The 72089-nt window shown below is 41.3% G+C and overlaps 1 protein-coding gene across 1 annotated transcript; it reads left to right on the top strand.

The window, feature by feature from the left end:
* Nucleotides 1-16563: 16563 nt before the first annotated feature.
* Nucleotides 16564-71780, top strand: LOC114807450 (orofacial cleft 1 candidate gene 1 protein homolog). The gene is made up of 8 exons (XM_039910579.1): nt 16564-16660; nt 35894-35956; nt 44846-44912; nt 45209-45385; nt 62792-62878; nt 67529-67612; nt 68542-68711; nt 71715-71780. Exons 2-8 carry the CDS (start codon nt 35921-35923, stop codon nt 71778-71780), a joined length of 687 nt encoding a protein of 228 aa, XP_039766513.1. The 5' UTR covers nt 16564-16660; nt 35894-35920.
* Nucleotides 71781-72089: the final 309 nt, after the last annotated feature.

Genomic DNA, 72089 nt, shown 5'->3' with positions numbered 1-72089 from the left:
AGATTTTTTTTCCAAAACAACAGACTTTCTCATTTTATCTTAAATCTTATTAGAGGGAATGTAAGATTCCCATCATGTGGAAATGCTTTGTGGAGTTTCTGCCTAAACTGAATCAAAGTCAGGAAGTAATGTAATGTGGCCAATGGAAGCCAATGTCTAATCCAGTACATGCCCGCTGTGTGATCCTGGGCAAGTCATTAACTTCTCTGTGCCTCAGTTGCCTCAACTGAAAAATTGGGATTCAATACCTGGTCTCTCTCCTACTTGTCTGTGAGCCCCTTGTGGGACAGGTACTGTATCTGGCCTGATTAATTTGTCTCTACCCTAGTTCTTAGAACAGTGTTTGACATATGGTAAGAGCTTAACAGATACCATTTAAAAAATAGCTGGTGTGCAATAGGGATGAGGTTTCCATGATCAGGGATAATTCCAATGGAATGTCCTTAAAATAGGCATTTGTACATGCCATTACAGATCCAGAGGTAATATCCAAATTAATAAATTTTGTCCTAACTAGTTAGGTGTCTGATATGTCATCCACCCTGCAGGGTTGGGGGAGAATTGAAAAGTGGATTAATGAACCGCTTGACAAATTCAGTAGCTCCTATTATTTTGCAGTTGGGAATAGAGTGAAGCCAGGCATAATGCTGAATTCTTTTCCCGAGGCTTCTCATCCATCAATAGTATTTATTGATTACTTGCTGTGTGTAAAGCACCCTATGATGCACTTGGGAGAGTACAACAGAGTTAGTAGGCAAGATCCCTCCCCTCAAAGAGCTTCTAGTCTAGCAGGGAATGTGACTGTCACCTGACAAAGCTTTGTGGCGTTTTGCAATTTCTGATATTTCTGCCACCCAAAGAGATGGGACCAGTAGGGGAAGGAAGGGGGTTGATCGCGGTGGCTCAGGGGTAGCAGAGCAACTTCCTGTATTTTGCACCTCTCTGATTGGAACTGAACTGAGTGGAAGTGGAAAAAGTCAAGAGATGAGGGAAAGAATTAAGACAATTAAAATTACCCTCATAATTTGCCTTAAATATCTAAATAATTGAGATTAAAACTTTGTGTGCTTTCCAGTGACCTGGGAATTGCCTAAATCTTTACTTCTTGAGTTAAGGTGGCTTAGCCTCCGAAGTGTTAATTTGCTTCTTCTATGTGAGACTTCCATAAGACCTTCCACTGGTAATACTTGGTCCCGATATTTTTTTGGATGGAACTTCCAAAGAACCAAATCTGTCCCTTAGAGATAAAATTCCACCTTAACAGTAAGATTTCTTAATGGTAAAATATATACTTTACATCACACTGAGTCTTGTAAATAACTGCAATTCACCTTACTGATGAGAAGCAGCGTGGCTCAGTGGTAAGAGCACGAGCTTTGGAGTCAGACATCATGGGTTCAAATCCCAGCTCGGCCACTTGTCGGCTGCAAGACTTTGGGCAAGTCACTTAACTTCTCGGTGCCTCAGTTACCTCATCTGTAAAATGGGGATTAAGACTGTGAGCCCCACGTGGGACAACCTGATCCCCCTGTGTCTACCCCAGCGCTTAGAACAGTGCTCGGCACATAGTAAGCGCTTAATAACAGCATTATTATTATTATTGTTATTATGATCTTTTCAGCAGGTATTGGGAAGATACTAGTTGTTTCTTTTTCAAGTAAAAGATCTGGGAATAAAGGCTCGGTCTCCTGATTCCTAGTCCTTTGCTCTTTCCACTAGGTCTCGCTACTTCTAAGTCATTTTCAAAACAAATTGTTTAGATTCCCTATCTTATTTTCTAGGTAATGTCTTGACAATTTCATTATATATCACCGGCAGCCTCCCTGCTGGTTGGACCTGGTGGCAGACTGGATGACACTGGTGCAGATTTCCTCCAGGAATAAAAGAAAGGTTATTTTTCACATGGCTGCTTATGATATTTGTTAAGCATTTACTACTACTAATAATGATGGTATTTGTTAAGGGCTCATTATGTTCAAGCTCTGTTCTAAGCACTGGAGAAGCTACAAGGTCATCAGGCTGTCCCACGTGGGGTTCACTGTCTTAATCCCCATTTTACAGATGGGGAAACTGAGGCCCAGTGAAGAGAAGTGACTTGCCCAAAGTCACACAGCTGACAAGTGGCGGAGCCAGGATTAGAACCCATGACCTCCGACTCCTAAGCCCGTGCTCTTTCCAGTAAGCCATGCTGCTTCTCTAAGTGACATTACGTGACACAAGTAATGCTATGTAATGCTATTAAGTGCTGAGGGGGATACAAGGTAATCAGGTAGGGCACAATCCCTATCCCACACAGGGCTCACACTCTTAATCCCCATTTTATGGAAGAGGTAACTGGGGTACAGAGCAATACAGTGACTTGCCCAAGGTCACAGCAGATAAGTGGCGGGACTGGGATCAGAACCCAGGTCCTCTCTCTCAGGTCTGTGTTCCTTCCACGAGGCCTCAGAGATCAATACCCCTGTACAAAGTGCATCTTCACAGATTGGCAGAAACACTCTGGGGTCTGAGGATCCATGACCCTAAAGGAACCAATCTGTGTTTTAAAAGATAACCCAGGGCTCCCTACCATTATATTGTCCATTATGAAAATATGAGATATAGCGGTCTCATTAGGTAAGTTAATCTAGACCCAGTAGAAGCCATCATGTAAATTTTTAGCAAATTCTCTTCCTTTTGTCTTGATCTCAGCCATCAGTCCAGCATTTATGGTAAGGAAATCATCTCACAGAAATTGAAGGCTTGCCTATTCCACATCATGCTTTAAGAACTCATCATTAAATCCCCTCCTTCTCCCATCGCTCCCCCCTACACATTACCACCTCCCACATTTTTAAAAATGTGAAGTTTAAGAATATGTGCTTATTTGGAGAACTGATTAATAAGACTTTAGCCAGGGGAAGGTGTCTTAATCCGGTTTTGGAACCATTCAGATTCTGCTGCTCAAAATAGGTTACTACTTTAGAACTCAGCTTGTTGATGAGGGAGCAAACATTATAGTAGGAATCAAATAATGAAAGCCAGGGGATAGATTTTAGGCTTGCTTTTATGTCCCAGGACTTGCTGTAATGTGACATTACAGTATTGAATTCAGTAAATATACTAGAAAGTCTCCACTTTCTCCCATTTCCTCTCTCCCCCCTCAGTTTCTTCTCCCATCTCCTATTGTCCAGAACTAGATATAAGAAAAAAAAAAAGAACGAAAAATTGAAGGATTAGAGGTGACCCATTTAGCCAAGGTTTTAAAATATCCATAGAGGATATAAAAAAAAAAAATCAGGCAGAAGATGACAACTGCTTCATGCAATCGTTGAGTAGCTCTAATTAAGCATTTTCTTTTCTAATGGACTACTTCTGAAGCAGGATTCTAAGGCAACCTAATTTGGCACAAATCCACAACAATCAATATCAATCTGCTGCCAAATATTATTAAATATCTCTTTGATACCCATTTACAATGAAGAAAATAATTTCACTGCCAAGGGATTGAAAATGTGTGAAAGACTCTCTGACAGTTTGCTTCACTCACTGTCGACAATCCAGCATCTGTGTGCCAAAGTCAGGAGACTAAGATGAAGAACATAATTAAGGAAACATATGAAGGCTAGCACAGGGTTTGAGATTAATTAGCTGCGCGTCAATAATCTCATCAATATCCGATTAACAAATGACACATTGCCCAATGAAACATATTGATTCATGCACACTCCTCACTGTTAATAAATTGAAGCTGCTTTGCTAAATGAGAAAACTGACAAAATAATAGCCTGCTAATACTTCCCTGCTATTGTGATAAAAAACATAAAATTAGCCTGAAGTATACAGTACTTAATTTAGCAACACTGTCACTCCACTTATAAAGTTTATTAATGAATGACAGAATCATTGAATTAATAATTAGTGTGGGGTATTAATTGAAGGATAAACACAAACGGGGAAATTGTAATAGTATGTGGCACCCAGACTGAATGCCTTTATGAATGATTTTTATTTAGGTAGAAGTATTATTTTGAAAACATTAGAAGCTTGAATACACCATGATAGCAATTTAGAATTCCTATTAAAGTGAGGAGGGGATGGCCACAGCAAAGCAGGTGCAGGGAAGATGTCAGATTTTATTCTAGGAACATTTAATAGAAAAAAAAAGTCTTTGGGAAACTAAATTCTCTTCCTTTCAAATATTCCCAAACTCCTGTTTTTAAATATAAACATAAATATGTATATTTCTACCAGCCTTGCGAATCATTTTCAAAGATCATTAGGCCCTCAAGTAGTCTATAAATCACCCCTGGAAAAACAAATCAAGCGCCTGTCCAGTTGACGGTAGGGTACTTCTTCCTCCTCCCTCCCCATGGATCGTCTATGGAGCTAGAGTAGAAATTCCCCGGCTAATGAGGAGCTGTCTGGAAAAATGATCCAAGACACCGTGTTGAGGTCCAGAACTCCCGCGGCTTTCATTCAGACTGGCTGTTGGGTGGACTGCATCAATTAGACCCAGGATCTGGATACATTGGATGTGAATCTAGGCAACCCAGGGCAATCTCGGGGGATTTCTGGTTGGGAGCAGGGTTTCATGACTCAAATCCAACAAACGGGAAGAACGTCTCCTTAGGTAATGAAAACAACTGCTCAGGCTGCTCAGATTTGACCCTAAGCTTCCTTTATCTCCCAACAGAGTTTAGTCAATTTCAGGTGACGGGAGTCTCAAAATCCTGGCTTTAGTCCATGAAGGTTGTCCACAGAAATGAGGTGAATTTGTTAAATTGATTCTTATCACAGGCCTGCAAGATGTTGCTCAATGCTGGGCAGTGGAGAGATAGCGAAGAATTCTGCTTGAATCATGATGCATGAACAAAATCATCCTATGGGACTATCCAAAATATGTCCTCAATTTCAGTTCCCCTAAAATTCTACTCAGAGGGTCACCCAGATAAAGAATACTTGTCCTGATTTATCCAACTTGTCTGTCTGCATTTTGCAACACTTTACTCTATTTGTCACTTTTCCTGTGAAGATAGTCACTCCATTAAGAAGTTGTTTACAGTCAAGACAGCGTGAAAGAATACTGAAGCAACCCAGGAAGAAGAGTATTCTCTGCTAGTGGAAGAGTTGTGAAAACAATTCATGGACAAGTACCCATAAAATAATATCCAAGTAATTAAGATGTTTGTTAAGAGCTTCCTATGTGCTAAGCACTGGGGTAGATACATGATAATCAGGTTGGACAAAGTTCCTGATCCACATGGGGCTCACAGTCTAAGGAAGAGGGAGAGCTGATATTTCATCCTCATTTTTCAGATGAGAAAACTGAAGCACAGAGAGGTGAAGTAGCTTGCCCAAGGTCACCCAGCAGGCAAGTTGAAAAGCCTGAATGATATTCTAGGTGCTCTGATTTAAAAGCCCCATGATTTTTCCTCCTAGGTCACTCTGCTTCTCAGATTTCTCCGCTTTCAGAGAGGTATTATAAGAAACCCCTAGAAGAGTGTCCTAATGAGGAGGAAAAAAAAAAAATCTTCATCTCACCTCATATCACCTCTACCATGGTCTCTCAGAGCTCTATCTAGGTTTACTGTCACTTCTGGGCAGATAGTTATTGGCCAAGATACATCAGGATGTATGTGAATGGACGAATAAACGATAGTGACATTTACTGGTTGTATCCAGCATTTGATTATTAAACTCTCATCTACTTTCCTTTGCTATGCCTTTTTTCACTTCTCCAGCCTCATTTCTAAATACTTTATCTCTTCCCCTAGCTCTCCTAATTTACATGCATTTCAAGTCCATTTATGTGTATCTTTCTGGTGTTGAGATATTTCTGAGCTTTTCTTCGAATTTCCAATCTTCTGCTATTCCCAAGTTTCCAGTAATATCGATCCTCTTTCTTTTTAAAGCACAAGAACGTAAGAATTTATCACTCCTTCAGAGAATGATAAATTCCAGGTATTCTGGATCTAACTGTCCAAGAGCTAGCTCCACAGAAATTCAACCAAGGCCACATATCAGCATGACCTAGTGGAAAGAACACAAGTCTGAGAGTCAGGAGACCTGGTTTCTAATTTCAGCTCTGCCACTTTGCTGTGTGCGACCTCAGACGACTCACTTACCTGTCCCTCAGTTTTCTCACCTGTGAAAATGGGGATGATATCTTTTCCTTCTATGGGGCTGAGTGAGGGGAGAATAAAGGGAGCAAATACAAGTACAAGGAGGATGCAAGAACGAGTGGTAGAGGAAATGAGGACTTAGGAAAGGCCTCTTGGAAGAGGTGTGCCTTCGATAAGACTTCGGAGTTGGGGAAAGTAACTGTCTGTCAGATGTGAAGAGGGAGGCCATTTCCAGCCCAAGATGATCAATCATATTTACTGACCACTTACTGTTTGCAGAAAACTATATTAAGTGCTTGGAAGAGTACAGTATAACAGAATAGCACCATCCTAGAAAATAAGGAAAACTTTAAGGTGTTCCTGGATAACACTGTAAGAGCTAGTAATCCCAGTAAGGGGTAATGACGTGAATAGCACGAGTAGCAGTGTTTCAATATGTATCCTTCCTCTTAGTTGAGCTGTGAGCCTCATGTGGGACCTGCTTACGAGATATCTACCCCACCACTTAGTATAGTGCATGGAACATAGTAAACACTTAAATACTTCAAACATTAAATGTCAACAGTGAATGGACCCTTCTTGGCTACGCTGTGCCTATCTGGAAGTCACTGAGGATTGGAAAGAATGACAATGGAAGGCAGCTGAAGATGACCTGCTGGACCTGATATCCATCCATCAGGAAATTCAATCCTCTCAAAATATACGAACATCCTCAAAAGTCTTTGAAATCATCATTCAGGAACTGCAGTGAGGAAGAACCTATCCAAGAAAACACAATTATGAATTACCTTGCAGATTCAGCATGTTGTAAACTGATAATTAAGCCTTCAGAAAATTGAAGCTAAGAATAAGCATACTTTGAGAAGCAGCATGGCCAAGTGGATAGAGCATGGACCTGGGACTCAAAAGGACCTGGGTTCTAATCCCAGCTCCACCTCTTATCTTCTGTGTGACCCTGAGCAAATTACTTAAATTCTCTGTGCCTCAGTTACCTCATCTGTAAAATGGGGATTAAGACTGGAAGCTTCGTGCGGGACGGGCACTGTGTCCAAACCGACAAGCTGTATCTACTCCAGTGCTTAGAACAGTGCTTGGTGCATAATAACCACCTAATACCATCATTATTATACACTTAGGAAGCCCCTCAAAACAAGGTGTTTATGGGCATCAAAACTTGATGTTGTGATAGGATTCTGCTACTTTAGACTGTATACTAGCTAACGATGCAGAGACAGAAAAAGAAGTTAAACAGAATTAAGAGCCTTTTGGCAGACTTATAGTGATTACAATGGGTCATGAAGTTTATCGAGCTCAAAGTCTATAAGGCTGTTGCGGTGACCAACCTTCAATATGGGTCTATTCAAAACACAACCATTTTGTTGAATAATTTCATCAGCATTACCTGCAAACCATGCACAACATCACAAGGTTTAACCAGGTAATCTAAAATGGGGTTCTGGAGCACAGACAGCTCACAAACATTGAGAAAAATGCTCACAGCAATTCTGCTTCAATGAAGCAGCTCATATGAAAATGGATGATAGGATACCTAAGAAGTTACTGTATAGTAATAGTATTCACTGAGTGCTGGATGCAATACACCCTAGTAATTGTTTGGGAAAGTACAATAGAAAAACAAGATGCGTCTCCTACCCTCTAGGAGCTTACTCTTTAATAGGGAAGATGGACTTAAAAAATACTTAAAGATAGAGTCATCTGAACAAATAATAGACTGGTTAGTCGATTAAGCATACATCTCCAGGTGCTGACAGTGGGTATCAATAAATACCAAAGTAAAAATGGTAAACATCAAGCTGGGAAGGAATTAGCTATTTAAAACCATAGGGAACCATGGTTTCAAACAATGGGACATGACAGACTGTTAGAAGATCATATTCTATCACTAGTGGGTTAAAGACAGAACTTATATATGTGTGTTATTCAGTTTTTGTTTGCTAAGAAACAGAGAGTGAGACTCCAGTAAGTCACCTTTGGTAAAGTGAACAGGAATCTAGTCACTTTAGGTGAGAGGGAGCCAAAAGTAGGAAGGAGCTAGAGGGAAGGGAAATAGAGAAGAGAGGAAAGGAATAAGTTGGCAGGGGAGAGTAGGAGGGAAGGGAGAGGTGAAAAAGGAAGGGGAGTGGGGACATGGGGACTTGGTTCTGCTATCAATTGCTACTGACTATGCTGAACGTGCAGAATCCAACTTGAGAGGTTTTGTTATCAGTGAGTAATGAGCCTATCACTTTGAATTATAGTCTTCCTGCTGCAAGTGTTCCCTTCTTTCTCCAGGACTTCATTTGCGAGCAGAGGCGTGGGGGGAAAAAGGTGATCTTGGAGTTATATTTCCCAACTACCTTCTCCTAAAAATACTTTCCAAATATCAGGAAAAAAACCCTGAGTCTGAGAACTTGTCAAATGCTGACCAAATTTGTTCTGTCTCTGTGCCATTCCTGTCAGAACAGGTCTTCTAAAAAGGAAAAGAAATGTTTCCCTTAAATGATTCACCTGAGAAAAGCCTGAAATTATGTAATCTGTTAAAATGAATAAGAATCTGATGCCTGTTTTCCCTTCACAGGGAATATCTGTTGCAGTACAACCCGGTGTAGCTCCATTTCACTCTGCCTCGTGAAAAATATATGTTCATCCTATACTTAGAATACTTGATTTTTAATGGGTGATTAATGACCTCTGGGCAGAGTCCATTTTGTGCACTTTCCCTTTCATTTCTCAGTCTCTCTCTCTCCCCTTCCCTTTTTCTCTCTCAATCTCTGCCTCTGTCTCTGTATCCGAGTCTCTTTCCATCTCTCTCTCATTAGCTCCCACTTCGCTTTCTCACCCGTAATATATGTTGGCCAGGTTACTGAGGCTTTTTTTAAGGTTATGGACCACTATTTGTTGAGCCTCCCCCCTCCTCCCCCCATGGAGAGGTCAGTTCCAGTTTTCAAGGGTGAGCAGGTCAGTTTTCCTCTATCTCCTCTGAGAACATAGGCATGTGGAACTAGCTTGAATGGTCAGATCAAGGATTTGTTTGATATAAGGAAACTGTTCTTGACAGTGAGACTTGTTGAACAGATTGGAATGGGTTGCTAAGAGAATTTGTGGAATCTCTTGTATGTTTTGAAAATTGGAAATATTCTATTTGACTGGGTTGACTAAGCAAGAGCAGAATGAGAAACGGTGTGACCTAATGGAAAGGGCATAGGACTGGAAGTCAGGACACCTGGGTTCTATCTTCAGCTCCGAATAATTATAATCAAAGTATTTAACAAATATGATTATGTGTCAAGCTCTGCGCTAAATGCTGAGGTAGATACAAAATAATCAGATCCCACATGGGGTCACAGTCTAAGTAGGAAGGAGAACAGTTTTGAATCAGAGAAGCAGCCTGGCTTTGTAGAAAGAACATGGGCTTGGGAATCAGAGGTCGTGGGTTCTAATCCCAGCTCTGTCACTTGTCAGCTGTGTGACTTTGGACAAGTCACAACTTCTCTGTGTCTCAGTTCCCTCATCTGTAAAATGGGGATTACCTTGTATCTACTCCAGCGCTTAGAACCGTGCTAGGCTCATAGTAAGTGCTTAACAAATATATAAAAAAAAAATTAAAAATCTCCATTTATCAGATGAGGGAACTGAAGGACAGAGATTAGCCCAAGGTCACACAGCATGTAAGTGGTGGAGCTGGAATTAGAACCCATAACACTTGTGTGCTATGTGACCTTGGACCACTTCTCCATTCCTCGGTTTCCTCATTTCTAAAATGGGGATTCTATACCTATTCTCCCTTCTGTTTTGATTATGGGACAGGGGCTGTATCTGGTCTATCCTGTAGCTTCTCCAGTTCTTGGTACATAGTACAGAGTTTAACAAATACTATTATTATTATCATGAGCAGGGGGATGTACTAAATGGAATAGATAACTAATAGTCCAGGTACCTTAATCTATTTTGGCTGGCTGGTTTTTTTTTTTAATCATACATTATTTTGAAACCACCTGGTTTCAAAGCTGTGCCTTACCTACCCCAAAGATTTATTTTCTGAAAAAAAATCCATCTCTTTTCTAATTTTATTGAATGCAGGCTGCCTTTTCTATAATGCAATGAAATATGTGGTAAGGCCATGTAGGAACAAGTTCAGCACTTCAGAATATTCTCTTTGAAATCCAGTTAACTCTTAACTAACTTTAAGTAGATGGTCCATTTGTGGAGTATTTGGAGCTAACTTTTAAACATTCACCAAACTTATTTTAAGTTCTTTTCACATACCAAAAAACCCCTTCCATCCAAAATATTGGTCTCTACCGACCCAGGGGTACCCTCTCTGAATCACTCTGACTGCCCTGTCAACACCTCTCTCTGTGATTAAATGGGTTCAAACCACTTCTTCTGTTGGCAGGCTTTTGATGTTTGAAGCAATATCTTCATAATTCTCTCTTCCATCCTGGGGGACTATTGAGAGTTAGCATTTTGGTTGAGAAAGACCAGTCTCACTTTGGTAAAAAGTGAAATTCATAGTAGTCCATCCAATCTATTATTTTAGGTGGCAAATTCTTTGTTATAGTTAATACAATCATCACTCTCCTTTTTCATTTATGGATATTTCTTCTACTTGACTGTAGATGATATCATACACTTCACTGGGGATTCTCCGGTTCAAAGTGGCATTATAGGTTGAATTTGGACACTGCATAGTTAAAGCTATTTACACGTAGGCAATAGTGAAGATGAGAGCTCCATTTCAATAATTTTTTTATGGTTTTTTGTTAAGCACTTACTTTATGCCAGGCACTGTACTAAGCACTGGGGTAGATACATGTTAATCAGGTTGGACACAGTCCCTGTCCCACATAGGGCTCACAGTCTTAATCTCCATTTTACATATGAGGTAACTGAGGCACAGAGGAGTGAAATGACTTGCCCAAGGACATACAACAGAAAAGCAGTGAAGTCAGGATTAGAACCCAGGTCCTTCTGACTCTCAGGCCCATGCTATATCCACTAGGCCATGCTGCTTTACTAGTAAATAATTTATTACGGAGGCTAAAATAGGAAATAAGAGATAATCCTTTGTAATGGTTTTATCTTTTCTTTTAAATTATTTTATTTATTATGTTACAAACAGCAAAATGATTCTTTGGTAAGTCTAGCTTGTTCATTCAACATTTGACATTCACAAAATCATTCCTGCCAATTAATTCACTTCCTGCTGCTTGGCCTAATGGAAAGAACACAGAACTGGGAGTGAAGAGACCTATGTTCTAGGTCCCACTCCGCTGTGCATCCTTGAGCGAGTCACTTACCTTCTCTGTGCCTCAGTGTCCTCAAAGTAAAATGGGGATTAAATACCTGCTCTCCATCACCCCTAAGACTGTGAGGCCTTTGTGGTACAGGGTCTGAGTTGGATGTATCTGTATCTATCCCAGCCCTCAGAACTTAGTCCTTAAGAAATACCATTAATATTTTTATTCTTTTGGCAGAAGGAAATCCTAAGTCGGTGTACTGAGCTCTAGGCTTTCTGTGGGAATGTCTGGCAAAAGATGTGAGCTGGAGGACAGGGCGCTTACCCGGAGGGCAATATACAACTTCTAGAACAGGGCCAGAAGCAGAAGGACCCAGAATCTTAGGGTTCTTTGCACTTAGACGGATACCCTAGGGACAGAATACCAAATGTTCTTCAGCTTCTGGTTTATGATGGCAGGTTTGACCTTTAGTAAAGAAGCGGTTAAACCGAGTCATTTTGAGCTCAAAGTGCAGCTTCTAAAGAACTCAGTCTTGCCAGTAGATAACTCCTATGGGTGACTCTTCTATCCTGATTCAGTCACCATTTTGAGCTTTGGAAAGTATACTTTTCTGTTTTCTCCCTAAGTGACTTCTTAGATCACGAGCTCTTGCCAGAATCAATGTTCATTTCCCACCCCCTGCCAGTCCTATGTACAGTACTTTGCATAAATGGCTTGATTTGTAATTTCCCTACATGAAAATACTTTCCTGGCCCCATGGAAATGCCTTTCAATGTCTTTAAAGGCAAGAGTGAATGCTTTCCCTTTAAAAAATTTTAAATAAAACAAACCCAACAAACCCTTCTCTCCCCAATAAAAAGAAGCTTTTTCCATCTTCCCTGTGCTTGTCTGTCTTGGGTGTGGCCAGTTAGAGAAAGTTGATGTTTTAAAAGCTGTAGATTTGATTTGGTCTCTCAATTCTTACTTCCATCTGTCACTAAAGGCTTTTGTTCCTAGACTGGAACACTAAAGGGTTTGTGTCATTCAGTTTGTAATGTATAAGAAAGAAACCTCAGGTAAATAATGAATGAAAAACCAGTTTTTGCCATTGTCAACTTCAAAATCCATAATACGCTTAGTAGTTTATTGGCTCAGTGAAGTATCTTTGTATGATAGATGGGATAAACACATCCCTCCATTTTTAATGAAATAACTGGGTAAATTCAATTGTTAGAAATCACTTAGACTAAATACTTTGGTGAATGGGCATGAATAATGAAAGAACTCTAAAAAATTAGCAGCTTAGCCATATGGTTGTTATTTTAGGTATTAAGCCAAAGTGGAACCTCCTATCAAATTACCTTTTCGGCATCAACTTTTTCCTACTTTTACAAATTTAAATGCTAGCATTTTGCTTTAGAGAAGTAAGACTATTTCATTTTAATTAATCATTGCGTGACATGCTGGTAGCTACAAATGTTCAAAATTAGACTGAGACTTTTCTACTGAATTTGTGAGGTCTTCTGAGCATCAGTAAAGAAGACAGGTAGCCAAAGAAGAAAGACCACTAGAGTATTGTAGTAATGTTCATCTACATGCTGAAAATGAAGGAAAAAATCCTTTAGGTTTTTAATGGAAGTTAGAAACTTCTTTATAGTTTTTTACAGTAAAATAATAGATGTTGACAATATAGTCCCTTACTCCACCATATGAAATTACTTCTTTAACCTTGTCCCTCAGCAGAGCATATTTACATCTGTGATTTCTATTTATGTAGAAACAGAATGCATTTTAAGTTCCCCTAGGGTAGAGATCTTGTCAATTTTTCTTTTGTAAATTCCCTCAGGAAGATGTATTAGGAGAAAATAACTAGATTCGAGAAAGGGTTAGATAGGTTCATGGACACTAAGTCCCAAATGAGTTATTAGGAGGAAAATTAACAATGTTACATCCCTTCTCTTGAAAGTGATGTTAAGGGGGCACCACTCATGTCTTCCTCCATTTCTTTGGTGACATTTTCAGAGATGGAAAGCCGATTGGGTGGTCCCTCTGTTCAGGTACAAAATGGCATCTGTTTAATCTTTTTAGGCTTACTGCACATTTCTCCACATCACTGATGATGATATTGATCGAAGGCGTTAGCTTGTTGCCAACTATAAAACAGCATGTCTGAATAGATAACCAAAAATTGGCAAATTATTTAATTGTAGGGCTGTTGGAAGAAGAAATGAGATCTGAGTTTAAATCTTTCAGAGATTAGTTATTAATTCCAGGTGGTATTAATATGGGTTCAGCCCGACACCTAGTTGGGAATGTCAGAAAGACCATTCCCTCTAGATTGACAGCTTGTTTTGGACAGGGAATGTGTCTGTTTATACTGTTACAATGTACTCTCCCAAGCGCTTAGTACAGTGCTCTGCACACGGTAAGCACTCGTTAAATATGATTGATAGAAACCCCAAATAGAATTGTGTCTCTTGCTGAAGGTTAGTGTGTAACCACCTCTAAGGTTTTCAGGGATGATTGGTGGATAGTGTGTAACTTCAGTGATTACATAAACTTCTCAACTACCTAGGGCACTTTTTGATGCACTGCAAATGTCGGTGGGGTTGGGTTACCTCGAGTCTTGAGCAGGAAAGATAAGGAAGGAGGTGATTATCGTGCTAATAGCGCGTGAAGCCCTAGTTATGTTCCCACTGGGGTCTTGAAAGCTACGAGAGCATAGGTGGTAGGGGTGACTCGTGTGGCAAGGAAAATATATTCATTTGTTTTAATTTGCAAGAGACCAATACCTTTTGCTTAACTTCTCTTTAAGGCCACATAGTTTTATAAAAGTAGGTTAATAAAAAGTCTTCCTACTCATTTCTCTTTTGAAACTATTAGAAAACTGGAAAGCTGATTTTATATATATATATATATATATTCATTCAATAGTATTTATTGAGCGCTTACTGTGTGCAGAGCAGTGTTCTAAGCACTTGGAATGTACAAATCAGTAACAGATACAGTTCCTGCCCTTTGATGGGCATATATATATATATATATGCATTATCTGTTTATGTAAATTTACACAGAATATACGCTCTAGGAGAGTGACTAAGAAGGACAAAGGTACAACTTTCTGAAAAATAACAGAATTTGAGGGATTTGTGATTATAGAGAAATGACGAGTCCTCCTAAGGAATCTGGCATAGAGAGAGCTTACATTTTCTACAAGTTTACTAAGCAGGTCTAAAGCTGTGGATGAGAATGTGCACATTATCATTTAATCCATAGAGACTGTAGGCTCCCAGTGGACTGTAAACTTCTTGAGCACAGGAACTCTGTGTCTTACTGTTGTACTCTCCCAAATACTCAATACAACATCTAATAGTTGGTGGCTGCTCAATAAATGCTGAAAGACAGACCAGTTGACATAGGACTGAATTCAGTCATGCTGAGCCTGCAAAACTGGCTTGTTAGAAACTGGAGTATCATCTACTGGCAGCTGGATGAGTGCTAATCTTGCCAAGCACCTGGGGTCTGGGGCCTTGCTCCTCCACTTAATTTGTCCAGTCACTTATTCCTGCTAAAATCAGGAGATGAAGCACATCTTTGATGTCCTCCGAACAAACTGGTTCTCTGCCTCATACTCTGCCTCACTGAAGGCCCAATTTCACTCTTGGGGATTGAGAATAGCAAGCGTAGTTTAAAATACTATTATTGAACAGGCAAAAATTAAACGCACGGTATAATGAGAAGCAAATTCAAAATGGTGATTCTTTGTAAAATGAAGCCCACTTTAAATTTTGGCAAAGTGAACATAAGCCAGACATGAGGTTAAGGTTGATAGATGTTTCGCTGGCAGTGATATGGTGTTCTTAGGATAGGAAAGAATTTTATCACTATTTCCATGGTTACATCATCAGATGATATCAGTTGAATATGGTATTACTTAATGTTTTAAGCATCAAACTTCCCACTGTTACAGATCTGATCATTCCCAACCTTAACTACCTTGATTTTTTTTTTTTTTTTTTAAATCATCCTGATTTACTGTTCCTTCAACTGTTCCAAACCCTGACCTGTTTTTCTCCGCCTTCTGACCCTTCTCTTTTCCGCTCGAATGGACCTATCGTGGACTGCTTCTCCAGACAATCACCATTTGGACCATTGGCAACTAAACCTGTAACGACCAACGTGTTGGTACTTAATCATTGCAAATATTAATAATAATCGGGGGGGGGAGAGGGGGTTGTTAAGCAAGTAATTTGTGCCAAGCACTGTTGGGGTGGAAACAGAACAATCAGCTCAGACATAATCCTCATCCTACAGTGGGGGCTCACAGTCTAGGTAAGGAGGAGAAGAGGTCTTTAGGCCCCATTTTACAGATGTGGAAACAAAGGCAAAGAGAAGTTGAATGACATGAAGTTCAATTTTTGAGACTCCCCACATCTACAACCTCAAGACCTCAAAGGGAAGTTGTGCTATTTACTTAGTTTCCCACTCAGGTTAGAAAGCACATTTTAAAATGATGAACAAAATCTACAGTTAACATGGAGACGAGAAATGAAAAAAAATATTCACAAGAACAAAGGCGAATGTGCTCCCATCCCTAGATGCAATAAAATCTTAGAATTGGGTTAATGCTCTGAGTTCCAGGCATCTTCCTAACCAGGGGAAGTCTGTTGAGACATCATCGTTAGCTTCTGTCCATATGCCTATCAGTAAACACCTGCTGCTTGTCTGTTAAAGCTTGACATTATCTCCCATCTTTCTTCTACAGTGTAGTGTGGTTGAGGAAAAATATTTCATCCTCAACATCTGTCAACTGCTGATTTCTCCAACGAGATCGGAATCCCAGGAGTCAGCATAGGACTTGATCCGTGAATGAATTCATGAGCTTGTTCAAGTGTGTTCCCAGAAGACAAACACAAATTAACTTGTAGCCATCTTATTTTCCTGACCTTATTGCATTTGGATGTTAGTCACAAATAGCACCTGTATCTCCCAGTCCTCCCAGGAAAAAAAAAATAGCCGGAAAAATGTAATCTAAACTTTTTGCTTCTTTAGCAAACAATCCCCATTCCTAACTCACAGAGCTTATGTTTGCTCTTTATTCCTTTCAAGGTAAAATGGACTGGAGAATAATAATTTGGAGACCACCTTATCCCATCAATGGTTCAGGAAAAAAAAACGGGCTGAAGGGGTCTCTCAGGATGACAAGGACATTTGCACACTGGTTGAATGTGCCAAGAACCTGCCCATCAACGAAACCCAAACGTCACTGTTCCCATAGAAACTGCAGCAGGGATACAGTTTCAAGAGGCAAGGACTGCCCGGATCTGAGAGACAGAGGTAGGGTTTTCCAAGAATTCTAAAGATTCAAATTGAATTTTGGCTGCGTCGAGGAATTTTCAAGGCCAGTTTTGAACCTGTCTATGGGTAAAATAATTGAGACTTTAAGATATTTTCTTTCTTTTCTGGACTGCTTAGAGGCCATAATTACCTCAGAGGTTTAAACTGGGATTTCGATGCATTAGATCTTGCTGGAGGTGCTGTTTTAAAGGCTTCAAAGATGAGAAACATAACATCCGATATTAAAGTAAAATGGAAAGATGTCAGTCATTTGTCTATTATGTAGAAAAAGCAAATTAATTTTTAAAATATACGATTTAATTTACCCGTACCCAGGAGCAGGGTTCTTGTTTGTGGTAGATTTCACACAACGTACACTTAGTTTTTTTCCTTTTTTCCTATTGTCTCTCTGGCTTCCATTATCTCACTGGAATACAGCGAATGAGTTCAAGGTGGACACAACAAGAGAGGAAAGAAATTTGAAGCTCAGATACTGTTGGTAGTCTTTTTAAAAAAACCAATATGAAATGCTTCCATAAAATCCATATTTTGTGGTGAAATACCAAATGAAATGGTGATCTCTTTTGGCTTTGGCAGGGGTGATGGATTTTTCCACCTCTCAGAGGGAACTCAAAATAAGTAGTTTCTGAGGGGTCTCTCTGTTTCTATATGAGCCCTATAAGGTGTTCAGTACTTCAACAAGGCAATTACCTTACATACTATTAAAGTCCTAAAGATGTCTGGCCCGATTCCTCCAAATACACTGTTGCTTTCTGTATTTGTTAAGCATGAATGGGAAAAGGTATTATCAGCAATGGTAACAGACTGTGGACTGTTGTGGAAGAGGACATAGTGACAGATCAGAGTGTTTGATAAATCTCTAAGTTTAAGTTCTACTAAAATGTTGGTCAGTAATCTCCTTGGCAGTGTTGATTACTTAAGGTGTTTTTGAAATAACAAGGCATTTTACATGTAATCATGTAGGCATGATTACACACAATTTGCCCAAAATGGCCCTGTATGGCAGAGCCTCCAGAAAGGGACACAGTAGATTTCCTGCTAAGGGTCAACTTTATCCATGGAAACCTCTTCCATTCCACACTGTGTGTTCAGATCAAATCTCACCTCTCACTGACACTGGCCTGAACTTATTTCTCTGTTTATATGGATTCTCAATTACCAACCTCTCAAATGCCAGACCATAAAACCTTGCATAGACATTGCCTATTAGAGAAATGAAACCAGAATGATCTCATGTTCTTTCATTTGCACCTTATTTTGGAGCTTTTCAGACCTGCCAGAGAGGAATGTGAACTCCTAGAATAGTGAAAGCTCAATGTTGTCATGGAAAACTGAAGAAAATCCACGATAAGCACTTGCAAAGCAGAAATATCTGAGGAATAGGAATAAGGGTCAGATATTTTCCCGTCTGAGAATGCTTTTAAAACAAGTTGGTACATCGCATAAGAATTTTGACTAGACACAACCCATAAAGTTCTTATATGTCTCCGTGAATGGCATAGTGTTAAAAATCAACTTTATGATTTGATGTCATTTTATGCAAGTCAGACCAGGATCAGTTTTATTGATTCCTACAAATATTTGCCCAATAATAAATTCTGGAACAAACAATGAGAGATTTGTCTACCCACTAGGAAAACAAGTCTCCACAAAAGTAAACCAAAAGTTATGAAAATCTGGGCAATAAAAATAGGCAGCTTTTCTTTACACGCTATTAATTAAAATATCGTAAAGAGCAAAGCCCCGTCAGACTTCAGTCTTGCTTTTATTGGTTTGATCTTCAAACAGATGTTGGTTTATGTTGCCTGATCTTCTCAAGTTATTTCTTTGGGAACCAGAATTCCATGAATAATAAAAGGGTTATAGAGGCATAAACATAAAATAATCATAGGGTCACCCCGGTCTAGGAACTTCAGTAACGAATTAGGAATGAGGAGAAATAGATTTTACATTTATCTCTGTCAGTATGAGCCAAGGTTAGCTCACCTCTGAGACTTTAGGCGCTTTTATGCCTCCATTTCTCTGTCCATGAAATGGAAAATTAATATTTGCTAATTGGAGACTAAAAATGCTGGAAGACGCCTCAGAATCTCTGCTCTAATCCCATATTAGCCCTGGAGTGGTCCCAAGAACCTGGGGCTAGATCATCTCTGCCCTACATTTGGCTCACAGTCCAAAAGGAAGGAAGAATATGGTAGCCCCATTTTACAGATGAAGATCCTGAAGCTCAAAGAAGGGTTTTTTTCCTTTCTTTTTTTAAAAATGGTATTTGTTAAAAGGTTACTATGTGTCAAGCACTGTTTTAAGTGTTGTGGTAGATAAAGGTTAATCAGGGCTCACAGTTTAAGTGGGAAAGAGAAAAGGTTTTGAATCCCCATTTGCAGCTGAGGAAACTTAGGTACAGAGAAGTTAAGTGATTTGCCTAAAGTCACACAGCAGGCAGGTGGCAGAGCTGGGATTAAAACCCAGATCCTCTGTTTATCAGTTAAATGGCTACCTAGATTCAGCTACCATTACCAGGGTGAAGCAGCATGGCTTAGTGGATAGAGCCCAGGTCTGGGAACCAGAAGAACTTGGGATCCAAACCCAGCTCTGTGACATGTCTGCTGTGTGACTTTAGGCAAGTCACTTACTCTCTGGGCCTCAGTTGCCTCCTCAGTAAAATGGGGATTAAGAGCGTGAGCCCCATGTGGGACAGGGATTGCATGGAACCTGCTTAACTTGTATCTAACCTAATACTTGGCCCATATTAAGTGCTTAACTTTCTACTACTAATTATAATTATTCTCCTTCTCCACGGTCTGTCATTACACCATTTTTCTGGCTTGATTTGCTTTTCACAAAATCATGTTTGAATGCTTTCTAATATTTTATGTTCTTCTAGGTAGTTGTAATTTTTTAAAAACAAACCCAGTCATCCCTATTAATCTTTGCAATCTTCAATTACCGGCACCTTTTTTTCTAACCTCCTTTAAAAGATGAGTCCAACGTTCACCTTTCCCTAGCCTGAGGGGGATCTACCTCCCTCTAAGAGTGATCAAAAACAATGACTAGAGGCGATTAAATGAGTACACATTTGGTATGTTTAACCTATTGAAATTCTACTTGACTCTTCCCTACGCGTCAGTCTTCCACTTTTAAACTGTGAATTTTCTGTGGCTAGATATTGTTCTCAGCACTTTGAACAGGATTTTGCATACTGTAAGTGTGTGATAAATTCTGATTGGTTAAATGATTTAAAAAGAAGAATAAGGATATCGATACACATCTACTTCCCAAGAAGGAAGGCCCAGAATTAATGCAGGAATAAAAATGTTTTCCCTTAAAGGCGCTAGTTCAAAACTCAAACATTACTAAGGGGGGCAGGGAGTAGGGAAGAAAACTGAGTGGGGCCTTCACCATTAAGGGACCTGCCTCTCCTCCTCATCTTAACTCTGAGGCCAGTTGACAGTTGAGGTCGATAATCATATTTATTGAGCGCTTACTTTGGGCAGAGCACTGGACTAAACACTTGAGGAAGAGTATAATACTGCAGAATCGGTAGACATTCCCAGCCCACATTGAGCTCACAGTCTAGACAGACATTAATATAAATGAATTACAGATATGTACATAAATATCGTGGGGCTGAGAGAAGGGTGAATAAAGAAACCAAATCAGGGCAATGAAAAAGGGCCTAATAAGATGGGACATGGTTTGAGTCACTTCTGGTGAAGACCACAGGAAACAGGGTATGGGAAAATAAATTTTGACATGTGGTGTTTTTTTTTTTCCTCTGAAACACATGAAACACAAGTTGGACTGGATTCTGAACAGGCTTAGACTAAATGCCTGTATTTAGGCAACAGTTAACCTTATTGACACTTTCCTTAGCAGCTACAATGAGGTAATAGATTTATGGGCTGAACAATATCTTTCACTGTGGTTCCAGTGTCTCCCAAGATGTGATTACTATTAGACGGGCTGGCAAATGCTACCTTTCTCACCTTTTCTTCTTTCACTGCATAAACAGATTGGCTGCAGCTAATGCAAATATCTTCTCTCCTGCTCATATTATCCAAGGACGGTAACTCGTTTCCAGGATCTTGTTTCACACCCATGCCTGATTTGGAGACTTACTGGCAAACCATCTAGTACCATAAGAACATCTGCTCAAATTTAGAAAGCTTTGAGGTTTATATTCCTGTCTTTTTGGAGAATCAGAATAGATTTCCCACAGCTTTGTATATGAAAAATGTCTTTAGGCCACCTACCTGAGAATTTGCGATAAAATCAGTGGCAGAGAGTGTGAAAGAGGCAGCTACTGGGGTAGCCAATGTGTCAGCATCAAAAGTCCCAACGTGACCAGTACGTGTTGAAAGAATTCTTCCATATCAAGTGATGTGGTCCTGAAGGAAAATCGTTCCTTTGTGGATAGTACACTTAAAGGGGAATTGGCCAACTTTTGTTGGCTATAAATTCTTTAGGCAGCAGAAAAAGAGCACAGGACTGGGGATTAAGGCTTCTCTCTTGGTCCCATGTACGCTATGTGACCTTGAGCAAGTCACCTGGCTTCTCTATGCCTCAGCCAGTGGTACTTGTATGCAGAAAATTTTATTAAACTGCATGGGAGTTCCCCAGTTTCCTTATCTGAAAATACCTATTCTTCCTCTCTCATAAACTGACTCTTATGGGAACAGGATCCACGTCTGAACTGATTGAATTGTACCTACCCTAAACAGCGCCGAAGATATCCCAAGTTCTTAACATAGTGTTCTGCACACAGTCAATACCACTGATAGAGGCATAGAAAAGTTAAGTGACTTGCCCAAGGTCACACAGCAAGCAAGGGATGTTTGGCAGCGATGGCACTAAAATTAGAGGTGAGGAAAGATCAACCTCTCAATGGTATTTATGCAGACTATTATACCAAGTGGCTGGGAGTGCTCAGCATGTAGTAAGCACTTACATACCATTATTATTATAGTAACATAGCTCTGGGGGACTTTATGAGAGCCCTAAACCACCAGCAGCTGACTCTCCAGGCCCAATCATTAATAAATGCTTTGTTTGTTATCGTCTTACTATATGCCAAGCACTGTATTTTCTAGTTAATAGACTATAGACTGTAATAGACTATAGCTAATTCAAGATAATCAGGTTAGACATAGTTCCCATGCCACATGGGGCTCACAATCTAAGAGAGAGGGAGAACAGACATTAAAATCCCATTTTACAGATGAGGCATGGAAAAGTTAAAGCAACATGTCCAAGGTCACACAACAAGTGAATGGCAGAGCTGGGATTAGAACCCTGGTCTTCTGTCCCCCATGCCAGTGCTCTTTCCACTAGGCCATCCTGTCTGTATTGTTGAGGGCCCGTGGAAGGAAGGACGCTCAAATCCGAACACCCATTTAGGGTCTTTTACATTCACCAAAAAGTGATGGAACGACTTTTACCCCCTTTGAAAAAGAATACATTTTTCAAAGAGATTCCTATCTCCCAAATTTTCATCTAGTGCAGATCTAAGATGAGGACTGAGTGCCTGTCCTTTCCCTTTTGCTACAACATCGATTTCTCTTTCTCTCCTAACTTGCCATTAGAGGTTCCAGAGGAAGAACTGCTGGGAAAACTTGAGAGTGTGTTTCAGAGGTAATCACTTAGGTTTAAAACAATCATTAAGCCATTAGTGTGGCATAATGGAAAGAGCGTGGGACTATGAGACAGGAAAGCTCAATTTTAATCCTCTTTCTCCCACTCGGCTGCTGTGTGGCCTAAGACATTTACTTAACTTCTCTGGGCCTCATTTTTCCCATTTATAAAAATTCAGAGAAGATACCTTTTCTCCTTCACTCAGTCATTTGTTGAGCACTTACTGTGTGCAGAGAACTGTATTAAGCACTTGGGAGAGTACAATATAACAATCAACAGGCACTTTCCCTGTCCATAAATTTACAGTCTAGAGGACTTAGACTGAGGGACCCAGGTGGGACAGGGAGTATGTCCGGTTTGCTTATATCCTGTGCTCTAGAGCAGAGTAATAATTGTGGTAATTTGTTCTGCCCTTTTACCAAGCATGTAGTAAGCACCTAGCAAATATTATTTACATGAATTGCAGGTGCCTAGACTGCCAGGTCATTATGGGCAGGGAACATATCGTCAAGTTCTGTTGTAATGTACCCTCTCAAGAGCTGAGTACAGTGTTCTGCACATAGTAGGCTGCAATAAACATCCTTGACTGGGGAAGATCCAAGAAACCTAAATGTGCCACAGAATCCTGATACATTCTTAAGTTTAAAAGCCATAACAAGAGTTACTGGTTTATAGAGCCCACTGTCCGGGGTTGGAGAGGGAGAAGTGGGCATGGAAATATCACAGAGTAACTAGCTAGGTGGAACTGAGTATCTTATTTATAAGGCTGTGATGTGGAAATTGGTCTGAGTTGTTGAGTAATTATACTTAAGCATATGCTTTCGACTCTATTAAACCTTAGTGAGTAATACCACTGGAGGAAAAAGAAGAACCCTCTATATTTCTTTACACAGTTGGATATGCAGCTGCTCTTGTTTCATATTGCCAGTGCATTTACTTTACAAACTTGTTAGCTTCTGCGTTATCTGGGAGATGGGGGTTATAAAAACCAAGCAGCCCTTAAAAACTACAGGGACCAAATCAGCATACTTGTAATGTTGTTCAAGACAATTGGAACCCCCACCGATAGAGAAGAAAGTCACCTTCTATCTTAACTGGATCTCCATGCAAAGTACTCGGTGATAGCGGCAGCTGAAATGTAGCGTGTGGTGCCCGTCATGACAGTTGGGCCCTGTTCGGCAACTTTAAAATTGCACACACAGGGAATCCTGGATGAACAAAGTCGTCAAAGGGATAATCCCCTTCCAGATCTTATTCCATTTGACCATTTGGAGAGTCCTTTGAAGTCTAATAGACTGTAAGCTCACTGGGGGCTGCGAATCTCTCTACCAGCTCTGCTGCATTGTACTCCCCCAAGCGCTTAGTACAGTCATCTCACAGTAAGCATTCAATAAATACCATTGATTAACAGAGCATTATCTTTTCAGGAGACAGCTTCAAGATCTGAACCGGTCAGAATGTTTAAGTGCTCTTCCAAGGCAGCCCTGCATACTGGGAAGTCTAATTTTCATTGGTTTCTTTCTTCCACATGAACGCTTTTCCAAAGTTGTAGCCCATCCATTCCTCTTTGACATCCAAATTTCACTCTCGACATTATCTACTGGCTCCTTAACGTTTTGTAAATCCAATCTAAATTTGTGACTGTGAGTGGGAAAGTTTAGATCAGCTGCTCTTCCTCACATTTGTCTGACCTCTCTCTTCGTTGGGAAGCCTATTGTGTGGCCTAATGGAACGAACATAGGCTTGGCAGTCAGAGGGCTTGACAGTCTCAGGATTAGAACCCACTTACATGCTGAGAGATCTGAGGTAAGTCACTAAACTCTGTACCTCAGTTTCCTGATCTGCAAAATGGGAGATTACTTACTTGTTCTTCCTCTCCTTTAGAATTGGAGCACCATGTGGGACAGGCAGGGCCTGTGTATACTCTGATTGTATAATACCTACCCCAAGGCTTGGCATGTAGACAGTGCTAAACAAATGTCATTATTACTGTTTGATACCATTTTACTTCCACCTAATACTCCTGAATATTCTACCTCTGCAAATTCACACCCACTCTCTATTAAGCAAATAATATTTCCCGCACCACTCCCCCTCCACTTGCCAACCGTGGTCCCTTCTTGAGGAAGCTGGTGAAATAATGCGACTCTGCCAAATATTTCCAACAAATCCATTTACACATAGCAGCAATAGTATTTGCTTCAGGAAGGGTAACTTTTGCTAAGAGACAACTTTTCATGTCCTTATAGAGACCCATTCGAGTGACCGTTTGTTCATCCACCCCTCATCCTCCACCCAGTCCTTAAATTCCATGAGGACAGATAAATTCTTATGCTCTTTTTTTATAGGCTCAACAGCCTCTAGAATCAGTCAGGCACAAGGTGGCCAGTCAAGAAATACAAGGGAAAGGAGGGTCCATAAGGTGATGGATTCAGGTTCAGAGAGGAGGGTTCACATATTTAATGTCTTAGAGACTAGTGCCGTAGTGCTTTGGGCTTCTTCTCTACAAGTATGGACTCCATTTCAGCTCACAGGAGTATCACCCAGCTAGCTAATCCAGGAGTCAATAGCCATGGGGCCTTGAGGGTAAATTTTCTATACTGGAGACTGGAAGTAATAGCAGTAATAATGATAATAGTGGTGCTAAGCGTTTCGTCGATTGCATTTGAGCGCTTTCAGTGTACAGAGCTTTGTACTAAACATTAGGGCCAGTACAATATAAACCCACATTCTGTGCCCACAATGAGCTTCCAGTCTAGAAGGGGAGACTGACACTAATATAAATAATTGTACATACAGGTACAACTGGTCACTGTGATCTATCAGTGTGATGATACCAGCCAACAGGAGAGCCAGGAGGGCTATACGGTATTGAATGTTCGTGGCACTGAGGGATTCGGGGACAGATAAGTAGGAGATACAATCTCTATCCTCTAGAGGCTTCCAGTCTAACAGACCCTATAGGGTGGACTCTGATGTCGATATCCCGTCCCACTCTTCCATTGATGCGGCATCTCTGCTAGGCCAATTCTCATGTTTATGCTCGTCTACACACATGGATACGGTGGCCCTGCCCTCCGGGGGCTCACAGCTTCGGACAGCCCCAGGACACAGCAGTTCTGTCTTCAGGGGGGCTCACAGCATCACACAGCCCACGTGACCCCACCAACAGGGGGATGCACAATGTCAGACAAGTCCAAGGTTGTGGTGGACTCCTTCTTAAGGGGGTTCAGTGTCTGGGACAGACCCTCAGATGCTTCCGGGCCAGGCACTGGACCACAAGCTTAGGCCAGAGCTTTGGACAAGCCTCCTGCCCATCATTTACTGGGACGAGCACTGTTGTGAACATAATTTCACATCTGCTCTTTAGGGGTTTACAGTGCGATGTAGGACAGTGCTGTGTCCACACTAACAAATCAGTAATTGCTTATTATTATTCCAACCTGGGGCCCAAGACCAGATTGGACACTGTCTTTGTCCCATATGGGGCTCAGAGTCTTAATCCCCAGTTTACTGATAAGGCCCAGAGAAGTGAAGTGACTTACCCAAGGTCACACAGCAGACCAGGGGCAGAGCCGGCATTAGAACCCAAGCCAGGCTCTATCCACAAGGCCACCCTGCTTCTCTATTCCCTGTAATTTCTTAAAGTTGGCTGGAAGAGAAAGCAGTAGGAATGGAAATAGAGGAGGAAGCAGCCCCCTGAGAAAGAGTCAGTCTCTTTCCACACGCATGGGATCCTCAACCAGCAAAAGGGGCAGCAGCCCCCTCACCATGACCAGTACACTCTGGGCACCAAGCACTTCAACAAGGTCTGAGCTTTTTCTTTTTCTTTTTGAAATGGTATTATTAACTGCTTAGCAATATGCCCAGTCGCTGTACTAAGCACCAGGGTAGACATGAGCTCATCGGATTGAATACAGTCCATGTCCCACAAGGGGCTCCTGTATTCATCCCTATTTTATAGATGAGGTAACGGGCATAGAGTGAAGCGACTCATCCACTATTACACGGCAGACTGGTGGAGGAGCCAGGATTAGAACCCAGGTTCTTTTGAGTTGCAGGCCCTATCGTCTATCCACTGGATCATGCTGCTTCTTAGATAGAGAGGACGGTTCCCCAGCTCTCCAAGTAGGAGGAGCAAGGAACAATTACACAGAGAAGTACAGAGGGGCAGGAAGCATACAGCCCACATGCCCCACGTGGTGGTCATTAAGGCATCTATCTCAGCCCTCCAGGGCCCTCGGCCCCAGCCGTCACCCTAAAAACAGGCCTGACCTTCCCCAGGTCCAAGGTCCTCGGATTCCAGAACCTCCCCACAAAACAAACCGAGCCCGAACCAGCCAGGGCAGATCTCTCTCCAGAACCAACAGCGATATCAGAAACATAAGCCAGAGCCCACAGATAATCATCACCACTCCAGCCCCTCCCCAGTTTCCATAGCCTTCTTTCCCAGGGAATGTACAATATGTACATATATATGTACACACACACATATACTCCATTATCAATATCACAACACAAAAATATCAAGTGCCACCACATCTCTCCCTTGGACCCCCCCCACCAATTTTCATCCCCCCCCAAGTCAGCAACACACACCAAAATCATTTCTGAAACTTTGAAGTCAATACCTTCCCCAACAGCCAGTTTTTAACTCTATCCCGAGACCCCCACTATCCCGATCATCAGCAGAATCGTTAATGCAACAGGTATCAGGAACCCCAGTTCCACCCTAAAAGAAATATGTTTGTGTGTATGTATAAAGTAAGGATAGGGTGTTGGGGGGGGGGCAGTATAGCTGGAGCAGCTAGAGCCCCCTACTCACCAAAGCCCGAGATGGGCCATGTTCTGTCTCCTGCCCACCTGCAAACCAAGTTGCCCCTCCCTCAGGAGCCCCATATAGGGCAGGGAAAGGCCCAGCAACCTCTGGAGTCCTAAAGGGTCACTGCTTGCTGAACCCACTTAGGGGCACCTGGGGAAGAGATTGGCTGTTGAGGGCTGGAAAGGGCAGGGTTGCCTTACATTGCTGGAAACAGCTGAAAGCAGGATTCGTGTCTGTCTTTTAACTCTGGGCCCACAGAGGACTCTGCCCCATGGCAGCTCTTTGTGAAGGTTAAGGGCGATGGTGATGAGAGGACTTCAGGCTTCTCAGAAACTCTCACCGTGATTCTGTCCAGGTCTGTGTGGGCTCAGACCTGCTGCTTGTTCATTCTACTGTTCTCTCCCAAGCCCTTCGGGCAGTGTCCTGCAGACAGTAGATGCTCTATAATAATAATGATGATATTAGGTAAGCACATACTATGTGTCAAGCAGAGTTCTAAGTGCTGGGGGAGACGCAAGCTAATCATGTTGGACCCGGTCCCTGTCCCTCCCGTCACAGTCTTCATCTCCATTTTAAAGATGAAGTAACTAAGGAACCGGTGAAGTGATTTGCCCAAGGTCACTCAGCTGACAAATGGCAGACCAGGGATTAGACTCCAGGTGCTCTATCCACTAAGCCAAGCTGCTTCTCTGGCAGCTTCTCGTGGGCAGGGACCACGTCTACCTACTCTGTTTTATTGTACTTTCCCATGTGTTTAGTACAGAGTTCTGTGCACAATAAGTATGACTGAAGAAGAAGAGGTGGATCCAGAAAATATTTTTGAGGAAAACTGATTAAGGGCAGACAGTGTGGGAGAAGTGAGAGAGGAGTCTTAGATATTAAATCAATCAGTAGTTTGCTTTGAGCATTTCTTCTTGTGGAGCACTCTTGTTCTGTGCAGAACATTGTACTCAGTGGAAGGGATAGTACAATATAACAGTATAACACATTCCCTACCCAGAGTAACTAGTGTGGGCTTTGAAACTCCAGCGTATTTAAATACTGGATTTACAAAGATACAAACCGAAGGAATTTTAGGAATTCTGAAATTTGGCCGTGAAAGTTGTGTCCAAGAAGATGATGGCAAAATGAAAATTCACCAAGTTCCAATGCTGTGTACAGTTGAAGCCAGTCCAGAAATTAGAAACAGAATCACATTGCTGGGAAGGACCTTCAGAGATCATCCTGTCCAGTCTCTGGCCTCAGGGCAAGTGAGTGACTAAATGGTTGTCTCTTCTTTTAAAAAATATTCTACAGGGTTAGAGACTTCACAGTCACTTTGATACTCTCTGACTTTTATCATTTTTCCAATCTAGGAATCCTCCTCTTGCCAACCAAACTTTCTCCTGCTATAATTTAAAGCAGATTTCTCCACCTCGGTGAACATAAAGGAAAACTGGTCAGAGCCCTGCTCATAAAAATCCTTCATATAGATAAAAACCTCATTAATTTAAATTCCACTAATCTGGAATTCACTCTTCTCGTGACAAACACTGTGGTGCAGGTAGCTGTTACCACCTGGCTGGATTACTGAAGCAGCGGGGCTCTGTGGAAAGAGGCCGGGGTTGGGAGGCAGAGGTCATGGGTGCTACTTGTCAGCTGTGTGACTTTGGGCAAGTCGCTTCACTTCTCTGGGACTCAGTGACCTCATCTGTAAAATGGGGACTAAGACCGTGAGCCCCATGTGGGACAACCTGGTTACTCGTATCCCCCAAGTGCTTAGAACAGTGCTTGGCACATAGTAAGTGCTTAACAAATGCCATTATTATTATTATTACTGCATTAGCTTCTGTAAGTTCTCCTTGTCTCCACGCTCTCCCCTCTTCAGGCTACCACCCGTACCATTGACCGGAGCCCTGGCGACAGTCCCCTCTTCAAAATCTCCAATGGCTACTACAATCTAACCTATACGCTTCATTTCTCTATTGCCACCTGACTACTTCCTGGGTCTTGATCTCATCTCTCTTGCCATCTACTTCTTGCTCACGTCTTCCACCTCCCCTGGCCTGGAACTCCCTCCCCTTTCGCAACCAGCATTCTTCCCATCTTCAAAGTCCTCCTAAAATAATTTCTCTTCCAGGAGCTTTCTTTGACTAATCTATCGTTGCCCCATCCTATTCTCTCTCCTTTCTGTGTTGCCTCTGCACTCGCATCCAGAACAGTTATGTCCACATACTTCTACTCCATTCCTTTTCATATTTGTAATTTATTTTGCTATCTGTCTAGATAGGAAGCTTACTGTGGGCAAGGATCATTTCCACCAAATCTATAGTGCTGTGCTCCTCCAAGTAGTTAATATAGTGCTCTGCACACAGTAAGTGCTCAATAAGTAGCATTAATTGATTACTCTGAATAAAATAAGGACTCATTAAATACAGGGAATTGATTGATACGGAAGTTTGGGAGTCCAAGAGAGGTTCAATCTGGTTCTGACTTTTGTTCCTGAGCTGTTTAGCCTTGCCTTAAGGTTCCATTTGTTTGACAGTGCCACAGATACCCGATAAGGGTGTGGTTTGCTAATTTATGACTCCCTCGACAACTAATCGCTTCCGGTTAACTTTTGTTTTTCAGATTCCTCCAGTGAAAACATCCGTTCATGAACCTCCCCTCCCAATCCTTCTTCTGAGTGGCTCCTTGAGGCAGCTGCCGCTTGGTGGTTTAATCTACCTGTTGATTGCTTGCCCTGCCTAGGCTGAATCTGATTTGGTAGGAAAATCTGCCTGCTGAGTTCCTCCATGCCAGTGACGCATAAAAGCATATCTCCTCCAAGAGGCCTTCCTGACAGCCCTCCTTTCCTCTCCTCCCACTCCCTTCTGCATGGCCCTGACTTGCTCTCTTTATTCATCCCCCCTTCCAGCCGTTCAACACTTATGTACATATCTGTAATTTATTTATTTCTATTAATGTCTGTCTCCCCCTCTAGACTATAAGCTCATTGTGGGCGGGGAACGTGTCTGTTAATTGTCATATTGTACTCTCCCAAGTGCTTAATACAGTGCTCTCCACACAATAACGGCTCAATAAATACGATTGAATGAGTGAAAGGCAGAGGTGATGCAGGGAGAGAGTGGATGGGGCTACTTATTCCTGGTCCCTGGCAGCTTCTGCTCTTGCGTCCATTCTCACAGAACGTTTGTCCTCTGTGGTCCAGAGATGTGGCCCAAGCCTATTGTAAAAAGAACCGGTGTAAACTCAGTGATCATTGGGATTAAACTTGGGCGTTAAGTTTGAATGGGGAAAGAGGTTGTAAAATCTTACCTGGGTACATCATGTCAATTAACCCTGCATGAATCAATGGGAAGTTGAAGATTATCCTTGAAACATTCAGGCCTTGTAAAAATGACTCTGCATCAGTGACCGTCGTCATAAACTGTTTCGGGTAGCATTTTAATGACTTTAATAAGTGTCTGCGCCAGGATCCGCCTAGCCCAGTAATTAGAGGATCCCTAGGCCAGATGTCTGCCATTCCCATTCATTCTCATCAGGACACCAAATGGACATATCCTGCCCAACTTAGTTGGGATGAGCAGCATTTAAATGATGTCTACCCTTGGATAGATGCCGGGCAGTAGAAAAGAGCTTGATTTCTTAGAAACAGCATGACCTCGTTGGCAAGAGCACAGACTTGGGAGTCAGAGGACATGGGCTCTAATCCCGGCTCCACCACTTGTCTGCTGTGTGACCTTGGGCAAGTCATTTCACTTCTCTGGGTGTCAGTTACCTCACCTATAAAATGGGGATTAAGACCATGAGCCCCGTGGGGAAAGAGATTGTATCCAACCTGATTAACTTGTATCTACCTCAATGTTTAGAACAATGCTTGGAACATAATAAGCGCTTTACAAATACCATGATTATTGTTAATCATTCTTATCAGAACTGATGAGAACCCAACCCACTGACATCTTGTAAAGGTTGGCGATAGTATAGATACAAGGGGAAACCCCTCTCATCAATTCTCTAATTCTCAGCGTCGACTAGCTTCTCTAGGAAGTGGAGATTTAGTGGAGCTCTGCGAGCTGACGGTGTCGGTGTTCTTTCAAGAGTATAAACAACTGTTGGAAGACACAGCTGTCTGCTTTAGAAATGAGTCTGGATTCAGAGGAGTGGACAGTGATGGCCTGAATACTTTATTCAAGCACAAGAAGATACAACTTAATCAGGTTGGACACAGTCCCTGTCCCACACAGGGCTCACACTCCTAATCCCCATTTTACAGACCAGGTAACTAAGGCACAGAGAAGTGAAATGACTTGCCCGAGGTCACCTGGCAGACAAGGGCAGAGCTGGGATTAGTACCCACCTCCTTCTGACTACCAGGCCTTTGCTCCATCCACTAGATCTCACTGCTTCTCGGACCATTTGGGCCAATGAAACTTGCACGTTGGACCTCAGTCCATATCTAATTTATTTTTTCATTCATTCAATCGAATTTATTGAGTGCTTACTGTGTGCAAAGCACTGTAGTAAGCACTTGTGAGAGTAGAATATAACCATAAATGGACGCATTCCCTGCTCACAGAGGTAAAAAGGATTGAAGTGAGCCTAGAATTCATGACTCTAGACTATGAGCTCGTTGTGGGCAGGGATCGTTACTGTTTATTGCTTTGTTGTTCTTTCCTAAGAGCTTAGTACAGTGCTCTGCACACGGTAAGCGCTTAATAAATATGATTGAGTGAATGAACGAATGACTCCCGACGACCCGAGAAGCAGCTTGGCCTAGTGGAAAGAGTCCAGGCCCAAGAGTTAGAAGAACATGCGTTCTAATCCCAGCTCTGCCACTTGTCTGCTGCGTGGCCTTGGGCAAGTCACTTCACTTCTCTGGGCCTCAGGTACCTCACCTGTAAAATGAGGATTGAGACTGTGAGCTCCATGTGGGACATGGACTGTGTCCAACTTGATGAGCTTGTATCTACCCCGGCCCTTAGTACAGTGTCTGGCACATAGTGAGCGCTTAACGAATACCATTAAAAAACAACCTACTTTCACCAGAAAACAATATTTCTATTAATGGGCACACGGAATGAGTATGAATGTGTGTTTCTTCTAGTAACAAGGACCTCTTTTGAGGACATTAATCTCCCTTCACTTGCCAGTCAGTTGTTGTTTTGTTCACAGATACCTGACAAAGAAATGTAAACTCCCTGAAATGTGTATATTGATACATACAGTCAATGTCAACTTGAATATGAGCAAGATGAGGGGGAGAAAAGTGAATGTATAAACAAATAGCCTATGCTGTTTCACGTGAACACATATGTGACACTAATCCAGAAATGTATGCCCGGGGCAGTTGAAGTATGCTTTGAATCAACAGCAATGTTCCTCTCGAGACTTCTCATGAGATATGATTTATATCTCAATGCTGTCAATCGGATTCCAGCAATCGATTAATCACACCATCAATAACAAAAATCAGGGATATTATCTTAAGTCTTGTACTAGCTGAGAAGACTGATCTTTTTTCTTGCATGCAGTATTAGTGCCTTAGTCTGTGCTTATGTATTTTGGTTGGGAAATAAATTGAAAATGAAAGTTGTTGCTCTAATAGTTTTTTTTTAAAAAAAAACACACATAGAAACTTCTGGTGACTTGGTTTGATTTCTATTAAATTCAACTGAGGAAGGGAGATTTCTAGGATAAATATTTGGGTCTCTTATTAAAATAGTTAATTCCACTTCATTAACTGGGGGGAGTCGTAGAGTAGGATAGGAAGGGAGGAGTGAAAGGGCATTTATAAATGATCGCGAGTCATTTTCATTTCAGGAAACCAACTCAAAGCTCAGCCTTTTAGACAGACGAGGAACAGGAGGGGACAAATATTCATTTATTCCCAGTTTGAAAATATACCTGTTGATAATTTTCCATGAAAAGCAGGCATCAGTAGCGGGTCCGATAAGAAGGCCTTCTCCGTAACCTGCTTGCTCTAAATTCCGGGTTGCACGCCGGATCCACGTATTCAGCCCGCTGTATTTGGAGCAGGTCCATAGAGAGCCGGGGAGCGTTCTCGCCCCGAAGCCATTGTTAAACCTATGGAATGGCCAATGCTAATTTCTTAATTGAATTTGATGTTTGTGAGAGGCTAAGGAGCTGGCAGTCTATAAATTCATAGCATGAATGACTCTAGTCGTGCCGTGAATAAACTTTTCTGAGTAAGTGTAGTCTTTGACCAAGATATTTATTGCACACCCTCTGGGTACAGAGTGCTATATATATAAGGTACTATGGGCTGTTACAAAAGAAAGAGTCATAAAGACATGGTTTCTGCTCTAGTGGAAGGAATGGGACAGATCCAATTGGTAAATCAATCAGTAATACTTACTGAACAGCTGTGCACTTACTAAGCGCTTGGGAGAGTACAATAGGGTCATTAGCCATGATGCTTAACCTCAAAGTGTGTACAGGCTATAAGGGGAGACAGAAATACCCAAATGCAAATGCATGAAAAACAAATAGATACACACACACAATGCCTCGATAGTGATAGCGGCATACCACGTTAAGGGAATCGGTGTGTTCGGAGAGACAGAATCAAATAAAAAAGGCTCCTTCTGGATGTCTCGGTCCATCTATGGAGTGGCATAATTTTCTATGTAGCATGACTTTTTGCTGGCTATCCAAGGGATTAGAAGCAATGATGGTGCTATTGGACTACCCAGTTTGGCAAGGGTCTTGTTATTTCCAGGAAGGAGAAGCAATATCTTTCTATACTCCTTCTATTAATCCTGTACTCTGTTCCCTTTCCCACCCCACCTTCCCATCTCCATCGTTTCCTCTCCCAACTCAATGACCGTCTCTGCTAATATCTTAAATAGGCTAATAAAAAGAAGTATTGGATCCCGGTGGAGCATTTGGATGTTTTCTAATTTTTCCTTCCACTACGCTCCATAGAAGATTACAAGATCTGAGATCTAGGGATATGTCATTGGATGAAATGGATGAAGTATCCCAAGATCTCAGATCCATTTCATCCAATGACTTTCCCTCCCTCCCATTCCTGACTGTTCTGCAAATATAAGTTTTATTTGCAAGGTGAGTGACAATGTCCTAGAATTATGGTGGGAGACATATACATGAGGGAAGATGGATTACATCCTGGGGATATTTACCCAATCGTCAGAGTCTTCAAGTGGGCAGGCATTGTGATAGATTACTTTTCTTTTCTTCCCTTTTCTTTTTTTTCTTTCTCTTTTCCTATTCTTTTCTTCCCTTTTCTTTTTTTTCCTTTCTCTTTTCCTTTCCTTTTCTTTTCTCTTCTCTTTTTTTCTTTTCTTTTCTCTTTTTTTTCCTTTTAAAATATTGAAAACTCTTCCTGAAGTAAGTAGGGGGTGCACATGAGCTAACAAATCAAATGGGAACTTATATTTTAATATGTATCTTCATTTTTTATAAGGGCCCTTCCATTTCTATAGAAGGTATAGTGTGGTACACTGAAGACATCGAAGTGTCTACTCTTTGAAGAGGAAGTGAAGTTGTCCTACATTACCTAAACATTTTTTGGCCCTTTCGGGGTTGTATTTGGAATCACTATGTGCTCTGAGTCAGACAGGTTTTGATTATGAGTATGTAAGGTGGATTTCATTCTAAATGTACAGAATAATCAATCGATCCTTTAGTGATTTTTTTTTTACGAGAATCTAAGAAAAGTGATGGTCAGGTTTTATTTTGGAGATTCCCACTTTTTTTTAGACATTTTTGAAAATGGCTGTTTTGCTATTCATCAGGATCAAATTTATTAACTTTATAATGAAGGATACACTTGTAAGTCCCTACAAGCAGAAAGAAGGCCATAGGCTTCTTCTGGGCCCAGGTCAGTTACATATCAAGGGTGAGATGGCTTGCTGGAGTAGTAGTTCTGGGAGTTCCCGATCTTGCATACGAGACGACTTGCCCTTAGGATGCTGGGAGCGCATGAAGAAGTGGGCCGGAAATGGCTGGAGCAACAAAGAAAACACTCCGGCTATGGCTGTAATTGTCAGTAGTACCAGGAAGACCACTGAAGGCAGGGCTGAGACTGTGGAGGAGACCAGACCATCACCTTCTTCTAAGAGTTCCAGAGGACAAGATGGAGGCCAAAGTGTTGGCAGAGACCATCTGATTCCCTTCCTGGCCCTGTTGCTATGGGTCCCCATCTTTCTGGGCTTTCTGAGGCCCATCTGGGAGAGAGAGTGTCCCATCAATAGCAGAAACAGGGAAGAATACCAATTTCTGTGACTGCTGCAACAACCATCTGGACCATCATGCCCTGCTTCCAGGACTCAGTTTACTCTCCCCCCTCGTTTATCTCTTTTGCCTCCACCCCCCGCTGTCCTCGCTCCTGTTTCCCTAACTCTGGGCCAAGCCAAGCCATTCCACAAGAATGTCATATAATCTTTCTAAGAATTCAAGTTGACTCGGAATGACCACATTCTTAAAGGATTACCAATCATTTGGCCTGTCACACACCTTACGGCAATTTTCAGATTACCCATTATGCCAAATTTCATATTACTTTAAATCGGGTTTGTTTTTGATGTGGACTTCTGTTTACTAGGGGCCTGACATCGAGATGCCAGATTCATTTTGCTTTAGTGCCCAGTTTCCTGAGGACTGCGAAGATGAAAGGACACAACCGGCTTTGTGAACTGTTTTCAACAACCAGAACGGCGCATTATAAATTAGGGTGGTAGACCAATTCTATCCTTGCGTTCGATTTAATTTTACCGTCTAATTTCTTTTAGGTAGCCATACTGTGCTTAAATCTGTCTATGCAAGGGAAAGGAGTGGAGGACATGGACAGAGAGGTAAGATGATTACCGGCCAGTGTCTGCTTTTTTTAAAAGGACCCCTAAGATATGTATTTCATAACATTATTCGTAGAAGGATAGACCAGAAGTTAGCAGAAATGTAGTTTCTTCTGTAGCACTGACAAGCCAAGGGGATGATTAACGAGTGGAGCAGACAATGTAGTAGCAAAAGAGGGTCTATAGAAGTTAAACAAAAGTGCCTTCAGAATTTTAGAGAATTCCCATGATCCATAGTAGGAACTCATTGTGCCTGTCTACTGTTTCTATTTTTGATTAGATTTATAAACACAGCACCACAGATTTTCATGTGGCTTATAGCCTAGGGGCGGAATGAGATTGACTGCACTGAAACTGTGAGGCTTGTGAGTTTCGGGCAAGGGATAGAGTGAAATAAGTAGTGTAATTGTTTTTGTGGAGTGACCGTGGGACCCCCTCTGTTCTGAATTACACATGGTTCAACCCTTTGACCTAACCAACCTCGGCAATGCCTGGTAGATCTCCTAAAGCTTTGCTGAAAGGTCCTATCAGTGACATGTTGGAATATTATCTGTCATGTGAGATGTATGCCAACAACCCTATTAAACTCCATTAATTACGAGTGAGACTGCGTTTGTGACAAACTCAACTTCATTTAACCCATCATCATATTGGTTATTGTTTCAACGGGAAGCCCAAACGTGAACAATTTCTGAAATTGAAATGAATCCCCAGTGTTTAATAAGGCATCCTTTTGGGCTTATTGAATTTTCCATTCTCTTCATCAGGCGTCTTTCAATGCTGGAACCAGTTCGGGAGTTAAACATTTCTTTTGTTTAATAAAAAAAGATTAGAAAAACTGGGTATATGACAAATTATTTTCCTCCGTTAGTTGCCTTGAAAATCTTTGGGAGGTGATTGTCAACTTTATCGTGGACTTTTAGCCTGCGTCCATTGCCCGGTAAAATTCAAACTGATTTCAGTAATACCGTGCCCTTTAGGAAATATTTGAAGAACACCAAATCCTTGAATCCGTGCAGAATTAGATGATTTACGGGATGGGAGCACAAGTAAATTTTAAGTATAGGGGAAGTATGAATTTGAACTCTCTCAAATGTAGTAGGTAGTTTTCATTATTTAAAAAATCATATTTGGAGGCCTTGTGCAGTTTATTTTAATCCATTTATTTTATTTCAAAGACATGCAGTACACCTGTTTCGAGAGAAACATATAAAGCACGTTTGTTTTATCATCACAGAGTAAAACATTTCCTGCAATGGCTCCTTTTAGCTGGAATAACAAGTCTCAGTCTCCTTCGTGGGCTCCTCTTCCCCCTCCCATCCCCTAACTGTAGGGGTTCCTCAAGGGCCAGTGTTTGGTCCCCTTCTTTTCTCCATCTACACTCACTCCTTTGGTGAACTCATTCACTCTCACAGCTTCAACTATCATCTCTATGCAGACGACTCCAAAATCTACATCTCCTCCCCTGTTTTCCCTCTCTCCAGGCTCGCATCTCTTCCTGACTTCAGGACATCTCCACCTGGATGTCCGCCCTCCACCTAAAACTCAACTTGTCCAAGACTGAGCACCTTATCTGCCCTCCCAAACCCTGTCCTGTCCCTGACTTTCCCATCACGGTGGACGGCATTACCATGCTTCCCGTCTCACAGGCCCGCAACCTCGGTGTCGTCCTTGACTCTGGTCTCTCGTTCATCCCACACATCCAATCCGTCATCAAACCCTGCCTGTTTCACCTTCACAGCGTCGCCAAGATCCTCCCTTTCCTCTCCATCCAAACAGCTACTTTGCTGGAACAATCTGGTAGCAGAAGCAGCGTGGCTCAGTGGAAAGAGCGCGGGCTTGGGAGTCAGAGGTCATGGGTTCTAATCCCGGCTCTGCCGCTAGTCAGCTGTGTGACCTTGGGCAAGTCACTTAACTTCTCTGTGTCTCAGTTACCTCATCTGTCAAATGGGGATTAAACAAACTGTGAGCCCCACGTGGGACAACCTGATCACCTGGTATCCCCCAGCGCTTAGAACAGTGCTTTGCACATAGTAAGCGCTTAACAAATACCACAATTATTATTATTAATCTCTCGTCATATCCCGACTGGATTATTGCATCAGCCTCCTTTCTGATCTCCCACCATCCTGTCTCTCCCCGCTTCAGTCTATACTTCACTCTGCTGCCTGGATTATCTTTCTAGAGAAATGCTCTGGGCCCGTCACCCCACTTTTCAAAAATCTCCAGTGGTTGCCTATCAACCTTCACATGAAGCAAAAACTCCTCACTACTGGCTTCAAACCTCTCCATCCCCTTGCCCCTTCCTACCTCATCTCCCTTCTCTCTTTCTACTGCCCACCCCGTACACTCCTTTCCTCTGTCGCTCACCTCCTCACTGTGCCTTGTTCTCGCCCGGCCCACAGTCGACCCCCGGCCCACATCCTACCTCTGGCCTGGACCGCCCTCCCTCCTCACATCCACCAAGCTAACTCTCTTCCCCTCTTCAAAGCCCTGCTGAGAGCTCACCTCCTCCAGGAGGCCTTCCCAGACTTAGCCCTCCCTTTCCCCTTGCCCCTCCTCCCCATTCCCCCTCTTCCCTCCCTCTGCTCTACCCCCTTCCTGGGCCCACAAAACTTGTGTATATTTGTACAGATTCATTATTCTATTCATTTTATCAATGATGTGTATAGATCTAATTCTATTTATCTATTTTGATGCTATTGATGCCTGCCTACTTGTTTTGTTTTGTTGTGTGTCTCCCCCTTCTAGACTGTGAGCCCCTTGCTGGGTAGCGATTGTCTCTATCTGTTGCTGAATTGTACTTTCCAAGCACTTAGTACATTGCTCTGCACACACTAAGCGCTCAATAAATACGAATGAATGAATGAATAAATGAAAGTCCCAGTTTCTCTGTGTCTCAGTAGCCTCACATGTGAAATAGGGATTAAGACTGTGAGCATTATGTGGAACGGGGATCTTGTCCAACCCAATTATTTTGTATCTACCCAGCACTTAGTATGGTGCCTGCTACATAGTAAGTTCTTAAATACTATTAATAATAATAATAATGTTGGTATTTGTTAAGCGCTTACTATGTGCAGAGCACTGTTCTAAGCGCTGGGGTAGACACAGGGGAATCGGGTTGTCCCACGTGGGGCTCACAGTCTTAATCCTCATTTTACAGATGAGGTAACTGAGGCACAGAGAAGTAAGTGACTTGCCCACAGTCACACAGCTGACAAGTGGCAGAGCTGGGATTCGAACTCATGACCTCTGACTCCAAAGCCCGCGCTCTTTCCACTGAGCCACGCTGCTTCTCCACTTACTATTACATAATTACAGAGCAGTAGAAGGTTCTTTTCCTCCTACCTCACTCTCCACATTTTGTGACATGCTTTAAGGAGCAGTGGTCGTAACAATAGTGTTTTTTGGGTGTCCATCAAGGACACCGTACTGATTGCTTAGGAAAGTTCACTAGAAGCCCAAAGGCAAGTTCCCTGCCTCCAGGGCAGGTGCTATAATTCACTTTGGGGTTATCAAAACCTTTTAGGAATATTTCAAATAAATGTTATCTTTAATCACTTACTTTTCAATAGCTCAGACCGCTTGATCCAAAACACAGCTCTAAAAAAAAGTGATTTTTCTTTTCATCACTACCACATCAGCTACAAAACCCTTCCCCCCACCCCGCCTTCGAATTTGACCTTCCCACGTGCCATTCTCATTAGCAGTGAAGAGTTGCACTCCACATAATCGAACATGGAAAGCTTAAAGCAGACAGGTGCAAATTACAAGCTGTTTCACTTTGGCTGTTATCCCTTAAATAGACAAAGTAATAGACTGAGAGAACAGGAAGGTTCCAACTCCAGCTGCATAAAAGAAGGTCTTAACGGGGACATACCAGCTGGCTCTGAAAATTAAATGTGGTGAAGACCAAATAATACATTTGGGCTGTTTGCTGAGCAAAATATGGTGAGCAGACTTTAACCATTCTCCTGCGAGAGGTCTGTTCTTTCAAAACCCTACTCTGTTTAAATGTTTAAAGGCTGATGCTCTCACTGAAGTGAATGAGAACAGAAGCCAACATACCTGTTCCTATTTACCATCGTTACACTCCTTCAAGCATTTCAGGCATTATTAGGTTTTTGGAACCCGACCAGATTGACAATATTTCCAGCTCCTTCTCTTTTGGCAGCATTCAAACAAGGCCCCAAAGGAAAAAAAAAAAGAGGAGAATAAACATAACCATGGATGAATCTGCGGAGCCTAGTTTGCTGTTAGAAACAGTTGTTCATATTAGGAACACCTAATTTAATTTCATGGAGGAGACATAACATGCCAGGATGTGTATGAATCGAAGCTAGGCATCTCTTAAGAGGGAATAAAACTCTGTCACTCCCAAGTTGCTCTTCTTTTTGACTTCCAGCTTGCACGGGGACCGCTGTCTGGAAGCGGTAACTTTAACGGTAACTCTAAGGCCGCGGAGGAGGCCTGTCTGGGTAATCTTCGGAAGCCGATGAGGGTAGGAAGACAGCTCGAACGAGCACTTGTTTACAGCGGGACAGGAGAAAACAGCTAGACATAAATGAAGGCTGACGGTTTCATGGAGCACAATCGGCTGATCGCAGATTCAATCTGACTGCCCTGAACTGAGCGATGATCCGTACAGTATGCAAAATTCACTTCCTTGCTGGTCTGTGCCCACCAGCCTAGCTGCAGCTTCTCCCCGCACCCCTTAGCCAAGGCTTTGAGTGGAACCAGAACTGAACACAGCCTTGTTGTGCCCAATTCCTTTTGACAACAATCACATTCTTTTACAAACTTCATAGGTTTTAGTTGTCACGGTTTATAAATGAGTTTTTTGTTGTTAGTGCTCGCTGTTCAAGTCTAGCTTTGATTTCCAGTTTAAAAAGTCAACATCAGAAAGTGTTTGCCCCATTTTAATGACAACAAGTAAGCAAAAAGACACATCACTGAAAACACTGAAAGTAAAGAACACTATTAAAATTTCATGCAGGTTGGTTTTCCGCTCTTGTTTAAATCACTAGTTATCACCTGTCTTTTTCCACAAAATAATATACTTGTGGAAAGAACAAAGCGTGTCAAAAAAATCTTGTTTTTCCCTGTTTCCAAGCACACATAGAAGAAATGTTAGCAGGAACAGCACATTTCAATCTGATTTGTAGCCAAAATGTGTCAACTTTGTATAGGATTTGCTTAAGCTACTTGACTGTATTGTTTTCCTCTTCAGAATAGGTATATGCAGATGAAAGTCACAAGTTTTCTACATCCCTCAACTTGGCTTGTACAGGGGAGGAAAATAATGCCTAAAAAATGAAATTTGATTTTGCAAATGTCGGTATCATGCTTTTACAAGAACTTATTAAAGAAGAATTACTTTAGCCATACATTCGCCTAAGAATACATGAATTAAGTCCTGGTAACTAATAATGAAATGATTAAACATGAGAGAGAAGGATGATTTTTTGCCTGAACTCTGAGAAGTTCTGTTAGGAAAAGGAAAATGTAAAATGAAGGAGAGAAAGGATGCAATTTACACCGCTTAAAGGTGCCCATGTGTAAAGGAGCGAAGAGTGAGGAAATTGACTGGCAGTGGGTAGGAGAGGAAAATAACACTTAATTTCCTCTGAAGCACCAAGTGCCAGAACATGTGTTAGGGGTACTGAGCGAGACGCCCCCTCACCCCCAACCCCGCCCAATCTTCCACACCCCCCCAAAAAGAGCCATTATTGAGTTATCTGCAGGAAGAATTTATCTCTGGTGTAGAAAATCAGGTATTGCTTTCATTGTAAATAAGTGAACTTGTAAAAACATCTTTGAAATCCTAATCACATTAGAGGACAAGTGCATGATTTTCTTTGAAGTCCTTCGTAAGGAAGCAAGGCCTATTAATAGGATGCATCAAGCTTTCTTTTTTTTCTAATATTACTTGAGCTGGAAAGAGTGAATCGTCCAAATTACAGAACCTAGTCAGGGAAACTATCTGCCCTTACCTCAGTTGAAAGCTGTGAAGAAACAATTACACCTCAACCGCATTTTGTAATGTAGGCACTTCGGATGCATTGGCGAATTACTAGTTTGGAAAGTTCACAGCAGGAGCTGCTATAGGGTAAGACATGATCTTTTTATTTTGAAAATCTAAGGGAATGGTCCCATCCCCATTAGTTGGGAAAAGCTGCAGCGATCATTGATGACATGTATTTGCTTGATTTGGAGACTTTATCAATTCATAAAAATGTGGACGTGGTAGTATTTCTATTGATTTGAATACTTACTGGACACTAGGCAGTGTACTAACTGTATGGGAAGTATGAGGTGGAGAAATAACACGTCTGTTCACAAGGAGCCTCCACTCTAAAGGGGGAGACAGACTTGCAAATATTTACACATAATTTTATGAAAGGAATCAAATGCATAAATACAAAATTGCTCAGGAATGGATATAAATGGGTGCAAAACACTAGCAGTAATAGTATTTACTGAGCGCTTAGTACATGCAGAGTAGCATTTGAAGCACTGGGAAAGAAATACAGAGATGAAATATAGGCCCATTCCTTAGACATATCTCTGCATACCTACCCCATAAATCAAGCAAGGATAATGCCCTATTCTGCAAAAAATAAGTGAGGGTAGAAATAGGGGGATTGTCATAGAAACATTTTAGAGACTTTTACATAAATATTGCACTTTCAAAATTGCCAATTGATTGTAGCATTTTTATCCATTCAAAAATGTTCTTAGCTCTTTCATCAAACTGGTCCTCTCTTAGAACAAATGTAGGATGTTTTGTTGAGGGATCAAATATCATCTAAGAGGTTTTTACTCCAACATGGTTAAATGGTCTGCTTCAGTGCCAGGGAAGGGGAAGTTTATGTCAATTAAGAATAGGCAATTCAGGTAAGATTGGTAAAAAAAAAAAAAGACTAAAAAAAGGGGGTATTCATAGGAAGCAGCGTGGCTCAGTGGAAAGAGCCTGGGCTTCGGAGTCAGAGATCATGGGTTCGACTCCCGGCTCTGCCACTTGTCAGCTGTGTGACTGTGGGCAAGTTATTTCACTTCTCTGTGCCTCAGTTACCTCATCTGTAAAATGGGGATTAACTGTGAGCCTCACGTGGGACAACCTGATTACCCTGTATCTCCCCCAGTGCTTAGAACAGTGCTCTGCACATAGTAAGCATTTAACAAATGCCAACATTATTATTATATGCCAAGCGGTGGGGTAGATACAATACAATCAGATCAGACACAGCTCCTATCCCATTTGAGGTTTACAGTCCAATGGGGTAGAACAAGTTCTTAAACCCCATTTTACAGATGACAAAACAAACACCGGGAAGTGACTTGCTCAAGATGAAATTACAGATAGTGGTAGAGTTGGGATTTAAAATCCCAGTCTCCTGATTTCCAGTTCTGTGTTCATTCCACTAGACCATCCTAAATCCCCAAAAGCAGGCCCTTTACTGACTCTTTATAGCTAAGCATCATTTTCCTTGCTGCCTGCCAATTTACTCAATAACCCCTCCGCCACTGCATGTTGATGGGCTAGAAACTTCTATAGCCGGCACAGGTGTTTCTGTTAACTAATCAACAGCCATGCTGGGCTAATAGTTAATAGGCTAATAGCTAATAGGCTAAAAAAAATAAACCCAGCTATGCCTCATATTCCACGGATTCCTTTCCACCAAGAGATTTTTGGGAAATTTTCTTTTTCAATTCAGTTAGCTATGGAACAGAGCTGTTAATTCAACCTTCAGCATGCCCTCTGGAACTATCTGGCTGAAAGAATAATAAAGGAAATGGATGAATTTATTGTGAATATTTTAATTCAATCCCTGGAGACTGGAAGTTCCTGGTAGATGCATTGTGAGCAGTAGTTGTCTTTGAGAGAAATCACTGTTGGTATTAAGAGGGGGAAGAAAAACCAGCTGTTTATAATCTCATTTTCAGGATACTGGAGAAATTGACTATTATTTCCCATTCTGGGCGATTTTTTAGTGTAGTCACTTGATATGATTTTGCATTATTTACCTTTCTTTCTTTCTTTCCTGCCCCTGTTACTACTGAAAGCATTAGGGTTCAATTTATATTAGGTATTAGGGAGTCGCTATGGATTTTTTGAGTTTGAAGGTTACCCGGCATTCCATTTGGATCTCGAAAGAATCTGAAAAAAGTCTAATAATATTGCTCGCTATTCCTTTTCATTTTTGACCATTTTTTATGCACGGTTTTTAATATTAATGGATTTTCCAGTAATGTAATGAATTCTGGTTTGGGGTGACATGTAATATCTGAGGTGGCATCTCATGAAATCTTTGTAATTTCCATTATCTTATGAGGCTGCTGGTACAGTCACTTGCCCTTTAAACAAACCACAGAAACCTTAGCTTTGCATTCCCAAACATACACCTTGGCGATTACTGGTTAGGTGGAAAGCAACAATCTTGCAGTTTGCATAATTCAATCTAGAAGATTAAAATGAATATGTAAATAGAGGGAATTAACACAGAACTCCACCAAGTTTCCTACCGGGCACGTGTAGCTTATCTAAAGGAATGAGCAGAGCAGCCCAGTCGTGTTGAATTCGTAAATGGCGATGCCAGTTTTTTAGTGCTATTCATTGTTGAGGCTTCTTTACATTAATTAAACATGATAAAAACAAAGTATTTTAATGTGACCTTCATTCGGCATTTGTATTAACTTTTCTTATCCTGTTTTATTTAATTCTTCCACTTCTGTTGTTCAATTAGTGTTTGACCCCTTTAGGAGAGATGCAAATTAAATGACATTTCAGCGCTATCCCATATTTAAAATACTGTGTTAGTTGTGGATCATAAATGATGATCTTCGTTCTTTAGCTAATTTATTCATTTAACAATTTCCCTCCAGAAGTTCCAGCAGAAGGCTCTGAAGCAAACTGAGCAGAAGAAATCCAAGTCGGCTGAATTTCTGATGGGTGAGCCTTGCTTGATGAGTTATTGCTCATAATTTGTGTAAGGATTAATTAACTAATTACAGACAAATGGCTGAAGGCGAAATTTTGCTCTTGCTTGTCAGGGTGCAATTTGTAATTATTTTAATCATTTATTCTTTTTTTTTAAGAGTTAATTTTAACCTAATTCTGTTTGGGCGACATTTGAGGACGATACACTTGAGCCTTTCAGCAGAAGAATTACTAGAAGGAATTTTCTGCTTGTCACCGGGATCCACTTTTTGTATAATATGCTCTTCTGACCCCCTTGTTTTCGCTAGTAAAAGAAGATGAAGCGGCTTCAGAAGGCATTGAAAATCCAGCTTTTAACAGCAGCAGCATGGATCTTTCAGCGTATCAGACTTCAGAAGGGCAAGTTATTGGACGTGACAGGCTCTCTGGCACCCTTGAAGCTCACCAACAAAACCTCAGCCTGCCAGCCCCTACTGAATCCAGAGGTGAGACTTCAGTCTTGATCAGCCTTACCCCGAGTGACAGACGGTACGATCCCGATCTAACCTGAGCCTGTGACAGGCATTCCATCCCCATGTGTCCAAACAGGCTGCCCAATGGAGGAACATAAACAAAGTCTAAATGTTGAGGAATCTGTTCCTCCCCGGGCGTGCGGGTGAAACGTTCACCTGGAGCTGATTGCCGGATGAAGAGGCGCTCCTCATACTGAATATTAAAACAGTAATGATAATAAAGCTGGTATTGGTTAAGTGTTTACTACAGCTCCGTGTGGGCAAAGATCACGTCTGCCAAATCTGTTATAATGTACTCTTCCAAGTGCTTGGACAATTACTCTCCCCTCGACTCAAAGCCTTATTGAAGGCCTGTCTCCTCCAAGAGGCCTTCCCCGACTAACCCTCCTTTCCTCTTCTCCCTTCAGCGTCACCCTAACCTGGTCCCTATATTCATCCCGCCCCCAGCCTCAGCCCCCCAGCACGTATGTGCCTATCCGTAACCGATTTACTTATATTAACGCCTGTCTAGTGCTCTAGACTGTAAGCTCCTTGTGGGCAGGGATTGCCTCCGTTTAATGTTAGATTATACCCTCCCAAGCACTTAGTACAGTGCTCTGCACATAGTGCTCAATAAATATGACTGATTGATTTCCAAACAATTGACTACCTGAAAATGGAGCGTCAGAGCACACAGTTCTAGGTGCTTTCTTTTGTTTTGTTGTCTGTCTTTCCCCTTCTAGACTGTGAGCCCGTTGTTGGGTAGGGATTGTCTCTATTTTTTGCTGAATTGTACTTTCCAAACGCTCAGTAGAGTGCTCGGCACACGGAAAGCGCTCAGTAAATGTGATTGAATGAATGTGCTGCAAAATAATCAGGTCAGTAACAGTCACTGTCCAACGCAGGGTTCACTCCATGTGGGATTTCCCTACTTGCCTACCTAGTTTACCTTAGGATTTACCTCTTACTTTATGTTGTGTTGAAATTATTTCTGCCCTCTGAGTCCCACCAGGCTGACTTGCTTGGTCCGGGTTTCTGCTTTTGGGAAAGATCTTTTGGATTACACTCCTCACCTCACTCCCAATTCTACATCTCCAGTCCTGACCTCTCTCCTTCCCTGCAATCTTGCATTTTCTCCTGCCTTCAAGACACATCTACTTGGATGTCCTAATGTCACCTCAAATTAAACATGTGTACAACCCAAACTCTTATCTTCCCACCCAAACTCTGTCTTCCCCGGTCTTTCCCATCGCTGTAGACGATACTGCTATCCTCCCTGTCACACAAGACCATAACCTTGGTGGTGTTCTTAACTCACCTTCTCATTCCACGCACGTATTCTATCTGTCACCAAATCCTGTAGTTTTTACCTTCACGGAACAGCTAAAATCCTCCCTTGCCTCTCCATCCGAACTGCTGCCCGGGCCTATGCTCTTTCCATTAAGCCATGCCGCTTCTTTTGCTCAAATACTACATGTCCATGTGTTCTACCAGTTCATCTAGGCTGTTGGCATTTTATTTTAGGCTGTGAGCTTGTTGTGGGCAGGGAATGTGTCTACCAGTTCTCTTATATTGCACTTTCCAAGCACTTAGTACAGTGCTCTAAACATAGGGGAGCGAGCATAGACCTGGGTTCTAATCCTGGCTCTTCCAATTGCTCTACTAATTGGTTGCTGTTTGACCTTGGGTAAGTCACTTTTCTTCTCTGTGCCTCAGTGTCCTCACCTGTAAAACGGGGATTACATACCTGTTCTCCCTCCTACTTAGTCTGTGAGCCCTGTGGGAGACAGGGACTCTCTGACCTAATTAATTTGTACCTGCCCCGCTGCTTAGAATTGTGTTTGACACATAGTAAGTACTTAATGAATAATATAAAAGGGTGTTCAATAAATGTGATTAATTGATAGTGGGAGGGCCTAGGGAGGGGGGATTTTTCCTTGAGTTACAAAAAGGGTTGAGAAACCGATTATTTTTTAATAATGATGATGGGATTTATTAAGTACTTACTATGTATCAAGCACTGGGACAACATATACAAGATAATTAGGTCTGAGAGTCCTTGTCCTCCACCTGGGGCTCACAGGCTTTTAATGTCCATTTTACAGCTGTGGGACCTGAGACACAGAGGAATTAAGTGACTTGCTCAAGGTCATACAGCAGACAAGTGGCAGAGCCAGAATGAGAAACCAGGTGGCCTGACTTCTGGCCCCATGCTCTTTCCCCTAGGTCATGCAGCTGATTAAGAGATAGCAATAATGATATTTGTTCAGCACTTACTGTGTGCCAGGCACTGTGCAGTAGATATTTATGGACTCTGTGTGAGGCTTGTTTTATTCCACTCACGAGAATAAAAGACAAATTTGCATTTATCAGAGAATACAGACAAGATAGAACAAAGCACAGTCTTCATATATTGCTAACACAGAAGGCAGAGTCATGCGGGTAAGAGCTGTGGGTTCTCACGTCCACAGGGAAAGATCTTCTGAGCACTGAGGATTTATTTATTTATTTTATATATCTTTTTAAATGTTTTTGTTTTGGAGAAGCCTCCCAAATGAACAGCATCCACTACAAATGAGATGGGCAATTTCATGGTCCATGAGCAAGCAAGAATATTTCAAATACCCCAAATTCAAAACTGCGTAATGTTACAACGCCTTGCACTTCTTGCTAATGTACTGAAGGGAGATTAAAAAAAAGAGTTCTGAACATTTATATCATCTGCCAATGTTTTGGTACAGATTTAGGCACAATATAGTAGCTACATATATTCCTCATGGTACTATTACCAATTAGTTCAAGTTATCTTCTTAAAAATAAGTATCAATATTTTCTTGTGCTATAGATTTTCTTTCGAAACATTAGTCAGGCATGGCAGAAGTCCAATATACACGCACTCAAAATACAAGTTCATTTATCTAAAATGCATTGGGGACCACAAAAATGATTTTAAGAAACGGGTGGCTTTGACAGACACAGATTTAACTTAGAGAAAATTTTGGTAAAGATGGTTTTGAACCTTGAGGATACTGAGGACCCTTCTCCACTACTCTCCCACTTGGCTAGGACAATTGTAGATGCCTGGGGTGGTTGGTTATTGACATCTTTAAATTAGTCATTATATTTATTCAGAAAAGATGGACAAAATTCCACCACCTTTCCAAGAAGATGCTACTGGTGGTGAGATCCTATTCATGCTAGGATACTTACTCCCTCTGCTCCCTCCCCTTTCCTCCCCTTCACCTCCCCTCAGCTAAGCCCCCTTTCCCTCTGCTCCTCCCCCTCTCCCCCTCCCCTCAGCACCGTGCTCATTTGTATATATTTTTACTACCCCATTTATTTTGTTAATGAGCTGTACATCCCCTTGATTCTATTTATCGTGATTATGTTGTCTTGTTTTTATCCGTCTGTCTCCCCCGATTAGACTGTAAGCCCATCATTGGGCAGGTATTGTCTCTATCTGTTGCCGAATTGTATATTCCAAGTGCTTAGTACAGTGCTTTGCACATAGTAAGCGCTCAATAAATACTATTGAATGAATGCTTATGAACTTGGCACAGTTAACCAAGCAAAATCCGATAAAGTGAAACCATCACATGCCATTTTTCTTGGATATAATAATAATAATAATAATAATAATAATAATGGAATTTGTTAAGCACTGATTATGTGCCAAGCACTGTTCTAAGCACTGGTAGATATAAGGTAATCAAGTTGTTCCATGTGGGTCACAGTCTTCATCCCCATTTTACAGATGACGTCACTGAAGCACCAAGGAGTTAAGTGACTTGCCCAGAGTCACACAGTTGACAAGTGGCAGAGCCGCGATTAGAACCCTCAACCTCTGACTCCCAAACCCCGGGGTCTTTCCACAAAGGCACCTTCATGTATCTAAACTATTTTCAGAACTTTCAGTTCCAATAATAGTTTTTCCATTGTAATGAGATATCAGAAGATGCTACAAAATAATTATTTTCACATTATTTACATGCATTACTACTTCTCCCATAAACTAGGAAACAGTTGTTGCATGAAACTCATTAAAGATATTTTTGTATTTTTTTACATTTTGAGGAAGTTCTCTCTCCATATTACAGAAGTCTGAATACGAGGTGGGATGGTTCATTCTATTTTGGTCAACTTGTCCAGCTTTAAAATTTGACTACTTTGGGATTTTGAAATTAAAGAGAATAAATTGAAGTTTTTACTTACTGAATTTCAATTTATTTTCCATCTATCCACTCATTGAAAGTGCCTTAAATACCTGGATTCACTTAGAAGTTTACCGAAACAATATTTTTCCTGCATTTTATAGATTGTTTCCTCTGCTGGAACTCCCACAGCTTAGATACCCAAACACTTGGGGCTCTAACAGGTGAAGAATTTGAATTTCATGAGTGCTGGGAATTTCAAATAGAACCATAAGAATAAGTATCAGTGTTGGTTCACATTAGCACGGGGGCCATTTCAGAGAATCAGTTTAGGACATGTCGAATTCACTTTTTAAGCAGTCCGGAAGAGAAAATAACCTTTAGGCCATACGTGGTCCATCAATAAACACTTTTCATTGCGTGTCCACTGAGAGCCGAATATGGAATGACGGTTTAGGCCTAGTCGCAAAAGAAAGAGAAGACACGATGCCTGTCCTTGAGGATCTGTCAGGTTAAGTGGAAAGACTAGAAAAACATAAATGAAAAAAGTAGTAATAAAAAGTACTAAACCTTTGAAATAAATATGCAATATACTCCATGCGCTTATTTCATGTCTCAGCATGCATGAGCGATTAGGGCACCTAGAGCAATTAGGGGTTGTTTTTTGGCTGTGATTGTTGAAGATCTGTCCTTGATGAGTATTTTGATGAAAGCTTTGGCCAAAGAGGAGGTGGAATCTTTGGGTAGTACATGAATATCATTATTCTTATTTATCTTTTTCTTTTGACATACACTGGAGGGTTCAGGAAAGGAAGAAGGAACTTTCACAAGCCCATGATATAGAAGGGTCAAGATATAACCCTTAAACCTGGAGGCCCACTGGACTTCTTTGGACTTTTTTAGCTACATTTTCACTTGGAAGGATTTTTGAAAGATTCAGATTTTCCAAGTTCAAAGAAGGGATTTTTACTCTCATGGACCCTAGAAACCTGCAAGCAATTGTAGAATTATTATGGGTAAAGCAATCTCCCAAGCAGTGTCTGATGGGTCTTAATAAGCCTATCATAGATTTAGGGTTTTATTTTCATAGAGATTTGTCCTGAAGATCAGGAAACTCGGCCTTCTGAATCTTAGAATATTTTATAATCTTAAAAATTAATGATAGATTGAGGTGGTCTGTGTCCTATGCTCCAAGAAAATAATGCTATTGAAGGACCAATAAATGACATTTATCTTAAAGGGAAAGGATTGGCAATGAAATCAGTCCTGGATTGAACTCTAGAGAGTAGGGCAGGGTGGAGGGATGAAGCAGCGTTGCCCAGAGGAAAGAGCATGGGTTCTAATCCTGCCTCTGCCATTAGCCTGCTGTGTAAGACCTTGAGACAGTCATTTAACTCTTTGTGCCTCAGTTTCCTCATCTGAAAAATGGGGATTCAATACCTGTTCTCCCTCTCCCGTAGACTGTGAAAGTCTTGTGGTGTAGGGACTGTGTCCAACCTATTTTCTATCTACCCCAGGCCTTAGTACAGTGCTTGACACGTAATTTATGCTTAACAGATACCACAGTTGTTTTCATTATTATTATCATTATTATTATTGTGGTATTTATTGTTTACTAGGTGATAGGCACTATACTAAGCTCTGGGTTGGATACAAGCCAATCAGGTTGGACACAGTTCCTGTCCCACATGGCGCTCACAGTCTCAATCCCCATTTTATAGATGAGGTAACTGAGACACAGGGAAATGAAGTGACTGGCCCAAGGTCACACGGCAGACAAATGACGGAGCTGGCATTAGATACCATGACCTTCTGACTCCCAGGCCCGGGTTCTATCCACTCCGCCATATTATCACTATTAGGAAGGAGAGAAAGGATAGAGGTGAGGTTTTGGGGGGTTGAAAACTTCTCTCCTTCCATCTGCCACTTTCAAAATGGCTCCAACAAGCTACTTGGTAGCTCTAAACTCTGAACAAAGCAAAGCTCCTTTCGAAGCCAAGCACAGGCCATGATGGCTTACGTTTGCATCGCTCTACAGGAAAATTTCTAGAATTTCAGTTCTGCTCCCAAGACAACTCACTATCATTAATGGGTTTAGAGGAACCAGCCTGGCTGGTTTTCATTTATACTAAAAAATGTAAGCGAGTTAAGGTTCAAGTGGAGAAACCATGGAATCTTCATCTAATACCCCAGAAGTCAATTTGAATGAAACAACATTTGAACAATTAAATGAGTAACTCTAAGTAACTCCACTTCCATGGTGTGCTGGTGTGTGTGGATATACATTTTTCAAAGAAAGAGTGTCCTAATTTGAAAGACAATATTCCAGGAATCAAACCAAACACAAGATCATTTTACAGTGTAGTCTGTCTTCCAGACAGAAAGCACAGCAAAATGTAACCAAAACAATTATAGTTTGAATTAGTGCATAAAACATATATATGTTCATTTAAAAGTCATCCTTTCTCAAAATGTGTATGATTCTTTAAAGAACGCTATTGCTAGCTATATTTTAAACAAAACACGTTTGTGGCTATCTTTACACGGTGCTTAGTGAAACTTTTCTGGGCTTATTGAAAGACAGAGAGATAATGTTTACTACTTCACTTCCAAATTGCCATGTTCGGTGCATATTAAATATGATATTGTAGTCTCCCCAGGGCCTAACACACTCTCTAGCAGTATGTTGGAGGTGAGGGAAGGGAGGGAGGAAGAAAGGGAGGTAGAGGATTGTCTTCTAGTCTATTAATCCACTACAGTTGCTGGGTTTCCCTCAGGGAAAAGTACCACAACGATCCAGCTTTTAGTGGTACCCCAGTGACCTAAAAGGGCCCAGGGGAGGGGCAAGCTGGGTTCAATTATGAAATGTGCCTTATAAGTGATTTAATTTTATGTAATTATACATACACACACACATGCTTACATCCCTTTATCTACCAATTTTATAGAGGGAGTCCAAGAGTTCATATTTCAGTAATCTGAGGGCAGACTACAAATGAATCTCATTGATATCGGTAAGTGTTTTCTAGATAATCGTCAGCAGCAGCAGCATTTACTAAATGCCTGTTGGGACCATAGCATGGTAAGCAGTGTTGGGGAACACACAAACATAAAAGCAGCAGCATGGCCTAGCGGTTCAGAGGATTCCCGGGTCCATCAGAGGACCTGGGTTCTAATACTGGCACCACAACTTGTCTGCTGTGTTACCTTGGGCAAGTCACTTAACTTCTCTGTACATCAGTTGCTTCATCTGAAGTCTGGGGTTACGACTTGTGAGCCATTATGTGGGACAGAGACTGTGTTCAACCTGATTATCTTATTTATTTATCTTATATCTGTTCCAGAACTCAGTACAGTGCTTGGCGCACAGTAAGAGCTTAACAGAAATCCTGTAAAAAAAAAAAGACATGTTTTCTGCCCTCATGGAGTTTGCAACCAAATGGGAGCAACAATCGGTCACAAAATGCAAACATACTGTAGGTCCGTATAGAAAACACAAACACCAATGAGAAAGTAAAAGCGGGAAATTTTTAAAATAGATAAGGACAGATTCATGTGACCGATTTAATTTATATTATTCCTTCTGTTTCCACTGTACATCTGCCTGCCTTTCTTTTAGATTGTAAACTCCTTTGGGCCAGAGACTAGTTCTTGATTGCATTTTCCTCAGTATTCTAAAAACAGTTGGCCCTGGATCAATCAATTTATGCGTCCTAAGATGTCTGATGGGGTGGCATGATCAGGAAGATCACCTTCTACCTTTACTCCAGGAGGACTAGTTGAAAGAATAAGGGCCTGGGAATCGGAGGACCTGTGCTCTGATTCTGACTCTGACACTTGCCTGCTGTTATGAGAAGTAGCACGGCGTAGTGGATAGATCACGAGCTTGGGAGTCAGAAGGTCATGGGTTCTAATTCTGCTCTGCCGCGTTTCTGCTGTGTGACCTTGGACTAATCACTTCACTTCTCTCTGGGCCTCAGTTCCCTCATCTGTAAAATGGGGATTGAAACTGTGAGCCCCACATGGGACAGACACCGTGTCCAACTCAATTTGCTTGTGTCTACCCCAGCGCTTGAGACGGTGCCTGACATATACTAAGCGCTTAACAAATACCATCATTATTATTCTTATTGTCATTACACTGGGCAAGTTACTTAAATTGATCTTTGCCTCATTTTCAATTGTAAAAATAGGTATAAAACACCTGTTCTCTCTCCTGCTTAGAACGTAAGCCCTATGTGGGAGAGAAACTGAGTCTGACCTGATTGTTTTGTATCTTCCCCAGCTCTTATTTCAGTACTTGGCACATAAGGAGGGCTTAAAAAACAATACAATAATTATTATTACTAGAACCTAGTTGTTAGTTCCTTGAGGGCAGAGATTGCCTTCTCCTCTCTCCCAGTGGCTTTATACAATGCTCTTTAGAGGATCGTTGTCTACTGATTCTACTGTTCTCTCTTGAGCTCTTAGTAGAGTGCTCTGACCCAAGTAAGCGCTCAATAAGTACTATTGACTGATAGATTCTCCGGCTGACTCTGAGAAGGGCAGTTGGGAATATTTTCCCCTTTAAAATCATACTAATATGGCATGTCAATTAATACAGCCGTTTTTCACAGGGGAAATAATTACGAGCACAGAGATGAGCTACCCTAATTCCAAAGGAATCTTCCTTTGTATTTTTGCCTAGCTCATTCTCTCTCAGCCTCGAATGAGAAAGAGATAATATTTAACTTGATATTAATTGATAGAACCTGAGCTTGTCTTTAACAGAACAATGGAATGGCTGAAATTATACTGCGTATGTGTGTAATCAATTCATTTTTGATTCGTCTGTCCTGGTCATCTGATTTCCGATGTTTGAATTTCTTGGAGAGCTTTGCCGTCTTTTTAGCTGTCAGGTTTAGTTTTCATGTGAACACAACAGTGCAATCATTCATCTGTGCCTTTCACAGCAATTTACAAAGGTCGGTTGACAGGTATAATACCCAGATTTTAGAGTGAAAAATAGGGCATCGCCTTATTCACCACGTACAAGATAGAGTTTTTTCAAAAATTACAGTGAAACTTCCCCTTAAAGAATCTTGTTATAGGAATCATAATAATTTTGGTATCTGTAAAGTGCTGACTACGTGCTGAGCCTTGTACTAAGCACTGGAGAAGATACAAGATAATCGGATCGGACACAGTCCCTGTCCCACATGGGGATCACAGTTTTAGTGAGAAAGCAAGTATTTAATCCACATTTTACAGATGAGGAAATTGAGATTAAGTCGAGTTACTTCCCCAGGTCACCCAGGAGATGAATAGCAGGATCAGAAGCCAGGTCCTCTGACTCCCACGCCTGTGATCTTGCCACTAGGACATTCTGATTCATCCAACCAGGAAGTTTTTCCTTCCCAAGATGCCACTGAGTAATTTATTGCATTTTTCACCTCCGTACCCTGAAGAGGAAACTTCCATATTACAAAGGTGTCCTTACCTTCCTTATTGACATTTCAGTGCAATTCAACCATTTCTTTGCATCAGGTTCATCAGGGTTTGAATGCTATTTCATCTTGTTAGTCCTCCCATACTCCCCTTGCCTGCCTTCCCAGCTCTTGCACTTGTCTGCCGTTTGGCTTTGAGCAAGTCACTTTACTTTTCTGTGCCTCAGTTACCCCTTCTGTAAAATGGGGGTTAGGAGAGTGAACCCCATGTGGGACAGGGACTGCGTCCAACCCAATTTGCTTGTTTCACCCCCAGGGCTAAAAACAGTGCCTGGCACATAGTAAATGCTTAACAAATACCGTAATTATTATTATTACTAAAACTCTCCTTTTCACCTACCAACTCTATTGCATTGTACTCAATAGCATTAATTGATTTGCTCATGCATCCCATCTCCTCAACATCCTTCAGTAGTTGTCCATTTCTCTTATGCAGCAGAAACCTTTGATGATAGCATTAAGGTACCCTACTTATTGTGGCTCCTTTCACACTTTAACTCAGCCCGCACACTTCTCTAAAAAGCCAACCTATCCATCGTGCCACATTCTCATCTCCCTTGCCATTGTCTTCTTTCCCATACCCTCCTCCCTCCCTGGAATTCCCTCCCTCATCGCATCTGGCAGACCGCTTTTCTCTCCATCTTCGAAGCTCTTCTAAAATAACAACTCCTCCAGGAAGTCTTCCCTGATTAACCTCTCATCTACCTATCCTATTTCCTGCCACTTCAACACTTCTGTGCACTTGAATGCTCACTCCCTAAGCATTTGGGCACTCACTTCATAAATTCCCAATAACATTTATGTCTATATCTTTAATCTCTATTGCTCCCTCTCCGCTGTAAACATGTGGACAGAGAACCGGTGCACCGACTCTGCTGTGATGTAATAATAATAGTAATAATTATGGTGGGGTTTTGTTAAGCTCTTACTGTGTGCCGAGCACTGTTCTAAGTGTTGCGGTAGATATGAGGTAATCAGGTCGTCCCACGTGGAGCTCACAGTCTAAATCCCCATTTTACAGATTCGGTAACTGATGCACAGAGAAGTTAAGTGAGTTGCCCAAAATCACACAGCTGATTAATCGTGGAGATGGGATTAGAACCCATGACCTCTGACTCCCAAGCCGTTGCTCTTTCCACCAAGGCACGCTGTTTACTCTCCCAAGTGTTTAGTACAGTGTCCTGCATACAATAAGTGTTCAGTAAATACCATTGATCAATTGACTTCTGTACCCTATCATTTCTTTTAGTGTCTGTTTTTCCCCTGTGAACTCCTTAAGTAATTTTATTTATATTGATGCCTGTTTACTTGTATAGTTGCCTTGTTGCCTTATTAACATGTATTGATGTCTGTCTCCCCGCTCTAGACTGGGAGCTCATTGTGGGCAGGGATTGACTCTCTTTATTGCAGTATTGTACTTTCCCAAGTGCTTAGTACAGTGCTCTGCACACAGTAAATACTCAATAAATACGATTGAATGAATGAACAGTCATGTCCGCTAGTGCTCTTGTACTCTCCCAAGTGCTAAGTACAGTGTTCTGCACAGAGAGCTCAAATAAATACTACCATTTGATTGATCATATAACTGAATTCCTAATTCTGTCAAATAAGTTCCAACCTTTAGGGGTTATGCAGCGCTGAATGTAAAGTCAGTATTAAATGGTATCATCAGAGATATAGTGGTCTTCCGGAGTTTTCGCGTAAATTGTGAGGGGGATCACCTCTCAGTGATTTGAGGTGGTGTTAGCATTAAGCCCTAGGTGTCCCTAAATGGGACAGAAACCTTGGTCGAATATGAAAAGACAATTCACATTTTATTCCAAGAAAAAGGATTTCAGTCATCTTCTACTTTACACTTCAAAAGCACCTTAATGACCAAAGACCCTAAAGTGGTTTTGAAACCTCAACACTTTTGACACTCTTGTGATATATCAATATCCCTCTTTTTCAGAAAAGAAACCCCAAAGCAGGGATGCGAGGTATGATCTGTCTAAATTTTCCCAGTTATGGGAATCGAGGACAGAATCTTGGCTCTAGTGCTGTCTAACGTCCAGACCAGAATGATAAGGGGGAGTCTTCATTTTCATGGACATGTAATAATCTATCTGTGTAGGCACGGGCTTTAGTAGTTGATTTTGCTTTGCCGAAGGATCTCCATTATTTATTGCAATGTTTATGTGGTTGTGGGAAGAGTGACGCTACTGGTTCAGGGGTAGGCCGTGGTGAAAAAAAATTGGTTTGTGGCAGTGGGTTAAGTGGAAACCATATACTCCTGAGTATCCCTCACCAATGTGTGACTTAGATTATGGTGAATTGGGAATAATCGGTTACCTGAGTCACACAGCACTTCAACTTTATAATAATAATGTTGGTATTTGTTAACTGCTTACTATGTGCCGAGCACTGTTCTAAGCGCTGGGGTAGACACAGGGGAATCAGGTTGCCCCACGTGGGGCTCACAGTCTTAATCCCCATTTTACAGATGAGGTAACTGAGGCACAGAGAAGTTAAGTGACTTGCCCACAGTCACACAGCTGACAAGTGGCAGAGCCGGGATTCGAACCCTTGACCTCTGACTCCAAAGCCCGTGCTCTTTCCACTGAGCCACGCTGCTTCTCCATCTAGAGCCATTTTCTTCAGCTGCCATTTCTCTTTCATAAGCCTCTCAGTAAATGAGAGGGCAAACTGAAGGTTCTTTAGTTAATGAACAGACTGATTTGAATAAAAGAAAGGAGTTGAATGGCTAGAAAACCAAATTTATGTTGAGAGGCATAGGGGTTGCATATCCCACCTCCATCTAATTCAGAGGGAAGCCGTCCAGGGAAGGCCCAGACTGAGTGCTGAAGCTGCAAAATTGTACGTGTTCAGAATGTGATTTAGGCCAAACAGGAGGAACTTGCTAGTGTTTTGCAGCAACTTCAATTGATTTAAACAGCCTATGGGTACATGGTGCACGTGCAGTTGGCCAGTTGACATTCACGCACTTGAAAGTTACAGATAGCTGGCAAGAGCAGATATTGCTCTAATACTCATTGCTTTAATATTAGATGTTGAAGGATTCTTATGCAGATTCCTCAGTGGACCCATGAAGTTTCAATGTGCTAAACTTTAAAATCTTCCAAAAGGAGATTATGAATAATTATCACTCCATTCAGGAATTATTAGCAAAGAACCTTTCGGCAATGTGATATATTGCCTAAAATATCATTTTCAATCTTGAAAAATGAAGGGTGTGTGAGATTTCCTTCCATGCTTCACAGATTTAAATGACTCTATTGACTCCCTTTTTTCTTTTTCTTTTTTTAAAAAAAAAACACACCCTACATCCTTGCATAGATCTTTGGCAAACAAAATATCTGCTGGAAAAATTTTGTCTAGGCAGTATGATTAATGAATATAATGAATGCTCCGAGCTTGTTAAAGAACTTGAGAAGTAGGACGGCCTGGTGGAAAGAGCACAGTCAGAGGACCTGGTTACCAACACCAGCTCTGTTATTTGCTTGCTGTGTGACTTTGGGTTAGTCACTTAACCTTCCTTTGCTTCAGTTTCCTCAACTGTAAAACGGGGACTAACTACTTGTTCTCCCTCCTACTTAGGCTGTGACAGCTACGTGGGACAGGGACTTTATCCAAACTGATTAGCTTGAATCTATTCCAGTGCTTAGATCAGTACTTGACACATAATAGTCACAAAACAAGTATAATAATAATAATGATGTTACTTGCAAGATAAATAGAGGTGTTTGAAGTTGCTGAGTTTTTCACAGACAGAAGGGACTACTGTAAAAAAAATTTCAAGGATCATCTGATTTACTCTCTTCTCTGTGTTTTGGACATTAAATGTGTGCGGTGAGCAGAAAATGAATATTTTAATTATTTTTATGTAGTCTTGCCTTCTATATCTCAGTTGCCTCTCTGACATAACGGGAATTCTCTGGTACAAAATTAAAAGACTGCACAGACAGATAACGAGGTTTATTTTTCAGAACTATAAATGGTGCCAGGCTACAAGCTTCGTATCAAATCAAGCAGTCTATGTTAGTTATTGAGCACTTACTGTGTGCAGAGCACTGTACTAATTGCTTGCGAAAGTATAATACAATAGTTATTAGTGGTGATCCCTGCCCACAACTTATATTCTTTAGGGGGAAGAAGACATTAAACTAAATTCCAGATAGGGGAAATAGTAGAGTATAAGGATATGTACATAACTGTTGTAAGACTAGGGCACTCAATAAATGCTATTAATTATTAAGGTGGTATTAAGTTCTTACTATGTGTCAAAGCACTGTTCTAAGTGTAGGTATATGTTTATCAGGTCAGATGCAGTCTCTAGTCCACCTAAGGTTCAGAGTCTAAGTAGTGGATTGGTTGATGGTCGATTGATTACAATTGAACATGAAGTTTTTCCTTGGGTAGGCAAACTTTTGAAAGGTCAAGTCAAACTAATTTGGGATCTGGAAATTACTTAATTAGGAACCTGGATTTAGAATGCAGCAGGGAAGATTTAGGTGAGTTGTCAGGATGAATCACCTGATAATGAAGGTGGTTAAATATTAGAAGATTTGCCAAAGGAGGGGAGGTGGTGGGGGACGGGAGAGGAAGGGGTCTTGTGTTCACAGTCTTGATAGAATTAAAGAATCAGTCAGTGGGATCCACTGAGGGCTTATTGTGTGGAGAGCACTGTGCTAAGCCCTTGGGGAAGTACAATATAGTAGACTTGGGAGACATGATCCCTGTCCAGAAAGAACTTGCAGTCTACAGGGGAGATGAATGACATTAAATAAATTATAGCTAGTTAAGAAACAGGAGGTTCCTACTGTTGGGATGGTTTGAGTATTGCCTGCCTAAAGGTTGAGGTTACAATTCAAGATCACTTCCACCTCCATACTCCAGTGATCTCCTAATAGTAATTCAGTAGTTCTCAAATCTCCCTGGCTAATTACACGCAAATAATTTGGTGTGAAAGTGAAACAAACTGTGTACAGTTTAAGAATTCCGAAACAAAGTTCTAAAGCTATGATTTTGAATATGAGTGAAAAGGAACTGTTTTACATTTTAGTGAATGCTAAAGATCTTATGCCTACTTTGAAATCAGCTATTTCTAGATTTCATTTTGTATTTCGGGGTAATCATTAATAGCGTACATGGCCTCCTAAGGGTTGGGTATGGTGATAGCACCTAGAGAAGTCTCATCCAAGTTTGGATTCCACCAGGAGCCCTCGTTTCCATTTTACAGTTGCTGGCCCCTAATTCTCCTATAACAAATTTTGGAATACCTAGATGGGCTAGGTCTCAAAATCTCTTTAGAGGCACAAGCACTTCCTGCTCCTTTTAGTGGTGACGTTCTTTATTGTTTAGAAGTAATTATCCTGACTTAGTACCTTAATATCACTGCGCAATAAGAGCTTTGACTTTATCGCAGGGTCGAATGGTTTGCCTAGATGTCTGGGGTAATTGTGATACTAAGAATCAGAATATGTGATTGATGGCCAAGCACTCTGCAAAGATCTGGGGTAGATAAAAATAATCAGATCAGACACAATCCATGTTCCATTTGGTGTTTACAGTCTAAAAGGGAGGGAGAATGGGTATTTAATCCCTATTTTATAGAAGAGGAAGCCAAGATAGATAAATTAAGTGACTTGCCCGAGATCAGACAGCCGACAAGGAGCAGAGCTGGATTGAACACAGGTTTCCTGACCAATAGGCCAGATTATTTCCCCACTCTTTCTAGCACTTGCCTGAATATAGCTGCGATCAATGAATAAACATATTTGCTTCCATTTATGCTTTATCACATGGGTGAATTATTTTACCAGTGTATAAAAGTGTACTTAGAGTATCCCAGTGCTTTGTGCTGGGGGAAAACAATTACAGTGAATAAGGCAGAATAGCTGTGTTATTGCAGTACATAAGACTTTGATTATATACTGCCAAGATTCATACCAGCCTAGTAGTTGTTGACAGATAAAGTAACAGAAATGAAACTCATTTATTTTTTCTTTATTGAGACCTCAAGGTAAAGCAGATTTTCAGTTCTTGTACTTACTACATTGATAGAACAGAGACTGACAGCAAAAAAGTGCCAGTCTTGAAATATAAATTAAACCTAGTTTCATATCAAAGTTTCATTTAGTCTTTGAAAAGGAGCTGCTGCTTGGATTATTTTTGATCTTAAAGTGAATCTACTGTGGATTCTTAATAGAATGTCTAGTGTGTGTTAACCTTTTCATGCCGGTGACTTTTTTTTCAAAAATATTGTTGCTGCAAGCCCTTTGATATTTAAATTATTTCACAATGTTAGATTTAGAGTTATACTTAGATGCTTTTCATTGACTAGAGAATAGAATTCTTACAATGTGTAGGGTTTTTTTTGCCAAAAGGGAGAAAATACAGAACAAAAAATTGAAAATGTGAATGCAGTCCTTATTTCTTTGGTTCTCCAAGGATCACAGATGACTGGCCACTAAAACCAGCCACTATGGGGTCAGTGCCAGCTGTAATAAGGATAATGGTCGAGTTTGTTCTCGCCTTCTCTGCTGGGACGGCTGATTTCAGATGTACTATCTAGTGTCACCCAGCAGAAAATACAGCCCTTAATGGAGATGTAATTTAGGTTTTGTTAGGTAAATTCTACCCAATTAAAAGGGTATGAAAATTTCACCTAGTACATAGTATTTATTGAATGCCTATATATGTATATGCCTATGTCATCATTTATACGAACACACACACACACAGATACATGCACTTGAATGCACACCTTTCCTTCATTTAGGAAGCTGATACTGGGGCCAATCCCATCCACATGTGTGAAGGTGGCTGGAAAGATGAGTTCAGCCTCATTCTCACATCTTTCCCTTGATTCTATTTATCGTGATTATGTTGTCTTGTTTTTGTCCGCCTGTCTCCCCCGATTAGACTGTGAGCCCGTCACTGGGCAGGGATTGTCCCTGTTGCTGAATTGTACATTCCAAGTGCTTAGTACAGTGCTCTGCACATAGTCAGCACTCAATAAATACTATTGAATGAATGAATACAGTACCTGTCCCTGTTTCCAACCTAATGAATGGGATGAGGGGATTTTCCAGTTCATTCAGTGCCCCCCCAAATCATATTCTGGGGAAAAGTGAGCTTTGAATGACTGTATTTCCCATGATTAAATTCACCAGAAATTCCCTGAATTTTCCAATTCCCTTCATTTATCTAATGAAAGTCAGAAAGTTCAAAATAGTTTATTTTTCTCAAATGTTGACTTGAAAACACCTGCTGAAGATGTTGTTCGGGTTAAGGAGCAAAACTTGGCAGACTCTCTCTGATAATCGAACAGTTGTCATGATCATTCCAGGATTGCGAGTGCATTAGACAAGAGATGCTTGGTGGGGTAATTTAAGGTTCGTAATTGACTTTGCCTTTTCCTCATTTTTAAATTTTCTAATCTGGCCACAACCACTGATCCAAGGTGTCTTGAAAACACTTTAACTGCTTAAGTTTTTTATTACTATAATGTCTAAATTTGATCATTTTCTCATTAATTTCACTGCAACAGTAAGATAGAGTAAACTTGTTTCCAGAATTACCTTTTCTGACCTTTTACAAGATGATAATTACAAAACTGTGAGGCTTGGAAGACTTGTAAAAAAATTAAGCTCACAAAGAGGCAAAAATGGGCCTTCCATGCTGGTGTCGATTTCAAAATTAACATTTTGGTTCATGTGCTTCTAATAATCACTGACCCTTACTTCATGTACTTTCCACAGGAAATGAATACAGCAGAAATTACTTTGACCCACTGATGGATGAGGAAATAAACCCAAGGCAGAGTGGGATGGAGGTCAGCGGAGAAGGTGAGCCAGAATTAAGTATGTAATTTTTGTGTCAGAATATTCTTTTCCATTCATGAAAATGAGGTGACAGAGATCACCCATGCAGTTCCATTTAGATTCTGGGGCTTACGATTTAAATGGTAAGCATTAACCACTAAAAAACATGATAGACAGAATAGGTAGTAGTTCTTGATCAAGGACAGAAAGCTGGTGGGCAAAATAGAAGCAAAAAGCAGTTTACTTTCAGCACTCGAGTGCTGTAATTCAGTACTATCTTTCAAATATCCTCTTGGCTGTGAATGTGGGGAAAAAAATTGCCTAGAAAATTAAGCAGTTGTTAGTCGAAATGAATCACCTGCAGTGAAGCAGGCATATCTAGCCACTGAATGTTTTTCTTCATTCATTTCAAGAGAGCAAATGTGAACACCGATCTTTTTTGCATTTTATGAGCATTGGAAAAGTGTATGAAAAGTAAGAGTCTTTTGATCCATGTTCTTTACTTTACATAGTCACCATAGTGGCCAAGGTCAATGGCAGTATTTACTGAGCTCTTATTCTGTGCAGAGCCTTGTAGTAAGCATTTGGAAGCTTTCCATAAAGAAGAGAAGCAGCATGGCCTCGTAGATAGAGCACAGGCTTGGGAGTCAGAAGGACCTGGGATCTAATTCCTGCCCCACCACTTGTCTGCTGGGTGCCCATGGGCAAATAGCTTCACTTCTCTGAGCCTCAGTTTCCTCACCTGTTAAACGGAGATCAAGACTGTAAGCCCCATGACGGGGACTGTGTCCAACCCGATTTCATTCACTTAATAATAATAATGTTGGTATTTGTTAAGCGCTTACTATGTGCAGAGCACTGTTCTAAGCGCTGGGGTAGGTACAGGGTAATCAGGTTGTCCCACGTGAGGCTCACAGTTAATCCCCATTTTACAGATGAGGTAACTGAGGCACAGAGAAGTGAAGTGACTTGCCCACAGTCACGCAGCTGACAAGCGGCAGAGCTGGGATTCGAACTCATGACCTCTGACTCCAAAGCCCAGTCTCTTTCCACTGAGCCACGCTGTTTCTCTTGCACTTGCATTTATTCACTTGCATTTATTGAGTGCCTACAGTGTGCAGAACACTGTACTTAAGCGCTCGGGAGAGTACAAAATAACAACAAACAGACACATTCTCTGCCCACAACAAGCTTACAGTCTAGATTTGCTTGTATCCACATTAGGACAGTGCCTGGCACATACTAACTGTTTAACCAATGCCACAGTTATTATTGTAAAGTAAGTAGATAAAATCCTTGCTCTTACAGAGCCTATAGTCTAGGATGGGACACGGACAATAAAAGAAATGACAATTTAAGGAACTGAGTATAAGGATATGTATATGTTCTGTAGGGGTGAGGTTTGGGTGTGTACCTAGATACTTGAATACTTGTAGTGTCATTTGCACCCCTGAAATTTCCATAGCTTCACTGTATTTCAATTTCCATATTTCAGCTTCACCACATTAGGATGTCACTGGAACACTTTTAGATTCAGATTTTTTTTGTGTGAAGATGCAAAATGAAGTACAATATATCAAAAGCGATTCCAAATTGATTTCTTCCTAAATAAATTCAGCCTATTTTACAACGATTTTGAGAGCTTGGCTTTCTTCATTGGTTGATTGGCAGCTTTGTGGAGAAATAATCATTTCTCCGGGTAGGTAGAAATGACAGTTACTAACTTTTAGGACCGCTTTGCAAAACTGCTAAAGGGAGAGAGTGACTTTGATAGGAGATATTAGACATTCTGCAGAACATCCTGATCGCATTTGGGCTCTTCCACTTCCGGGGATTTTAAATAGCCAAGTAGAAAATTTCCACCTTTGTTATGACGTGCACAGATTCTTGGGCTGGAAATGTAACAGTAGTAATAGCAGCTGTTGTAGTAATGGGAGTAATAAGGGCACTTATGAAGCACCACTCATCACACTGCCCTATACGAAGCACCGGTAAAGTTCAGTACAAGCACAAGGCGTGTTCTCTGCCCACAGGGAGTTTACATTCTATTCCAGAGCACCAAGCCCACTTTGACCATTACCTAGAGAGTGTGGTTCTCCATGAATTATTTTGACTATCCAGAGGGCTTAAAGGAGCTAAATTGTTAATTAAAATGAAATATTATATCCCCTTAAGGTGAATGTATTTGAAAGGCTGATGCTTGACTGATAATCCCCCCACATCATGTGCGGGCAAAGATCGTTCCCACTTACTCTGTTGCATTTCTTCCCCTCTGTGCTGGGTGTTATTTCCCTTTCGCCCTCTTCCGCTTGCATTGATCTCAGATACTCTGTTTTCAGAGAATCATGCAAGATATGTAATTATTCCTGCAATACCCTAGTCTGGCTACTGAGCTGTCCATTAACTGTTTTCAGCTCTAGAGAGAAGTGATAGAAGGAGTATGTGTGATGGGTGGGCTTTTTCCTGATCCTTCCGCCTCTCTTCCCCACAACTGACTTAGCTCAGAGATCTAATGTGGAGTCCCACAAGCTGTCTGTGAATCCTCACAACCCCCACAGATGGCATTTTAGACCCCATTCTTTACAGGCTTGGATCAACCATCACTCTCGCACATCCTCTCTGTGTTTGCTTTTCTCCTTCTCCCCTATCTGCTTGCCTTTCCAAGAGCTACCAGTGAGATGATGAGGATGATGATTTTGGCATTTAAGTGCTTACTATGTGCCAAGCACTGTTCTAAGCGCTGGGGTAGATACAAGGTGATCAGGTTGTCCCGGGTGGGGCTCACAGTCTTCATCCCCATTTGACAGATGAGGGAACTGAGGCACAGAGAAGTGAAGTAACTTGCCCAAAGTCACCCAGCTAGCTTGATGGCCACCCCTGCCATTTCTCTGATGAACTGGACTTTACCCACGACCCCATAGTGGCTGTCAGGAAATGAACAGGTGAAAGATAGATTTACAGACACAGGCGGACCCCAAGGGTTAGGATCCAAAGTTCTTTCCAAGAGCTCTTGCCCGTTGATGTCAAAACTGGGAACACTAAAGAGCCATCTAATATAACTAAGTCTTTAGATAAACTGTCAGTAGAATAATTACAAGGAAACACTGGCACTGGAATTGAAGCAATCCACAGAAACGTTGGGACGCCCTTATCCTTGTAACAATAAGGCAGATCGCGGTTCTTGAAGTTCATTCATTAAATGAATCAAAGTCAGTGTCTTCAGCAATCAGAATCTAGCTGACAAGACGCTTGAGTCTGTTCACATAATGTGTCTTGTTTTATAGAGATCAAGTACACTGAAACCCACCAGAAGACAAGATTCTTAACAGGAGCTCTTCAAGGCAATTCTCCTTGATAGAGCTGGCAGTTTAGGATTAGAGGGTTAAGTCTGTTTATCTTCCAACTGATTCATGAGAAGTCAAATTACTGTCTCAAAGTAGCTAATTTGCAACCAAACTTCTCTGTCAAGGAGCTGCTGAATCACCAAATTAATTTCCCAATCTCCCCTTGTAAAGTCAGTATCTTCAACAGCAGACACTTGGAAACTTGAGTAACTAGAGAAGCAGGGAACTTCACAGGAGAATTATCAAGAATGTAACCACTTGACTTCTTTCCGAGTTTGACTACAAAAGATGAAGACGATTTGAAATTTAACTTGATTAAATTGATTTGTCATAGAAATTGCACTTTTTTTGGAGTACTGTTTTTCACACAGAGTTTTAAATGACTTTTATGTTCGATGATAGTAAAGCTACTTGAGGGCAGGGATGATGTCTCTAACTCTGTTGTACTCTCCCAAGTGCTTAGTATGATGCTATCCCCAAAGTAAGGGCTCAATAAATACTACAGATAAATAAGAGTGTTAAGAATATTGAAAGTAGGAAGTGATCTGGGCTCAGATGGACTGAGAGTGGAATTATGTAAAGAATTCATGGATATAATTGTTAGGCTAGGAGTGGCTGGAGGGATTAGGGGTTAATAAATTATGAACATGAAGGGCAGGATGGCAGGGGACACCACAACAACTGAGCGACTGAATGGCAGCCAACCAGAGAACAGCTACACAGCAGAGTGCAAGAGCGGGAAGCAGACCTGAGACAGGAAATTTTGATCCCAATGAAGGCACCAGGTGTTCAATAGGTATTACGATTGACTACATGTATTATCCTACTTGATTTAGTTCATACTTCCCTCTGTTCCCTGGATCATTTTCCCACAACTTCCTTTGCACACCTCTCCCCACTCCACATATACTTTCCACGGCTACCTGTTCCTCTGGGCAGCAAGCAGACTACTTCAACTATCTGCTCCCTACTGATCCTTGCTCCTCTCCAACTCTAACCTAGCTCTGTGGCTCTTAAATTAATCTATTTCCTGCACCTCGTTCTCATCTCTCTCACTGCCATCCCCCGGTTCAGCCTTTGCTTTTTACCTGGATCCCCTTCCTCCTTCATTGTTCTCCCCATTTCAAAGCTTTTATGAAATTACATCTCCCTTTGGAGGCCGGGCACATGGCAGTGTGGATTCGATTTGCCTAAGAGGTGCTTGCTTGGTTATGAATGTGTCTGAGCATCCAATCAGATCTATCAGTCCCTGGTAGAAGGGCTTTAATTATGACATCTCATGTCCTCTTGATTGACAACTGCCAGGAAATAAGGACTTTTTTTTTTTTAGTGCTTATGGAAGTAAACGAAAGAATCCTGTATGATGAATTAATAAAGCTCTTAGCTGAAGAGACTAAAAGAGAAGATGCACAAGGTAAATAGCATTTTGTTTATAATGACTTAATCAATGAAAACTGTACATAGACTAGTTTCATTCAATACCATCCAGTCCCCACAGCAAATATCCATCCATTTTAATGTTTGTCTTACGTGTGATATATCAACATAGAAAGTCCAATTTAAATTTCAATTTTGCAAATATTTTAGATGCAAGATCCTTTCTCAAATCAGTGCTGATAGAGAGAAATAAATAAAAGTAGAATAAGAAAATGGAAATCAGTGCATTTCCAGACAGTCAGGTTACTTTGCCCATAATGGTTCCTTGATTTCTACATCACTGAAAATTAAAACTGTTTAGCAGACTTACTGCAGCTATTATTACATTAGGACAGGGCACAAGTCTACCAACTCTGTATTTTACTCTTCCAAGCACTTAGTTCAGTGCTCTGCACACTGTAAGCACTCAATAAATTCGATTGATTGATTTTGGAATATATTTTGCTCTGACTTGAAGCTTGCAAATCAACTCCTCTCGTATGACAGTGAACCAAAGGAAGAAAGTGGTTTTATATCATAAATTGAATTTGAATATATTAATAGACATATTGACTGGTATTGTTTATTGATGATAGATGAAAAAAAGTTTCTTATAAGAGTAAATGAAATTATATAAACAGACAGCAATATAGCCACACTTCAGGATATACCTGGAAAACAGGAATGAGTTTTTAGTATGATTGGATCAACATTTTAATATCAACAGGATAAGACAAATTTTTATCTAAAGACTTTGTCTTGTGACAGTTCTATTGGTTTTCAGTGGTGTTTAAGGCTAGAGAGTAGCAAAACCTTTCTGAATTGTAAAGATTATGGGGCTTGAACGTTGTTCAAAATCAGATTCCAAGCAGTTATCCATTCGCTGTTTGTATTCCCATGTGTGAGTTTACCTCTTTGCTCTAATAGCAAAAGACAAGGAAGACAAGGTATTGGATTCTGAATGGCCAGTGAACCCTAGTAAGAGTGATGACCTCAATATGGAGGATGAAGATGAAACAATACCTTCTTACGTTGAGCAGTTTGAGAAAAGTGTTCGTGAAGCTATAGTTCTACTTGGCAGCTCTTCACTGGAACAGGTTAGACTTAAAAGTTATAAATAGTTTAATGGTTTACTTCACAACACGTTAACTCTTCCGCCTTATGAACTGTTTCTGATGATGATGATCATATTGTTTTTAATATTGATGATATTGATGATAAGTGCTTACTTTGTGCCAAGCACTGTACTAAGTGCTTGGGTAGATACAAAATAATCAGATTGGACACAGTTCCTGTCCCATATAGGGCTCACAGCCTAAGATGGAGGAAGAACAGGTATCGAATCTCCATTTTACAGAAGAGGAAAGTGAAGCATGGAGAAATAGTGTAAGTGACTGACTCAAAGTCACACAGCAGAAACCTGGCAGCGCCAGGATTAAAACCTATATCGTCTGACTCCCAGGCCTGTGTTCTTTCCACTAGGCAACACTGCTCCCCAGTTTATGTTTTTCTAGCCAACAACCCACTTTTCCATAGACTATAAGATTCTTAGTTAGGTTACTTTTCCCATTTTAATTTGACTGGACATTTTTTCTCTCCCTAAATGAACCCAAATTGTTTTTATCTTTCCCTTTATCTGAGAATTAAAAGCAAACTAGACTTAGTTCTTACGCTTAGATGACTGATTTTCACATCATCTGGTTTTATTTTGTGCTAGAAGGGCATTATCTAGAGCTTTATAAAATATCTATGGCAAAACCTGAAACCAGCAGAAACTCGCTTGAATGAGATTATGAAATACAACACTATTTGGACTTGTCTGCTTCAGTGCTACATTACTAAAGTCAATATTCTAGTTTGCATGAACTTACCATTTTAGTCTTACCCTGCAAAATACAGTCTTTGTAAAAGTTGTGGATCTAACACGGGCTACAGTTGGTTCCTGACTCTTGGGATATCTTTTCTCCATTTCATGTGGCTGGGCAGGTTAGATAGATTCAGTTTTCCACAATCACCTTGATACGGTCCCTATGGCTAGAGTACGACAAGTCTGAGAAGGGCTTCTCCTTATGAAAGGTGGAGTGCCAGGTATCTCAACAAAACAATCTGCGCCTTAACAGAAGATCAAAGGGAAAAGCAAAAACTCCTCACTCTTGGCTTCAAAGCGGTCCATCCCCTTGCCCCCTCTTACCTCACCTCCCTTCTCTCCTTCTACAGCCCAGCCCGCACACTTCGCTCCTCTGGTGCCGCTAACCTTCTCACTGTGCCTCGTTCTCACCTGTCCCGCCGTCGACCTGGACCACGTCCTTCCTCTGTCCTGGAACATCCTCCCTCCTCACAACTTCCAAACTAGCTCACTTCCCCCCTTCGAAGCCCTACTGAAAGCTCACCTCCTTCAGGAGCCCTTCCCAGGCTAAATCCCCCTTTTCCTCTGCTCCTTCTCCCCTTCCCATCTCCCTGACTCGTTCCCTCTGCTCTACCCCCTCCCTGCCCCACAGCACTTGGGTATATATGTACATATTTAATATTCTATTTATTTTATTAACGATGTGCATATCTCTATAATTCTATTTATTTATATCGACGCTATTGATGCCTGTTTACTTATTGTGATGTCTGTTTCCCCCCCTCTAGACTGTGAGCCCGTTGTTGGGCAGGGATTGTCTCTATCTGTTGCTGAATTGTACTTTTCAAGCGCTTGGTAGAGTGCTCTGCTCAATAAATTTGATTGAATGAATGAATGACTGTTTGTGATCCTGCGAACAACAACAAGGGAGAGACTTTGCGAAAGCACTGATGGGCTCTACCTGAGACGGGTGATTGAAAGCCTGTGAGGGTGGAGCATGGAGGGAGGAGTGGCTTTCTCTCCATCTTCTACCTGGTAACAGGCCTGGACCAGTCAATGACTGCCATGTAGAAGCACAGCTGCCATGCCCAGGGCAGATAAAAGACTGTTGCTTTGAGGCATGCAAAGGGGAAAGCAAGAAACACAGAAAGAAAGAGAGAGAGAGAGAGAGAGAGAGAGTGGCACAGAGGCATGCTGAGACGCAGAGAGAAGCAAACATTGGAGCAGCAGGAGAGCAGCACTGGAAAGCAGCAGAAGGCAGTAGCACTTGGAAGCAGAAAGAAGAAGCATCAGCAGAACAGGCTTCTTTGACCACAGACGGGTATTGGACCCTTGGTGGAATGGAGTGAATGAGAGTCTGTGTATGTGCCTCTCCCTTCCACGTTGGTAAAACTACATAAAAAACTTTTCACAGTAATGTTGGAGATCAGAGGTATAGTTTGACTTCTATGTTTCACTGAGGCTCTCCCGGTCCAGGAAGGTCCTGGATGGAACGAACTGGGGGCTCGCTTTGATGCCAGAATTGAGTCGGTAGACATGTTTCCTCCCCACAGGGATATATTGCAAATATTTTAGGAGACAATGAAAATTGGAAAAAGAGGAAAGAGTACTTTTCTATCCTAGAAATAATAGTCTGGAAGGGAGATCCAGAATGGACCTGGGAGTCAGAGGCCTTAGATTCAAATCCCTACTTTAGCACTTGCCCGCTGTGTAACCTTGGGAAAATCACTTTAATTCTCTTTGACTCAGTTTCCCCACCTGTAAAATGGGAATTCAATACCCATACTCTCTCCCCCTTAGATCGTTAGCTCCATGTGGGACAGGGTTGTCTTGTATCTACTCAGTGCCTCGTATAGTGCTTGGCAGGTAATAAGAGCTTAACAAACGCTATAGTTCTCAGTATGAATAAACCTATATTGTTATTAGAATCTTAATCCATTAGATTGTAAACTCCTTGAGGGCAAGGGATCATCTTGCTTCTGTTTTACTCTCCCAAGGGCTTGGCCAAGGGCCTTTCACTCAGTTGACACTCGATAAATACCACTGGTGGGTTGATTGGATTATTAAGGCCAATCTAATTTCTCATGGAAGAATAAATTCATATTGGAAGAAGTTATTCTGGGCCCAGGGCAGATGAATGCTCTCAGCAGAAAAGGTGTCATCTAGTTTGAAGACTGAGGAGTCTTTCCAAAGGTGGTGGCTCTTTTTTCTTAGCTTCAAATGGTCTAGTGAATTATCCTTTGGCCTCGGACAGATACCTGACCCAACCAGTCAAGTTCAGTCTTCCATAGCTCAGAACATCATAGAGGAAGATGGGTAAGCCCTCTTTTTCTCCGCAGCAGACACTGCTTCTCCTCATGGTAAAGACACGGTCCCTATATAGACTCCTTGAATGAAGGAGAGTTCTGGACTGAGGTCAGAGGAATGTGAGGTGAGGATGATGAATGATACCGTCCTTGTTTCTGACATTCTACCAAACAGCCTTTTTGGGAGCGTGTTCTCATAGATCACAGAGTTGAAGTTTTTCACCTGATATTCTGACTCCTTTTGCTATGGCTCCCTTATATTTTGACCGTATTTTATTTGAGACACTGTAGGACAGGCTTTGAAGGCATTACTTTAATGATTC

Source organism: Ornithorhynchus anatinus, chromosome X2 (genome assembly GCF_004115215.2).
Source record: "Ornithorhynchus anatinus isolate Pmale09 chromosome X2, mOrnAna1.pri.v4, whole genome shotgun sequence".
NCBI lineage: Eukaryota > Metazoa > Chordata > Mammalia > Monotremata > Ornithorhynchidae > Ornithorhynchus > Ornithorhynchus anatinus.
This window is presented reverse-complemented; position numbering and strand designations above follow the sequence as displayed.

Excerpts from the sequence above, each read along its gene's own strand:
- LOC114807450 (XM_039910579.1), top strand. The coding sequence starts at position 35,921 with ATGCAAGGGAAAGGAGTGGAGGACATGGACAGAGAG. Across the intron at positions 45,386-62,791 it reads AGCCCCTACTGAATCCAGAG|GAAATGAATACAGCAGAAAT; the intron begins GTGAGACTTCAG and ends TACTTTCCACAG. Across the intron at positions 67,613-68,541 it reads TAAAAGAGAAGATGCACAAG|CAAAAGACAAGGAAGACAAG; the intron begins GTAAATAGCATT and ends TTGCTCTAATAG.